This window comes from Hyperoodon ampullatus (assembly GCF_949752795.1).
Source record: "Hyperoodon ampullatus genome assembly, chromosome: 19".
Lineage (NCBI taxonomy): Eukaryota > Metazoa > Chordata > Mammalia > Artiodactyla > Ziphiidae > Hyperoodon > Hyperoodon ampullatus.
Genome location: NC_136932.1, coordinates 31,818,601 through 31,890,689, shown reverse-complemented (window position 1 = coordinate 31,890,689; position 72,089 = coordinate 31,818,601). Strand labels below are relative to the sequence as shown.

The window sequence follows — 72,089 nt, the reverse complement described above, 5'->3', positions numbered from 1 at the left end:
ACAGGCTCAGTAGTTGTGGCTCGCGGGCCTAGTTGCTCCGCGGCATGTGGGATCTTCCCAGACCAGGGCTCGAACCCGTGTCCCCTGCATTGGCAGGCAGATTCTCAACCACTGCGCCACCAGGGAAGCCCTATATTTTTTGATAATGGCCATTCTGACTGGCGTGAGGTGATAACTCATTGTAGTTTTGATTTGCACTTCTCTATTAGTGATGTTGAGCATCTTTTCATGTGCCTCTTGGCCATCTGTATGTCTTCCTGTAGGTCTTCCACCCATTTTTTAACTGGATTGTTTGTTTTTTTTGGTATTGAGCTCCATGAGCTGTTTGTATATTTTATTTATTTTTTTCATCACAGATGGAAATTGTTTCAGTCAAATCATATTTTTACATTTGAAATAAGTAATGGTAAACAAATGATACATACCTAACATACTATTTCCTTAACATGGAGAAAATATTTAACAAATTAAGCAACTGTATTTTGCCATATTTACAGTATATGAATATGTCTAACATAGATAACTTTCTGCATTTATAAATTTGTAAATAGGTAGAAAGGTAAAGCTGGATATTAATCTATACCCTAGTGTGATATGGGTTTAATTAATTTGGTAAATTATTAAATTTGGGGGGGGCATTATTATTATTATTATTATTTTTTTACATCTTTATTGGAGTATAATTGCTTTACAATGGTGTGTTACTTTCTGCTTTATAACAAAGTGAATCAGTTATACATATACATATTTTCCCATATCTCTTCCCTCTTGCATCTCCCTCCTTCCCACCCTCCCTATCCCACCCCTCTAGGTGGTCCCAAAGCACCGAGCTGATCTCCCTGTGCTATGCGGCTGCTTCCCACTAGCTATCTATTTTACATTTCGTAGTGTATATATGTCCATGCCACTCTCTCGCTTTGTCACAGCTTACCCTTCCCCCTCCCCATATCCTCAAGTCCATTCTCTAGTAGGTCTGTGTCTTTATTCCTGTCTTACCCCTAGGTTCTTCATCACATTTTTTTTCTTAAATTCCTTATATATGTGTTAGCATACAGTATTTGTCTTTCTCTTTCTGAGTTACTTCACTCTGTATGACAGACTCTAGGTCCATCCACCTCATTACAAATAGCTCAATTTCGTTTCTTTTTATGGCTGAGTAATATTCCATTGTATATATGTGCCACATCTTCTTTATCCATTCATCCGATGATGGACACTTAGGTTGTTTCCATCTCCGGGCTATTGTAAATGGAGCTGCAATGAACATTTTGGTACATGACTCTTTTTTTTTTTTTTTTTTGCAGTACGCGGGCCTCTCACTGTTATGGCCTCTCCCGTTGCGGAGCACAGGCTCCGGACGCGCAGGCTCAGCGGCCATGGCTCACGGGCCCAGCCGCTCCGCGGCATGTGGGATCTTCCCGGACCAGGGCACGAACCCATGTCCCCTGCATCGGCAGGCGGACTCTCAACCACTGCGCCACCAGGGAAGCCCTAATTAATTAATTTTTAAAAACTAAGTTGGTATTAATTCAAACTAGATTGTTATAAATTTAATGTGTTAATTGTAAGCCCCAGTGTAGCCACTAAGAAAAAACTAAAAAATCTACAGAAAAAGAAAATGAAGAGGGAATCAAACAGTATATGAAGAAAAAATTAGTTCAACACAAAAGAAGGCAGTAATGGATGAACTGAGGGACAAGAAAGACACACGGCATATGGGAAACAAATAGTAAAATAACAGAAGTCCTTTATTATCAGTAATTAGTTTACATGTAAATGGATTAAACTTTCCAATTAAAAGGCAGCGATTGGCAGAATGGATAAAGAAACATGATCCAACTATATGCAGCCTATAGGAGACTCTAGGTACAAAGACAAATAGGTTGAAAGTGAAAGGATGGAAAAAGATATTCCGTGCAAATTGCAACAAAAAGAGAACTGGAGTGGCTACACTAGCATCAGACAAAATAGACTTTAGGTCACACTGGTACAGGAGTCAATGAGGACACTATATGTTGATAAAGGTCAATCCGTCAGGGGGTAAAACAACTGTAAACATATACTCACCCAGCAACAGAGCCTGATCAAAATTAGCATCACTGGAGAAAGAAATAAACAGTTCTACAATAATACTTGGAGACTGCAATACCCCACTTTCTATAATGGATGGGACAGGTAAACAGAAGGTCAGTAAGGAAATAGAGGATTTGAACAACACTCTAAAGCTGACAGACGCATCAGTCCTTCACCCAATAATGGCAGAGTATACACTCTTCTCAAGTTCACATAGAATATTCTCCTGGATAGACCATAAGTTAGGCCTTAAAACAATTCTTTTTTTATTTTTATTTTATTTATTTATCTTTGGCTGCGTTGGGTCTTCATTGCTGTGCGTGGGCTTTCTCTAGTTGTGGTGAGTGGAGGCTACTCCTCATTGCGGTGCGCAGGCTTCTCATCGCGGTGGCTTCTCTTGTTGCGGAGTACGGGCTGTAGGTGCTCAGGCTTCAGTAGTTGTGGCGCACAGGCTTAGTTGCTCTGCGGCCTGTGGGATCTTCCTGGATCAGGGCTCGAACCCGTGTCAGGCAGATTCTTAACCACTGTGTCACCAGGGAAGCCCCAAACAATTCTTTTTTTTTTTTTTTTTTTTTTTTTTTTTGTGGTACGCGGGCCTCTCACTGTTGTGGCCTCTCCCGTTGCGGAGCACAGGCTCCGGACGCGCAGGCTCAGCAGCCATGGCTCACGGGCCCAGCCGCTCCGCGGCACATGGGATCCTCCCAGACCGGGGCACGAACCCGTATCCCCTGCATCGGCAGGCGGACTCTCAACCACTGCGCCACCAGGGAGGCCCGCAAACAATTCTTAAATAGATTGAAATCATACAAAGTATCTTCCCTGACAACAATGAAATGAACCTAGAAATCAATAACAGAAGGAAAACTTGAAAATTCAAAAATATGTGGAAATTAAACAACACAGCCTTAAACAACCAATGGTCCAAAGAAGTAGACACAAGAGAAATTAGAAAATAGTTTGAGACAAATTAAACAACACACCAGGACTTATGGCATGAAAGCCATGAAAGCAGTTCTCAGAGAGATCTTTATAGCTGTAAATATCTTTATTAAAAAGACGAAATATCTTAAATCAACAGCTTAACTTTACACCTCAAGGAACTAGAAAAAGAAAAGCAAACTAAATTCAAAGCCAACAGAAGGAAGGAAATAGTAAAGGCTAGAGCCAGGATAGACAAATAGAGAACAGAAAAACTAGAATCAACAAAACCAAAAGTTGTTTCTTTGAAAAGATAAGAAAATTGGCAAACCTTTAGCTAGACTGAATATGAAAAAAAAGAGACAATACACAAATTAATAAAATCAGATATGAAAGTAGGGACATTGCTATTGACCTTATAGAAATAAAAAGGATTGTAAAAGAATACTATGAATAATTATACACCAACAAATTAGATAGCCTAGATAAAATGGAAAAATTCCTAGAACAGATCAACTACCAAAACTAACTCAAGAAGAAATAGAAAATCTGAAAGGACTTATAACAATTAAAGAGGTTGAATCAGTAATAAAACAAACGTCCATTAAAAAAAAGAAAAAAAAAGGACTAGATTGTTTCACTGGTGAATTCTGCCGAACATTTAAAGAAGAATTAACAGCAATCGTTCTCAAAGTCTTTGAAAGAATGGAAGAGGATGGCATCCTTCCTAATTAATTCTATGAAGTCAGCATATTACCGTGATATCAAAACCAGACAAAGACATCACAAGAAAACTAGAGACCAATATTCCTTACGAATATTGATGCAAAAGTCCTCAACAGAATACTAGCCAACTAAATCCAGTAGCATGTTGAGAGCATATACACCATTTACCAAGTGAGATTTATCTCAGAAATGCAACATACAAAAATTAATTGATATAATATATCACATTAGGGACTACCCCGGTGGTCCAGAGGTTAAGACTCCACGCTTCCATTGCAGGGGGCGTGGGTTCGATCTCTGGTTGGGGAACTAAGATCCCACATGCTATACAGCGTGGCCAAAAAAAATTAAAAAAAATTTTTTTAATCAAAAAAGAGGGGGCTTACCTGGTGGCGCAGTGGTTGAGAGTCTGCCTGCCGATGCAGGGCACACGGGTTCGTGCCCCAGTCCGGGAAGATCCCACATGCTGCGGAGCGGCTGGGCCCGTGAGCCATGGCCGCTGAGCCTGCGCATCCGGAGCCTGTGCTCTGCAACGGGAGAGGCCACAACAGTGAGAGGCCTGCGTAACGCAAAAAAAAAAAAAAAAAAAACTTGGAAGGCTCAGGAAGTGCCTGGAAACCCAACCTTGAAATGACCTTTCCAAGGTTGTTGGCTTGTAGATTAAGAACCACCAAGTAAAGGGAGAGGCTCTCAGGGTCTCTGGGATAAAGAAAAAAATACACACACACACACACCTGCATTAATAGAATGAAGAGGAAAAAACCCATACAATCATCTTCACTGATGCAGAAAACGCACTTGACAAAATTCAACACCTTTTTATGATAAAACACTCAACAAAATAGGAGTAGAAGGGAACTTGTGATATGTCTCACACCCTCGGGGAATCTCCTCTTTGCTCTTGTATAAAACTAGTGTTCACAGACACCCACGTAGGCTCTGGGGGGTGTGGATGTGCATTTTGCCTGTTCTGCCCCAGGGACACCAGACCTCAAACATTTGTCCATTTTAAAAATACGTTTTTAGTAACGAATGACCAAAATAATAATTGCTAACATTTATTTTTGCTTTGTAGTAAGCATTTTGCTAAACAGCTTCCCAGGATCATCTCATGTATAGTCCCTATAATTCTATGAGGTAGGGAATATATTGTCCACATTTTACAGTCGAGCAAATGGAGAAAAGTAAGGAACTCGTTTAAAGACAGAGTTAAGATGGGGTCAGTATTTTGAATGTTATTCTGAGTGCAAGTACCAAATTCTGGATAAATCTTACTGTTTACTTACTGACTGTACTATCTGAGATAAAAAAAAGAAAATTGGGTGAAAAGAAGCTAACATTTCAGGTAATTCTACATAGGCTATGAAGTTTAGAATATTGACATTTATAATTCTAGAACACTTGATAAGACTCATCGAGGCAGCAAAATTTTCAGTAATTTTTCGAAATCTATTTCTGGCTCTACCAATCAGCAGCCACCTGTTTCCTGAGAGCACACTTCTGCCCGAGCAGTAGAATTCAGTGTTTTCCTTGAAATATATTTCCTAGAAATGTACTGTGTGTCAGGGTTCAGCCAGGGAGCAGAAGCAGCAGCAGATGTGTGCGGGCCGCTTCAGATCCATTTACCCCAGGGGCCGCTGGAGCCTCACGTCTACAGGGCAGCTGTCAGGGAGGAGGTGGAAGGCGGGCTGGGAGGGATGGGAGCGTCTGTTGGTTCCTGCTGTCTTTGACCTTGGGGACAGGGAACTGAGCACACAGGCCTGGCTCCAGAGTCAGGGGGCCCTGGGGAGGAACCGAGGAAAGGTAGGGCAGCTGCTGCTCCTGCTGAGGGGAGACCAGCATCAATACGCGTGTCTTCCCGGGCGTTTTGCCTGCTTTTCGCCAGGCCTTATTAATAGGTATTTAGATTTTCTGTAGGTGTGTTTTTGCTATTTTGAATGTGATCTTTAACCAAGCTCTAATTGGTAATTGAGGACATATAGGAAAGCTATTGGTTTGAAAGCTGACCTTGTCTCTTACAGGTTTTCTGAAACCTGATTTGCTCCAGTAATTTCTCAGCTTCTCTATTTTCTGGGTAGGTGATCTTGTCGAGCGTAAATCATGGGGTTCTTGTCTGTTTCCTTCGGTGTGTGCACCTCACATGTTCTCCCTGTGTGACTGCACCGGGCAGGCTGCAGAGCCCGAGTGCTGGCAGCTTCTGCGTATTTCCAGTCCCCTGAGCTCTGCTCTGCCCCATTCCCAGTGCTGGCACTTAGCCTGCCAGCTCCTCGGGTGGAGTGTGTGCTCTGTTGAGAAAGTCGTGGCAGCTGCCAGCACCTCCATATCCTGAGGAAGGAGAGGGCCCTGGTCGTCCCAGCTCCTCCGGATGGAACTTACATCCCTTATCCTGATGGTGGTCCGGAGACCTCTGCTGTTGTTTGCATTTCACTTGGCTTGGTGATCCTCTGGCGTTTGGTTGGAAACTCCTGTTATAGTAACCTTCTACTTAAAATTTGGGCTCTGGTTTCTCCTACTTAAGTTTTCTGTCAATCTGACTCCATCAGCTTTTCGTCAGCTAGGAATTCCTCAAAATGTCCAGTTCACTAATGGTATTTGAAGCAAGAGGAAGAGTGATATAGGTGTTTAGTCTGCACTTTGATCTAATTTTTAAACCTACCTTTAAATTGTTAACGTTCCTTCTTCATTTTAGTTGTGTTTGTTTGTTTTAAATATTTATTTATTTAGCCTGCGCTGGCTCTTAGTTGTGTCGTGCAGGATCTTTAGTTGCGGCAATGCATGTGGGATCTAGTTCCCTGATCAGGGATCGAACCCAGGCCCCCTGCATTAGGAGCACAGAGTCTTAGCCATTGGACCGCCAGGGGAGCCCCTAGCTGTTTTTTGAAAACAGCATATAATTACTGCTTCTTGAACCATATCTGAGACATAAGAGGAAGCAGAATCTCCCGCCCTTTTCCACTTCTATCTCTTCACCCAAAGGAACAGTCATTCATCTGAAGCGGGTTGGATTCCAGGACCCTGGTGAAGCCATATTTATTAGTGGATAAGCCCCTGTATACTGACATTTCCCTCACATTAAGTGCTTCTAAAAATCAAGAAGAAAATGACCAACAGCCTAATAGAAAAAAATGGGCAAAGGATATGGAAAATATGTAGAATGTTTATGAATGAGTCCTATGACCCATTCCTTCCTTTCCTTTCCTGGACCAGCCCACCTCACACTTTCTTTTTTCTTCTTGGTTTTGTCACCTATAAATGTTTCCATAAACAACCTATTTTGTATTTTGGTTTTTCATGTTCATTTCTCTTTTCTGAACTGAGCCATTCTTACATATGCCTTCGTTCCTTGTTTCTTTAACTTAGGTTTACGTTTGTGAAATTCACCCACGTCAGTGCATGGATCTGTAATTCATTCATGTTTCCTTTTGTGTAGGATCCTATTGAATGCAGACACCATACTTATCTGTTCTACCTTAGACAAGCTTTTGGGTGGTTTCTATTTGGGGCTATTACAAACAGTGCTGCAGTGAATATTCCTGTACAGGTACCATCACACACATGTGAACAGTTTTCTCTAGAGTACACCTAGTAGTGGAATTAATCATAGGCTTTATCTATCTTCAATTTTACTAGATAATACAAACTGTCTTCCAAAGTGATTGTACATGGGACTTCCCTGGTGGTCCAGTGGTTAAGACTCCACGCTTCCAATGCAGGGGGCACAGGTTCAGTCCCTGATGGGAGAACTAGGATGCCACATGCCATGTGGCATGGCCAAAAAAAATTTTTTTTTAATTTCTTCAATTGATTTTATTTATTTTTGGCTGTGTTGGGTCTTTGTTGCTGCGTGCCGTCTTTCTCTAGTTGTGGCGAGCAGGGGCTACTCTTCGTTGTGGTGCGCGGGCTTCTCATTTTGGTGGCTTCTCTTGTGGAGCACGGGCTCTAGGTGTGCGGGTTCAGTAGTTGTGGCACACGAGCTTAGTTGCTCCGAGGCACGTGGGATCTTCCCGGACCAGGGCTCAAACCTGTGTCCCCTGCGTTGGCAGGCGGATTCTTAACCACTGCACCACCAGGGAAGCCCTAAAAAAATTTTTTTTTAATTTTTTTTTTTTTTTTTTTGCGGTACGCAGGCCTCTCACTGTTGTGGCCTCTCTCATTGCGGAGCACAGGCTCCGGACGCGCAGGCTCAGCGGCCATGGCTCACGGGCCCAGCCGCTCCGCGGCATGTGGGATCTTCCCGGACCAGGGCACAAACCCGTGTCCCCTGCATCGGCAGGCGGACTCTCAACCACTGCGCCACCAGGGAAGCCCTTTTTTAAATTTTTTAAAAACCAGAGTGGTTCTACAAGTTAACAGTCTCACTACTAGTGTATACGAGTTCCTGTTATTTCACATCCTTGATGACACTTGACATAGCCTTTTTTTTTGAGTACAGTTGATTTTACAATGTCATGTTTCAGATGTACAGCAAAGTGTTTCAGTTTTATATATATATATATATGTACATTATAACTGATAATTTTCATTATAGGTCATTACAACATATTGAGTATAGTTTCCTGTGCTATACAGTAGGTCCTTGTTGATTTATCTACTTTATATATAGTAGTGTGTATCTGTTCATCCCAAATTTGTAATTTATCCCTGCCCCCTTTTCCCCTTTGGTAACCGTTTGTTTTCTATGTCTGTGAGTCTATTTGTTTTGTAAATAAGTTCATTTGTATCATTTTTTTTAGATTACACATGAGTGATATCACATGATATTTGTTTTTCTCTTTCTAACTTCACTTAGTATGATAATCTCTAGGTCCATCCATGTTGCTGCAAATGGCATTATTTCATTGTTTTTTATGGCTAATACTCCATTGTATATATGTACCACATCCTCTTTATCATCTGTCGATGGACATATAGGTTGCTTCCACGTCTTGGCTATTGTGAATAGTGCCATTATGAACATTGGGGTGCATGTGTCTTTTCAAATTAGAGTTTTCGTCTTTTCCGGATATATGCCCAGGAGTGGGATTGCTGGATCATACGGAACTCTTGATATTGCTTTTATTTTTAATGTTTGGGAATCTGGTGGCTGCCTGATTGTTTGCTTGTCCTGATTGCAATGCATAATTTTTTTTCCAGTAAATACAGAGAAGTATAGAAAAGTAAAAACTATCTGTAATACCATCACTCAGAAGTATCCTCTGCTAATGTGCTGTATACTTTCAGACTTTTTTCTTATATGTATTCACGGTTTGGTTCCCAAACTCTGGGCCAAGGTGCTATGGGGATAGCAGTGAATCCACAGGCACATTTCAGAGTATTTTAAAATTTCAAGGGAAACAGAATGAGGCTTAATGCCTGTTATATACTACACAAGCTATCAGCTGAAGGCATTTCACAGCTCTAACATTAGAACGCATCATGTATTTTTTTAATGATGTCATCGTATCTTTGCAAAACTTATCTCAGCAGTTGCTGTGATAAAAAGTTGTGTGAAAGTCAGTGTGAAAAAGGCAATGAGGGTAGCAGCGTCCAACCTGACCTCAGGGCCTGAGAAGTTGTTCAGTGCCCAGCAGGTGCAGGCGTCCACTTAAGAATGAGACAAAGGGCTTCCCTGGTGGCGCAGTGGTTGAGAGTCCGCCTGTCGATGCAGGGGACATGGGTTCGTGCCCTGGCCCGGGAAGATCCCACATGCCGCGGAGTGGCTGGGCCCATGAGCCATGGCCGCTGGGCCTGTGCGTCCGGAGCCTGTGCTCCGCAACGGGAGAGGCCACAACAGTGAGAGGCCCACATACCGCAAAAAAAAAAAAAAAAAAAAAGAATGAGACAAAAAAGGCTATTATTTTTTTCCATTTATGTGTATTATTTTTAAAATAGCTACTAAATTGTTAGGCTATGAGTAATTAGCAACTTAACTAATTAATGAATAGGTATGTCTTTTGGCCACAGGGCGCCATGAAAAACATATTGCTAAGGCACTAACGGTGCCATTAACCAGGAAAGTTTGGGAACCTCTCTGTCATACACCCTTTTAAAAAAAGGAATCTGAGATCACACTGTGACAGTCTATCTTTCAGAGTGTCCAGGGACCTTCTCCAGGCTGTGGGCCCCTGCTGGGGGTCAGCGGAGGTAGAGGTGTCTGGCGGGGTCCTTGTCTCTGCTGCCCTGAAAAGTTCTTGAATATCTCATGGCCTTAGTGCGTGAAGGGGCCAGTTCTTTGTAAAGAAATAACTTCCTGTTGTTTTGTAAAAATGACATTAGTCATTAGTTTTAAAAATTTAAGTAATACGGAATTATACAAAGCAAAGAGGAATAAAATAATTCCAGATTCCTCCTCTCAGAGATAACACTACTTGTGACATTTGGTGGATGTCATTCCAGATCTCTCTCATACATACATACACGTGAGGATAGAAAGTAAATAAGCTGATAACAATGGGATTATCTGTAGTACTTTTTTTTTTTTACAACTTTATTGGAGTATAATTGCTTCACAATGGTGTGTTAGTTTCTGCTTTATAACAAAGTGAATCAGTTATACATATACATCAGTTCCCATATCCCTTCCCTCTTGCGTCTCCCTTCCTCCCACTGTAGTACTATTTTTTATTGCAATTAAATTTACTCTTAAATTCAATGAAAGACTAAAGTGAAACTGAATTGCTGAATTTCAAGTGAGGTTTCATAATGAGACAGTATTTAATTAAAATATCTTAGTGTAAAAAATTTATTTAAAAAAAGAAGTTGAAGCTTGTTTAGACTCCAGCTTTCAACCTTCCATAGGATTTACTGATATGAAAACATAAAAATTAGAGAATTTATGCTTTATCCCACCTCTGCATTCCCTGTCTCCTGATGTTTTAAAAAACATTATTTTTACATTTACATTCTGTTCTATGATCACAACTCACATTGTTCTTAAGCCTTACTTCCTTATTTCCATATTGCCCATCCTTCTACCAAAGAGTCCAATTCCTGAATTATTTTGATTGCAAACAGTTGTTTTGTTTTGTTTTTTAATAGCCAGGGGTGCTATATCTGCCACTCGAGTTGTTACATGCTTGAGGATATTTATGTGTTTGTTGGCTTTATTGAGCATCTGAGGGACAGATGGTCCTGGGTCACATTTTTCTTGCTTCAGAACTTTATAGACATTGCTGTAGTGTCTGCTAGAAATTAATGCAGCTGTGTAGAAGAAATTGCGAAACCACCTGATTTTTTTTTCTGCTTTGTAGGTGATTTGCTCTTTCTTCCTAAAGATCTAGACATTACTTGTCATCCGAGAACAGAATTGTCATCAAGCTCTATCTTAGTATTGATTTTTGTTTGTTTTTTAGGTACAGAGTACCCATTAAAGTGCGAGACTTCATGCTATTACTTGTTTGAATACTTCTTCTGTTCCTTTTTCCAAGAACAGCAGTGCACATTGATATATTAGCATTAATTTTTCTGCCTTTCATCCTTCCTATTGTACTATAATATATATAGCATAAAAGTTGTCATTTTCATAATTTTTAAGTGTAGATTTCATTGGCATTAAGTACATTCAAAATGTTGTTCAGTTGTCACCACTGTCCATTTCCAGATCTTTTTCATCATCCCAAACAGAAACCCTGTACCCATTAAATAATAACTCCCCATTTCCCCCTCCCCCAATCCCTGGGAACTTATTCTTTCTGTCTCTATGAATTTCCCTACTCCAGGTACCTCATGTAAGTGGAATCCTACAATTTTTGTCCTCTTGTATCTGGCTTATTTCACTTAGCATAATGTTCTCAGGATTCATCCATGTTGTAGCATGTGTCAGAATTTCATTCTTTTTATAGCTGAATAATATTCCTTTGTATACATATAAATCCATTTGTGATGGACACTTGGGTTGTTTCCATCACCTATCATGAGTAATGCTGTGTCCAACACTGGTGTACAAGTATCTGTTTGAGTCCCTGCTTTTAATTCCTTTGGGTATAACCTAGTAGTGGAATTGCTGGATAGTATGGTATTTCTATGTTTAAGTTTTTGAGGAACCGCCAAACTGTTTTTCGCAGTAGCTCGCATCACTTTACATTCTTACCAGCAATGCACAAGAGTTCCAGATTTCTCCACACCCTTACCAACAAACACTTATTTAAAATTGTTTTACTTTGTGATTACAGGCATCATCATAGGTGTGAGTTGCTATCTCATTGTGGTTTTAATGTGCATTATTTCCTAAATGGCTAATGATGTGGAGCATCTTGTGCTTATTGGCTATTTGTGGCTGGCCTGGGGACCCCACTTGCGGCTGACATCTGAAGGGCAGTCTTTTTGGAGGTGTGGTTCTTCAACTTGTGGGACCTGATGTCAACCCCAGTTAGTTAGTGTCAGACTTGAGCTGAGTTGTAAACACCCAGTTGGTGTCAGATCAGTCCTTTCTTCAAATTCCCCGGCTTTCTTCTGCCTGCCCCAATCTGCCGCAGAACCCCTGCCGTGACATTTTCATTTCAGGTTTTGTATTATTCAGCTCCAGGCTTTCTGTTTGGTTCCTGTACTTTCTTTCTTTGTTGGCATTCTCTTTGTTGAGAGATCATGCTCCTGGTTCCCTTACTTCTTTGTCCCTTGTCTGGGCATATTCATTCGGGGATAGTGTCTATTAATCTTTTCTTCCTGGTAAATGGCCATACATTCTTGATTCTCTGCATGCACAGTAATTTTGTATTGAAAACTACCCATTTTGAATATTATAATTTCATTAAACAGTTTTGGGCTGTCTTGAATAATGCTGCTAGGAACATTCATGTAGAAGTTTCTGTGTGGACATGTTTTCAGTTCTTTGGGTATATACCCAGGAGTACAGTTGCTGAGTCGCATGGTAACTCTATGTTTCACTTTTTCCAGAACTGTGAAATTGTTTTCCACAGTGGTCAGTAACTTCCTACCAGTAATGTATAAGGGTTCCAGTTTCTCCCCAATGCTTGTATCTGTGTTTATTACAGCCACTTAGTGCATGTGTAGTGGTATCTCCTTGGGGTTTTCTTTTGCATTTGTCTAATGGCTAAGATGTTAAGCATCTTTTCATTTGTTTACTGGCAATTTGTACATCATCTTTGGAGAAATGTCAATGCAGATCCTGTGCCCATTTTAAAAACAGACTATTTTGTACAGAAGTTTCAGGTTTAGGGTTTAATGCTAATAACGTGACTCACGGGGGGCCCCTACGTAGCTTCAGGAGGGCAGTTGGTCATCAGAAAGACCACCTGAGCACCATCACCTCTGTACTTTACCCTGTGCCTCTCTTTCTGAGTTGTATCCTTTATAACAAATGAGTAATCCTGTGAAGTGTTTTCCTGAGTCCCTGTAAGCTGTTCTAGCAAACTGCTGAACAAGGAGAGGGTCACAAGAACCCCAATTTATAGACAGTCAGTCAAAAGCATGGGTGGCAGTCTCATGGGACTGAGCCCTTAACCCATGGGGTCTGACACATGGTTAGTGTCACAGTTGAATGGAATCACTGGACATCCTGCTGTTGTTGGAAGATTTGGAGAACTGGTTGTTGGCGTGAAAACCCCCCACGTTTGGTGGCAGAATAGAAGTGAATCATGCTGCTCTTTTTTTTAGGACAGAGTGATGAACTTACAAGTCACACTGGAAACACAGTCTCTTCTTGATTTCTTTTCTGACAATGTGGCAGTGGATTTTTAGATATGACAACAAAAATGAAAGCAACAGAAAAAATAAATTGGGCTTCATCAAAATTAAAAACTTTTTGTTCACAGAGCAGACACTATTGAGAAAGTGAAAAGATGGGCTACAGAATTGGGGGTGGAGAATACTGCAAACCACCCAACTGATAAGGACCCAGAGTGTATTAAAAACTCTTGCAACAAACAACTCAATGTAAACATGGGCACATTTCTCCAAAAGATACACAGATGGCCAGTAAACCTATGCAATGATGATGGATGTCATTAGTAATGTGCATTAGAACTACAAACTAAAATGACAGACACTTCACACCAAGATGGTATAATAATTAAAAAAAAACAAAAATCACTAAATGTACTAAATGCTACTGAATTATACACTTTAAAAGGTTAATTTTATATTATATGAATTTCACCTCAAAACTTTCCTGGGTGTTTTATCCCACAGCATCCTATTCTGTAGCATGGTGACAGTATTTACCTTGCAGCCGCTGTCTCCTCTGACTGGTCTGTACCAGCTCTGCCCGCTTGCCTCCCCAGGGCGGGGGGGGGGCGGAGATGGCCCAGGGGAACACTGCTCTCCAGGTCATCGGGTGGGCTTTGTGTTGGGGAAGCTCCAATGTCAGTCATTTTAGGATTTCCTATTTGGGTTGGTCCAATTCCCTATAAAAGGCTCTAAAACTCTCCATCGAGAGGTGCAGCCACACCTGCTGGCATCTGGGGGCTGAGCTGCAGGAGAGAACACAGATTCCTTTTTTAATTAATACAGAAGTTTAACGAAAATTTAAAAGGCAATAAGTTACAAGTTATCATATAGGTAGAAATAGTCTGAGCACACATTTTGAAGTGTTTATTTTATAAAAGCTTACACGGCACTACCTGGGACTGGACTAGACGGCACTTCGTACAAACTCACCGACAAGACGGAACACGTAACAGAGAAACACAAAGACAACGTGACCAGCGGTTAATGTTAGAGGACCTGCTTTCCTGGAAAGCGAAAGATATTAAATATACGACGGCATAAAGAACACTTCGAGCCGGGAAAACCAAATTTGCAGATTTAAAAACCATGATAGAGTTCACGTTTGGGAGAAGAGTTCACTTAAAATTATAACTCTTTTCTTGATCTTCAGTAAGCATTAAGATCGTGCAAACTCTCAGAATAGCTAAGCACACATCACTGGTATCCTCTCCACACTTAGTTGAGAGCGAAACCACTGTCCCGGTGACCAGGGTCAATTCCCATGCTTCCTGTGTGGTGTGGCATGTCGTTGTCACTGCTAGTTTGTGGGCTGGCTGGGGTGATTCTGTTTCAGCCACGGTCAGTGAAAACTCTTATTAAAAGTCCTGCTACCAGGACAGCAAAAGCTAAAACTACAGCCGCCCCACGATACAAAATCAGCTGGGTCCCCGTCAAGACCTCCCTGATGGTGGCCACCCCACACGAGCTGTTCTCCTCCACCAGCTGCATGGTCTGGCTCTCAGGTCGGATGACGTCAGGTAGAATCACCCCATCGGCTACCTCTTTGTCTAGGATGGACAGATCTGTTTGCAGAGAAATTTCCCTGAGTAAAGGGCATTCCTGAAGGTGACACGAGCCTACGTTGTAAATGGTTTGTTACATGTGGGGTTATTAATTAAGCACGTCCCAGAGGGGAACACAGAGTTGGCCTCCCAGTTAGAAGGGCAGAGACAAGCTACACTGTGCAGGGAAGCAGAAGCTCATGCACCGAGTTCCGGGCGTGAGAACCAGAGGAATCAAGGACCCTGGAGAACAGCCCCCGTAAACTTAACCTATTGCGGTGGGCACGGCCTCTTTCGTCCCTCTCAGCCCAGCTCAAACCTGTGCCTAAACAAAGCGTCACAGAGGTAAAGCAAGTGCGGTCAAGCGAGGCCAGTTCACTGCTGTTAAACTGTGGTTAAGCTCCCTCGGAAACTACACTACAGGTGACAGCATCGTGCGCGGTCTTGCTTGGTCCTGAAAATGCCAGTGACAGAACACCACACTAGAAACCACTATTCTTCGCCCCAATATCAGCTCACAAACATGGCATAAAAAGCCACTTGTTGCCATAGTTGCAAACATATTTTTTGCACTGTGGCCTTTACTGCGCCTAAATCCCGATAAAAGGAACAAAGTCTAAAGATAAATGGTGCAATCGCCTAAGGGGTAGTTTATGGTCCAACTTAACGTCCTGTACACTTCATTCACTCCAGCAATCACACTGAAGGGAGGGAGGACATGATACGTCACCGTAAGGAAAGGCAGAAGAGCTGCGAAACTCGAGGGTGGTCAAGACGCAGACAGTGGCGGTTTGCACACCTCAGCTCCTCCTCACGGCTCTTTGTCCAGGACACCTCCGCTCGGCCGACCTCCCACCCATCTCCTCTCAAACCCTGACACAGTCAGCAGGGCTCACACTTCAACACAGAGATGCCCAGAGGGTCAGGATCCCGGTCCTCAGGCCGCAGGACAGGTTCTGCCCCCAAGAACTTCCCTGATCACAGGCACTTAGCATTTTGCATTTCTTAGGAAACCATGGACCAAAACATGCTTTTTAAGACGCCTAAAACTAGACAACAGATCAGGAAAAACAGGAAACACTACTGCTTTTCTAAGACTACCACACCAAAACAGCAGAATAGTTTCTAAGCTAATTCTCTTTTTTTCTGGCTGAGCCCTGCTTAGTAGATATTAAATTAACTCCACATTAAGAGGAAAATGTGCTGACACAGGATTTCCTTTTGCCCCCAACTCTCACGTTGGATGCATTTCACTAAACAAAGTGCGTCATGCTGCCAATGGATTTCTTACCATTTTCACCCTGGAAGACTCCTTACCTGCCCTGGGATCAACAGGCTCCATCTCTAAGAGGACCCGCCCTCTCTGACCTGCTCTGCCACTCTGTTCCAGATTATCCTCCAGATAGATGGACACCAAGTAGAAGAGGGTTTGAAAGAAGACACAGAGAGTCAGTCCGGACCAGAGACCTGTGGGTGGGAAACAAGTATCCATTCAGATTTTCTGCAGTCCCCCTCCTGGCATCACTAACATTCCCCCGTAACTACTGTATCCACAGCGTAGACTGCAGCTTACCCTAAAATTTTAGATAATTATGGACCAGGATCAGACTCAAGCTTACCACTGACCAGGTTTGATTCCAACTCTAGTGGGAACCCACTGGAAGGCTTTAGATGGGCGTGTGCATGTACCTGTGAGGCCTGATGTTTCTAGAAGCCCACTTTGAGAACCATCTCTCCAATTGCTGTGTCCAAGAGATGACTAAGAAACATTGTAAACATTGCCTGTCTCCTCATGAGAAGAAACTATTTAAACCACTTAAATATCATTGTGTAACAAAGTGGATATAAAATACCCATTCACATATGAATAACTGCACTACAAAGCCAGCTGTCGAGGCTTGAGTTGGAACCCAGTATAAACTGGGAATTAGTCTGCTAACCTGTTCACATGTCTGGGGCCCCACATTGGCAAGGGGTCACTGAGGCTGGGCCTCCCATGGACTCCTGGCCATTTCACGAGTTGAAAAGCAGATGGATGGACAGTTTATACCCTTTGATGGACTGATTCCATTCCTAGGAATCCAACCTCAGGAGAGACTCAGGAATGTCGTTAATATTCATAGACCTGGGATGCTCGTCACAATGTTATTTAAAAAAGGAGCAACTTAACAACATCGCTTATTATTAGAGAAACGCAAATCAAAACTACAATGAGGTGCCACCTCACACTGGTCAGAATGGCCATCATTAAAACGTCTACAAATAAATGCTGGAGAGGGTGTGGAGAAAAGAGAACCCTCCTACGCTGTTTGTGGGAATGTAAGTTGGTGCAGCTACTATGGAAAAAAGGAGATTCCTCAAAAAACTAAAAATCGAGTTGCTACATGATCCAGCAATCCCACTCCTGGGCATATACCCAGACAAAAGTGTAATTCAAAAAGGTACATGCACCCCAATGTTCACAACAGCACTCTTCACAACAGCCAAGACATGGAAACAACCTAAATGTCCATCAGCAGAGGAACGGATAAAGATGTGGTACATATACACAATGGAATACTACTCAGCCATAAGAAAGAATGAAATAATGCCATTTGCAGCAACATGGGTGGACCTAGAGATTATCATACTAAGTGAAGTCAGTCAGAAAGAGAAAGACAAATACTATATCACTTATATGTGGAATCTAAAATATGACACAGGGCTTCCCTGGTGGCACAGTGGTTGAGAGTCTGCCTGCTGATGCAGGGGACATGGGTTCGTGCCCCAGTCCAGGAAGATCCCACATGCCGCGGAGCGGCTAGGCCGGTGAGCCATGGCCGCTGAGCCTGCGCGTCCGGAGCCTGTGCTCCGCAATGGGAGAGGCCACAACAGTGAGAGGCCCGCGTACCGCAAAAAAAAAAAAAAAAAAAAAAAAGAGTCATGGGGCTTCCCTGGTGGTGCAGTGGTTGAAAGTCCACCTGCCGATGCAGGGGACACGGGTTCGTGCCCCGGCCCGGGAGGATCCCACATGCCGCGGAGCGGCTGGGCCCGTGAGCCATGGCCGCTGGGCCCGCGCGTCCAGAGCCTGTGCTCCGCAACGGGAGAGGCCACAGCAGTGAGGCCCGCGTACCGCAAAAAAAAAAAAAAGTCATGTACCAAAATGTTCATTGCAGCTCTAGTTACAATAGCCAGGACATGGAAGCAACCTAAGTGTCCATCAACAGATGAATGGATAAAGAAGATGTTGCACATATATACAATGGAATATTAGCCATAAAAAGGAAAGAAACTGAGTTATTTGTAGCGAGGTGGATGGACCTAGAGACTGTCATACAGAGTGAAGTAAGAGAAAAACAAATACCATATGCTAACACATATATATGGAATCTAAAAAAAAAAAAAAAAAAAAGAACCTAGGGTCAAGATGGGAATAAAGATGCAGACCTACTAGAGAATGGAATTGAGGATACGGGAAGGGGGAAGGGTAAGCTGGGACAAAGTGAGAGAATGGCATGGACATATATACACTACCAAATGTAAAATAGCTAGCTAGTGGGAAGCAGCTGCATAGCACAGGGAGATCAGCTCTGTGCTTTGTGACCACCTAGAGGGGTGGGATAGGGAGGGTGGGAGGGAGGGAGATGCAAGAGGGAAGACGTATGGGGACATATGTCTATGTATAACTGATTCACTTTGTTATAAAGCAGAAACTGACACACCATTGTAAAGCAATTATACTCCAATAAAGATGTTAAAAAATAAAAAGTACTAGAGGAAAATATAGAAAAAACGTTAAAATCCTATTGTAGCAGTTCTTGCCAGAACAACAAGAAAAAGGCAAAAACACTAGAAAGGAAGGAGTAGAACTATTTCTACTTACATGACATGCAATTACATTTGGCAAAACTCTCAACCATTTTTGTTGGGAACTTTCAGTAAAGCAGACTCCATGGATACTACCTGAACATGATTTAAGAAGACATGCACACATGTTTGTTAATGTATGTGTGTTTACATTGTGTGTATATATGTATGTCAGCCCCCAATCCAGCATGCTATTTAGTAGAGAAACATCAGAAGCACAATCTCTGAAGTCCTGAACAAGACAAGCATTTCCACTATTACCACAACAATTTATTATTCTACTGGAGGCTTTAGGCAGGAAAAAAACCAGTGGTGTAACATCTGATAAGGAGAATATAAAGCTATTTGTACACAATATGATTGTATACCTGGAAAAGCCGTGAGAATCAACTGTATACTACTCAAATAAGAGGAATTCAGAATTTTAACAAGCTACAAAATTCACAGACAGTAATTAACAGCCCTCAAATATACCAACAACAACCACTTAGATTACAGGATGGAAGGGAAGGCCTTGTCTACAATGGCCACAAGAGGATAAAATGGGGATAACCTTAACAAGAAATGAGCAAAAGCTTTACAAGGAAAATGATAAAAACTATACTGAGCAGAGGCTAACATTTCCAAAATGTTCGTCCAGTATTTGAACATAAAAGCTGAGGGTGGGACTTCCCTGGTGGTCCAGGGGTTAAGACTCCACACTCCCAATGTAGGTGGCCCGGGTTCAATCCCTGGTCGGGGAACTAGATCCCACATGCCACAACTAAAGAGCCCACATGCCGCCAAGAAGACACGGTGCAACCAAATAAATTAATAAATATATATTTTTTAAAAAGCTGAGGATGTCAGAGGAGCACCCATTTTATAAGAACACAGATGGCCTCCAGGCCGTAGACCACCAGGCAGGTGGATTTCAGAGTTGGCTCCCGAGTCTTTTGGCAACAGTGCATTTATTCTCTGCAGAGAGAGGTCTACTGGTCCTATCTTTTTTTTTTTTTTTTTTTCCCTTTTTTTTTTTTTATTAGTTTCTGCTTTATAACAAAGTGAATCAGTCATACATATACATCTGTTCCCACATCCCCTCCCTCATGCATCTCCCTCCCTCCCACCCTCCCCATCCCACCCCTCCAGGCGGTCACAAAGCACCGAGCTGATCTCCCTGTGCTCTGCGGCTGCTTCCCACTATCTATCTACCTTACGTTTGGTAGTGTATATATGTCCATGCCTCTCTTTCCCTTTGTCACAGCTTACCCTTCCCCTTCCCCATATCCTCAAGTCCATTCTCAAGTAGGTCTGTGTCTTTATTCCCGTTTTACCCCTAGGTTCTTCATGACTTTTTTTTTTTTTTAAATTCCATATATATGTGTTAGCATACGGTATTTGTCTTTCTCTTTCTGACTTACTTCACTCTGTATGACAGACTCTAGGTCTATCCACCTCATTACAAATAGCTCAGTTTCGTTTCTTTTTATGGCTGAGTAATATTCCATTGTATATATGTGCCACATCTTCTTTATCCATTCATCCGATGATGGACACTTAGGTTGTTTCCAGCTCCGGGCTATTGTGAATAGAGCTGCAATGAACATTTTGGTACATGTCTCTTTTTGAATTATGGTTTTCTCAGGGTATATGCCTAGTAGTGGGATTGCTGGGTCATATGGTAGTTCTATTTTTAGTTTTTTAAGGAACCTCCATACTGTTCTCCATAGTGGCTGTACCAATTCACATTCCCACCAGCAGTGCAAGAGTGTTCCCTTTTCTCCACACCCTCTCCAGCATTTATTGTTTCTAGATTTCTTGATGATGGCCATTCTGACTGGTGTGAGATGATATCTCATTGTAGTTTTGATTTGCATTTCTCTAATGATTAATGATGTTGAGCATTCTTTCATGTGTTTGTTGGCAGTCTGTATATCTTCTTTGGAGAAATGCCTATTTAAGTCTTCTGCCCATTTTTGGATTGGGTTGTTTTTTTGCTATTGAGCTGCATGAGCTGTTTATAAATTTTGGAGATTAATCCTTTGTCAGTTGCTTCATTTGCAAATATTTTCTCCCATTCTGAGGGTTGTCTTTTGGTCTTGTTTATGGTTTCCTTTGCTGTGCAAAAGCTTTGAAGTTTCATTAGGTCCCATTTGTTTATCTTTGTTTTTATTTCCATTTCTCTAGGAGGTGGGTCCAAAAGGATCTTGCTGTGATTTATGTCATAGAGTGTTCTACCTATGTTTTCCTCTAAGAGTTTGATAGTTTCTGGCCTTACATTTAGGTCTTTAATCCATTTTGAGCTTATTTTTGTGTATGGTGTTAGGGAATGATCTAATCTCATACTTTTACATGTCCCTGTCCAGTTTTCCCAGCACCACTTATTGAAGAGGCTGTCCTTTCTCCACTGTACATTCCTGCCTCCTTTATCAAAGATAAGTTGGCCATATGTGCGTGGGTTTATCTCTGGGCTTTCTATCCTGATCCACTGATCTATCTTTCTGTTTTTATGCCAGTACCACACTGTCTTAATTACTGTAGCTTTGTAGTATAGTCTGAAGTCAGGCAGCCTGATTCCTCCAGCTCCGTTTTTCGTTCTCAAGATTGCTTTGGCTATTCGGGGTCTTTTGTTTTTCCAAACAAATTTTGAAATTTTTTGTTCTACTTCTGTGAAAAATGCCAGTGGTAGTTTGATAGGGATTGCATTGAATCTGTAGATTGCTTTGGGTAGTAGAGTCATTTTCACAATATTGATTCTTCCAATCCAGGAGCATGGTATATCTCTCCATCTATTTATATCATCTTTAATTTCTTTCATCAGTGTCTTATAATTTTCTGCATACAGGTCTTTTGTCTCCTTAGGTAGGTTTATTCCTAGATATTTTATTCTTTTTGTTGCAATGGTAAATGGGAGTGTTTTCTTGATTTCATTTTCAGATTTTTCATCATTAGTGTACAGGAATGCCAGAGATTTCTGTGCATTAATTTTGTATCCTGCTACTTTACCAAATTCATTGATTAGCTCTAGTAGTTTTTCGGTAGCATCTTTAGGATTCTCTATGTATAGTATCATGTCATCTGCAAACAGTGACAGCTTTACTTCTTCTTTTCCAATTTGGATTCCTTTTATTTCCTTTTCTTCTCTGATTGCTGTGGCTAAAACTTCCAAAACTATGTTGAATAAGAGTGGTGAGAGTGGGCAGCCTTGTCTTGTTCCTGATCTTAGTGGAAATGGTTTCAGTTTTTCACCATTGAGGACAATGTTGGCTGTGGGTTTGTCATATATGGCCTTTATTATGTTGAGGAAAGTTCCCTCTATGCCTACTTTCTGCAGGGTTTTTATCATAAATGGGTGTTGAATTTTGTCGAAAGCTTTCTCTGCATCTATTGAGATGATCATATGGTTTTTCTCCTTCAACTTGTTAATATGGTGTATCACATTGATTGATTTGCGTATATTGAAGAATCCTTGCATTCCTGGAATAAACCCCACTTGATCATGGTGTATGATCCTTTTAATGTGCTGTTGGATTCTGTTTGCTAGTATTTTGTTGAGGATTTTTGCATCTATGTTCATCAGTGATATTGGCCTGTAGTTTTCTTTCTTTGTGACATCCTTGCCTGGTTTTGGTATCAAGGTGATGGTGGCCTCGTAGAATGAGTTTGGGAGTGTTCCTTCCTCTGATATTGTTTGGAAGAGTTTGAGAAGGATGGGTGTTAGCTCTTCTCTAAATGTTTGATAGAATTCGCCTGTGAAGCCATCTGGTCCTGGGCTTTTGTTTGATGGAAGATTTTTAATCACAGTTTCAATTTCAGTGCTTGTGATTGGTCTATTCATATTTTCTATTTCTTCCTGAGTCAGTCTTGGTAGGTTGTGCATTTCTAAGAATTTGTCCATTTCTTCCAGGTTGTCCATTTTATTGGCATAGAGTTGCTTATAGTAATCTCTCATGATCTTTTGTATTTCTGCAGTGTCAGTTGTTACTTCTTTTTCATTTCTAATTCTACTGATTTGAGTCTTCTCCCTTCTTTTCTTGATGAGTCTGGCTAATGGTTTGTCAATTTTGTTTATCTTCTCAAAGAACCAGCTTTTAGTTTGGTTGATCTTTGCTATCGTTTCCTTCATTTCTTTTTCATTTATTTCTGATCTGATCTTTATGATTTCTTTCCTTCTGCTAACTTTGGGGGTTTTTTGTTCTTCTTTCTCTAATTGCTTTAGGTGCAGGGTCAGGTTGTTTACTCGAAATGTTTCCTGTTTCTTAAGGTGGGATTGTATTGCTATAAACTTCCCCCTTAGAACTGCTTTTGCTGCGTCCCATAGGTTTTGGGTCGTCGTGTCTCCATTGTCATTTGTTTCTAAGTATTTCTTAATTTCCTCTTTGATTTCTTCAGTGATCACTTCATTATTGAGTAGTGTATTGTTTAGCCTCCATGTGTTTGTATTTTTTACAGATCTTTTCCTGTAATTGATGTCTAGTCTCATAGCATTGTGGTCGGAAAAGATACTTGATACAATTTCAATTTTCTTAAATTTACCAAGGCTTGATTTGTGACCCAAGATATGATCTATCCTGGAGAATGTTCCATGAGCACTTGAGAAAAATGTGTATTCTGTTGTTTTTGGGTGGAATGTCCTATAAATATCAATTAAGTCCATCTTGTTTAATGTATCATTTAAAGCTTGTGTTTCCTTATTTTCATTTTGGATGATCTGTCCATTGGTGAAAGTGGGGTGTTAAAGTCCCCTACTATGATTGTGTTACTGTCGATTTCCCCTTTTATGGCTGTTAGTATTTGCCTTATGTATTGAGGTGCTCCTATGTTGGGTGCATAAATATTTACAATTGTTATATCTTCTTCTTGGATCGATCCCTTTATCGTTATGTAGTGTCCTTCTTTGTCTCTTCTAATAGTCTTTATTTTAAAGTCTATTTTGTCTGATATAAGAATTGCTACTCCAGCTTTCTTTTGATTTCCATTTGCACGGAATATCTTTTTCCATCCCCTTACTTTCAATCTGTATGTGTCTCTAGGTCTGAAGTGGGTCTCTTGTAGACAGCATATATATGGGTCTTGTTTTTGTATCCATTCAGCCACTCTGTGTCTTTTGGTGGGAGCATTTAGTCCATTTACATTTAAGGTAATTATTGATATGTATGTTCCTATTCCCATTTCCTTAATGGCTTTGGGTTCGTTATTGTAGGTATAGTCCTTCTGTTGTGTTTCTTGCCTAGAGAAGTTCCTTTAGCATTTGTTGTAAAGCTGGTTTGGTGGTGCTGAACTCTCTCAGCTTTTGCTTGTCTGTAAAGGTTTTAATTTCTCCATCAAATCTGAATGAGATCCTTGCTGGGTAGAGTAATCTTGGTTGCAGGTTTCTCTCCTTCATCACTTTAATTATGTCCTGCCACTCCCTTCTGGCTTGTAGAGTTTCTGCTGAGAGATCAGCTGTTAACCTGATGGGGATTCCCTTGTGTGTTATTTGTTGTTTTTCCCTTGCTGCTTTTAATATGATTTCTTTGTGTTTAATTTTTGACAGTTTGATTAATATGTGTCTTGGCGTATTTCTTCTTGGATTTATTCTGTATGGGACTCTCTGTGCCTCCTGGACTTGATTAACTATTTCCTTTCCCATATTAGGGAAGTTTTCAACTATAATCTCTTCAAATATTTTCTCAGTCCCTTTCTTTTTCTCTTCTTCTTCTGGAACCCCTATAATTCGAATGTTGGTGCGTTTAATGTTGTCCCAGAGGTCTCTGAGACTGTCCTCTGTTCTTTTCATTCTTTTTTCTTTATTTTTCTCTGCATCAGTTATTTCCACTATTTTATCTTCCACCTCACTTATCCGTTCTTCTGCCTCAGTTATTCTGCTATTGATCCCATCTAGAGTATTTTTCATTTCATTTATTGTGTTTTTAATCGATGCTTGATTCATCTTTAGTTCTTCTAGGTCCTTGTTAACTGTTTCTTGCATATTGTCTATTCTATTTCCAAGATTTTGGATCTGGGAAATAGAATCTTGGATCAGCTTTACTATCATTATTCTGAATTCTTTTTCAGGTAGACTGCCTATTACCTCTTCATTTGTTAGGTCTGGTAGATTTTTATCTTGCTCCTTCACCTGCTGTGTGTTTTTCTGCTTTCTCATTTTGCTTATGTTACTGTGTTTGGGGTCTCCTTTTTGCAGGCTGCAGATTCGTAGTTCCCGTTGTTTTTGGTGTCTGTCCCCCGTGGCTAAGGTTGTTTCAGTAGGTTGTGTAGGCTTCCTGGTGGGGGGGACTAATGCCTGTGTTCTGGTGGTTGAAGCTCGATCTTGTCTTTCTGGTGGACAGGTCCACGTCTGGTGGTGTGTTTTGGGGTGCCTGTGGCCTTATTATGTTTTTAGGTATCCTCTCTGCTAATGGGTGGGGTTGTGTTCCTGCCTTGCTAGTTGCTTGGCATAGGGTGACCAGCACTGTAGCTTGCTGGTCGTTAACTGAAGCTGGGTGCTGGTGTTGAGATGGAGATCCCTGGGAGATTTTCGCTGCTTGATATTATGTGGAGCTGGGAGGTCTCTTGTGGACCCGTGTCCTGAAGTTGGCTCTCCCACTTCAGAGGCACAGCATTAACTCCTGGCTGCAGCACCAAGAGCCTTTCATCCACCCGGCTCAGAATAACAGTGAGAAAAAGTAGAAAGAAATAATTAGTAGAAGAAAGAAAGAGAGATTGAAAGAAAGGAAGAAGGGAAGTAAGGAAGGAAGAAAGAAAGGAGGGAGGGAGGAAGGATGGAAAGAAAGGAAAGAAAGGAGGGAGGGAGGGAGGAATGAAAGCAAAAGGAAGAGTGAATGGAAGAAGAGAGGGAGGGAGGGAGGAATGAAAGAAAGAAAGACAGGAGGGAGGGAGGGAGGGAGGGAGGAAAGAAAAAGAAAGTGGAAAGAAGAAGGGTGGGAGGGAGGGAGGGATGGAGGAAAGAAAAAGAAAGAAGGAAAGGAGGAGCGGAGGGAGGGAGGAAGGGAAGGGAGGAAAAAAAGAAAAAGCAGGTAAAGTAAAATAGAATAAAGTATGAAATATAGTAGCGTTATTAAAATTAAAAAGTAATTATTGAAAAAAAACACGGACCGAAAGAACCCTGGGACATATGGTGGAAGCAAAGCTATACAGAGAGAATCTTACACAGAAGATTACACATACACATTCACAAAAAGAGAGCAGGGGGAAAAATCAAAAATCTTGCTCTCCAAGTCCACCTCCTCGATTTGGGATAATTCGTTGTAAAAAGAGGAAAAGGGCGAAAAGTCTGAAATCTTGCTAAGTCCACCTCCTTAATTTGAGATTATTCGTTGTAAAAAGAGGAAAAAAAAGGGGGGGAAGTCTTAAATCTTGTCCTCAAGGTCCACTTCCTCAATTTGGGATGATTCGCTGTCCATTCATGCACTCCACAGACGCAGGGCACATCAAATGGACCGTGGAGCTTTAATCCGCTGCCTCGGAGGCTGCAGAGATTTCCCTGTCTCTGCTCTCACAGCTCCCGGGTCTCAGCCTTGGACCTGGCCCCGCCTCTGCGCGTAGGTCGCCGGAGGGCGTCCGTTCTTCGCTCAGACAGGACGGGTTTAAAGGAGCCGCTGATTCGGGGGCTCTGGCTCACTCAGGCAGAGGGGAGGGAGGGGAATGCCCTCTCCTCGTGCACCAGGCAACAAAAGGGAAAAAAGTCTCTTGCCTCTCCGGTAGCTCCAGACCCTTTCCCCGGACTCCCTCCGGGCTAGCACTAACCCCTTCAGGGTCTCTTCCTGCCGCCAGCCCCAGACCTCTCCCTGCGCTCCGACTGAAAGCCGATACCCGAGCCTCAGCTCCCAGCCCCGCCCGCCCTGGCGGCCGAGCAGACAAGTCTCTCGGGCTGGTGTGTGCCTGAGGGCACCGATCCTCTGTGCCAAAATCTCTCTGCTTTGCCCTCCACACCCCTGTTGCTGTGCTCTCCTCCGCTACTCCGAAGCTTTCCCCCTCCGCCACCTGCAGTCTCCGCCCTCGAAGGGGCTTGTAGTGTGTAGAAACCTTCCCTCCTTCACGGCTCCCTCCCACTGGTGCAGGTCCCGTCCATATCCTATTGTCTCTGTTTATTCTTTTTTTCTTTTGACCTACCCAGGTATGTGGGGAGTTTCTTGCCTTTTGGGGGGTCTGAGGTCTTCTGTCAGCGTTCAGTAGGTGTTCTGTTGGAGTTGTTCCACGTGTAGATGAATTTCTGATGTATCTGTGGGGAGGAAGGTGATCTCCGCGTCTTACTCTTCCGCCATCTTCCTCCGGCTCCTACTGGTCCTATCTTGAGATGAAACCCAGGAGGGAAGAATTTCCCTGAGGAAAAAACAAGGTGTCTGGAAAACAGAATCTGCCTCAAATACGTCCCCTCACTGACCCCCAACAACAGGAAACCGGATGCTGAGCGAGACCCCCTTAATGAGTGTAACAAAGAGCACCTGAGTGGGTGCAGAGTTTGCTGGAGATGATGAACGCTCAGATAAACGCCACAGCCATCACACACTCTCAACTCCTCTCCCCTGAAAGTGCGATAAACCCCACTTTCTACAAGACGAGAGAGATTACAGAGTCGGAGCTGGTAAGACTTGGTAGCGTGACTGGGGCCGGGCTCTTGACCAGGGGACTGAACCAGGAAGGGGCCAGGAACCAGAGGTGATGGTGTGACCAACAAGGAACACCTGGGCAGCCAAGGGCTCAGGCTCCAAGTCAGGCCCCGAGATGAGAGCTGAGAGCCCTGGGCCTTCCAGGGAGGAGAGTGGGGACAGGTCAGCAAGAGGACCCTCGGGCAAGGCCTGCATCCCAAGAGTGTAAGATGGAAAGGGTGCCAAAGGACAGAGAGGAATAAAACCCAAGAGCCTGGGGTGAGCTCACAACAAACGGGGATCTGGCCTGTTTATCTTCACATTCCCCAGATTCCAGCACCACCCAGGGCCAATGCACACAGGTGCGCAGTGAATCTTCAGGATGAATGAGGGAATCATAAACCTAAGAGACATGCATTGCAGTAAAAGAGAGGCTCTGGGGGCATCTGGGTTCAAATCCTGTCTTGTCACGTACTGTCTGCGGGACACATTACTTCACCTGTTCAGGCTTTAGCTTCTCCAAGTGTAAAACGGAGCTAACAGGAGATCGCATCTGATGTCATCATAAATTTGAGTGACTTAATTTACATAAACGGTTAGCGTATTTCTGCAAAAGCCCTTCATGAAAATTATCTCACATCCTGTAAACTATAGCTTTACATTATTTTTTAACTAAAAATAAAACTGCTCTGTAATGACATATGGGAGTAGTGGATATATGTATATGTATAACTGATTCACTTTGCTGTACACCTGAAACCAACACAACATTGTAAATCAAATATACTCCAATAAAGACTAAAAAAATAAAAATAAAAGTACTGCAGGAGAATACAGAAAAATGTTAAAACCCTATTGTAGAACAATAAGGCAAGAAAAAGACCTAAAAGCCATTACAATTGGAAAAGGAGTAAGACTTTCTATTTATGTATGACGTGACCCTGTATATAGAAAATTCTAAAGAATTCATACACACAAAAATACTAGTGCTAATCAATGAATTCAGCAAACTTATAAGATCAACACACAAAAATCAGCTGTGTTTCAATACACCAGCAAAGAACAATCTGAAAAGGAAATTAAGAAAATAATTCCATTTACAGTAGCATCCAAGAGAATCAGATATCTAGGAATAAATTTAACCAAGGAGGTCAAAGACTTGTACAATGAAAACTACAAAACACTGATGCAAGAAATTAAAGACCCAAATAAATGGAAAGACGTTCTGTATTCATGGATTGGAAGACTTGATATTTTTAAGATGGCAGTATTCTCTCCAAAGCAGTCTAACAGGTTCAGTGCAGTCCCGCTAAAAAATTCCAACGGCCTTTTTTACAAAAATGGAAAATCTAACCCTCATAGTCATATGGAACTGGAAAGGGCCCTAAATGGGCAAAACAAAAAAACTGGAAAAGAACAAACTTGGAATACTTCGCTTTCTAATTTCAAAACTTACTGCACAGGAATCTAAAATACACAAAGGAACAAAATGAACATATCAAGGAACAGAAACAGACTCGTGGTTCCCAGGGTGCGGGGCAGGGATGGACTGGGGGTCCGGGATTAGCAGATGCAAACTATTATATATAGGATGGATAAAAAAGGCCCTACTGTAGAGCACAGGGAACTGCATTCAGTATCCTGTGATAAACCATAATGGAAAAGAATATGGACGATTGCCTGGCCAGGGACCCGGTCCGAACAGTCATCATCAGAACGTCGGGCAAAGACCGAATTGAAATCTTTCCCTCGAGAATGGCACAGACCATCATGAGGGCTCGGTTAAAAGGAGCACAGACAGGTCGAAACCTCCTAAAGAAAAAATCTGACGCCTTAACTCTTCGATTTCGACAGATCCTTAAGAAGATAATAGAGACTAAAATGTTGATGGGTGAAGTGATGAGAGAAGCTGCCTTTTCACTTGCTGAGGCCAAGTTCACAGCAGGGGACTTCAGCACCACAGTAATCCAAAATGTAAATAAAGCCCAAGTGAAGATTAGAGCAAAGAAAGATAACGTAGCAGGTGTGTTACTTTGCCAGTATTTGAACAGTACCATGAAGGAACTGACAGTTATGAACTGACTGGTTTAGCCAGAGGTGGCGAACAGTTGGCTAAACTGAAGAGGAATTACGCCAAAGCAGTGGAACTACTGGTGGAACTAGCTTCGGTGCAGACTTCCTTTGTTACTTTGGATGAAGCTATTAAGATAACCAACAGGCATGTAAATGCCATTGAACATGTCATCATTCCCCAGATTGAACGTACCCTTGCTTATATCATCACAGAGCTGGATGAGAGAGAGAGAGTTCTATAGGTTAAAGAAAATACAGGAGAAAAAAAAGATTCTCAAGGAAAAGTCTGAGGACTTGGAACAACGGAGAGCAGCTGGAGAGGTGATGGAACCTGCTAATCTTCTGGCTGAAGAGAAGGATGAGGATCTTCTCTTTGAATAATCTTTCCTGCTCTGATTCTTTCAGAAGGCCTAACATGGCATCATTTTAATTCACGGTGTGTAGGTTTGGTGTGTGTGGCTATTTAATTTTTGGCCTAAGAATTTCACCAGTTGTAAAATTCCCTGATGTCTGTTTATGGGATTACCTTTGCAGAATCATAATTCAGCAACCATTTATCACCAATGAGATTTGTAGAACCTGCCCAGAAACTTAGAGAATTTATTCTGCGAAGTGTCACCCTACTCCACTTACATGTCTGTTGCAAGTGACCTGCTTACCAACATATTAAGAAATTCCCCTTAGGAAACAGCAGTGGTCTCAGGCCTACACATGTAGGCCAGCTACTGCTGGAACACCCTTTGTTCCTACTTGCACACCATTGTCTGAGACTGCTGCAACCATCCTTGTGTTAGTTACTGTGGGACTTCTCAAACATTATGAAAACCTTCACTTATTCTTCCTTGAATAACAGGTCTGTCTTGTCTTTCAATGGAAACAGTTCTGCCAATTCAAATGTGACGATGGTAATATGCAGTAAAATGATTTAAAAATGAAAAAAAAAGAATATGAAAAAGAATGTCTATATGTGTATAACTGCGTCACTGCTGTACAGCAGAAATTAACATTGTAAATCAACTATACTTCAATAAAAATTTTTTAAAACTTGTATAAAATAGATAAGAAGAACCTGCTGTATAAAAAAATATAATTTAATTTAAAAAACAAAAACTTACCGCACAGCTACAGTAATCCCAACAGTGCAGTACTGGCGTGAGCTGGACATAGAGACCAATGAAGCAGAACAGAGTCCGGAAATAAACCCACACGTCTCTGGTCCACTGATTTTCGACAAGGGTGCCAAGACCATTCAACAGAGAAAGAAGTTTTTCAACAAACTGCGGTCACCTTGTCTAGGTGATTCTAGTCACGGCTCAGGACTAAGCTAATGCATTACGACCTCAAGGAGCTGTTCCAAGCCATCATAGGGGATCACAGCTTTCACAGTACTTACCCCAAATGGAATAATTGTGTAATTACTTAATCTTGGTCTCATCCTGAGGGCAGGGTCATGTTTATTTTCTTCAAGTTGACATTTCCAGTGTTTTTGTATACTGAATACACAAATTGTTTTCATATACCAAAGGGAGAAAATCATTTTTCCTATTCCACACGGGTCACTTTCCAGACAACTGCTTTGTATCTCAAGCAGTTTATCCTAACAGGACAAGTGAGATGTAAGGTAAGTCACCAAGGAATCAGATACATATCTATTATCCCATGATTAGCAGCAAACATCAGAGATGCTCCAAGGGGAAAACTAAAAACATAATAACCAATGGCATTCAGGAAAGCACACATCTTTTGTTTTCCTGCACCTCTCAGGACCAAAACCAGTCTTGCAGTCATTCAGGTGTCATCATCACATCAGGTCAGAACACAACCTGGTATTTCACAGCTCTGAATACAGTCACATACCCTATCTCAAGACAGGGACCACACCTTACGTAAGAGATAAAGGAGAACATTTGCATTCTAAAGTTATGTTAAGGGACTTCCCTGATGGCACAGTGGATACAACTCTGCGCTCCCAATGCAGGGGGCCTGGGTTCGATCCCCGGTCATGGAACTAGATCCCACATGCATGCCACAACTAAGAGTTCTTATGCCGCAACTAAGGAGCCCATGGGCCACAACTAAGGAGCCTGTGAGCTGCAACTAAGACCCCACAAAACCAAATAAATAATTTTTTTAAAAAGTTACGTTAACAACAACTACAGCAGTTTTCATCCAGAAACCCAACAAGTAACAACATTTAAATCTCTATTTAAAAATAGTTCATAAAAGCATAGTTTTAAATAATGTAGAGGTTTCATTGATGGAAGTCTCAGCAGAAACTAGTCTGATATCATGGCTGAAAAATATTAATCCAGTGAGGCTTCAAAAATGCGCAGACGGCTTCCCTGGTGGCGCAGTGGTTGAGAGTCCGCCTGCTGATGCAGGGGACACAGGTTCGTGCCCCAGTCCGGGAAGATCCCACATGCTGCGGAGCGGCTGGGCCTGTGAGACATGGCCGCTGAGCCTGCACGTCCGGAGCCTGTGCTCCACAATGGGAGAGGCCCGCGTACCGCAAAGAAAAAAAAAAATGCCCAGAGCCAGAGGGGTGATGACTGTCTTGCTCTCTGTCACATTCTTGCCACGGCCAGTGTCCAGTCATGGGCACCACATCTTCAGAGTGAGTGTGACACAGTAGAAGGAATCCCTTGGGAAGAAAAGCAAGATGGCAAATGGACCCAAAAATCATGTCATGAGGACTAATTGCTGAAACCAGGAAGAAGCCTCAAGGGATGATTCCAGGGTTTAGCACAAGAGTCTTCAAATACCTGTAAACCTAGAGAAGGTTAGCCAGGAGATGGACCTTCTAGAGGTCAGAGTGGACTCCGAGGTAGCACGGCCCACCTTGGAGGTGTCACCACGTAGCCAGGAGTCACACAGAGCATCCAGCCCCAGATGAAGTAGGGGAGGGTGGCTAACTCAGGCCTCCCCCACTTGAGATGCTACACTCTTAATTAACCAGTCTGTCCCTCAAGTGGCTGTGACTGCTCGAAGCAAGAGCTCCCTCTTTTCAGAAATGTAACCATGGGCATTCAATTCAAAACTAGACACACAGGGCTTCCCTGGTGGTGCAGTGGTTGAGAGTCCGCCTGCCGATGCAGGGGACACAGGTTCGTGCCCCGGTCTGGGAAGATCCCACATGCCACGGAGCGGCTGGGCCGGTGAGCCGTGGCTGCTGAGCCTGTGCGTCCAGAGCCTGTGCTCCGCAATCGGAGAGGCCACAACAGTGAGAGGCCCACGTACCGCAAAAAACAAAACAGAACAAAAACTAGACACACAAAACAAGATCGTGCTGCATATAGTACACAGAGGTAAAATCACTGCAAATACTCACCACAAGTGCATCAAACAGATGAAAGGGAGCAAAAATGGGCATCACTTGGCTCACAAGGGACACAATATCTCTGTTGGAGAAAAAGAGTCAGTGACCCAAAACTTACAGTTAAGTGTAGCACTAATCACCTGCTGGCTGGACGAAACTGCCAGAGTGACCGACCAGTCAACTCAGTCCACATACTACTTTCCTATTTGATAAAATGAGGACACGATAAAACCTCACTAACTTCAATGTCACCAGTTAGAATTTAGGTCGAAAGGGACGTGGGCTAGGCTGCCACGACAGAGCCTAATTCTTAAAAGTTCTGTTGATGAGTATAAAAATGTGAGGGTTGGTTACAGATGAATTGGTTTGCAGGGCAGAAATAGACACAGATGTAGAGAACAAACGTATGGACACCAAAGGGGGAAAGTGGTGGTGGGCAGGGGGGTGCTGTGATGAATGGGAGACTGGGATTGACATATATACACTAATATGTATAAAATAGGTAATAACCTGCTGTATAAATAATAAATAAAATAAAATTCAAAAAAAAAAGTGAGGGTTGGGAAGAAAAAGCAGCAGGTTTCAGCCTGTGAAGGGTAATCTTCCCCTGTGGCTAGGAGTCTTCCTCAAAAATGCAGCTGGAGGCCAGTGTTCAAGGTAGAGAAAACATCTGCCTCCTCAGGGATGCCCTGAGCTCTGGCGGCTGTGCTGGAAGGTCTGTCTGGCGAGGGCCTCGCGTGGGGCTTGGGGGCCTTGCGTGGGGCTCAGGGGCCCTGGAGAACGACTCAGCAGAGTGGCGGTGACCGCAGGCCTACACCATGGAGCCAGTGTGGATGCAAAACACACAACAGACAGCAGTGCTCCCCCCAGAGCTCTGGCCTCTCTCCCCTCGGCCTGAGGGGAAAACCGTTAGCCAGCAGGTGCCACCAACTCAGGCAGAGCCCGCAGGTAACCCTCTCACCAGAGCAGTGACCTCCGCGGAGCAGACCCAGGACGGCAGCGTCAGCTAACCCTGCACTGTCTCTACTAGTCAAAGTGAAAACGTGGTCCTTCCTTCACAAGTATAAACATTAAACCAACATGCACCAAACACTGAAGAAAATCAACAACACAAACAAAACACCAAAATGAGCAGGCAGAAGAGCTGATGCAAAAGGAAACAGAAAGAATACAAAGAGAGAAACTTTTAAAAATTATAATTCCTATTCTTAGAAATATTCATAAACAGTAGGCATTTAAGGAAAAAGAGCAGTTGGGAAAATTAACTGGAAATGAAAAATATGAACACTAAAATACAGCATTCCACTTAAAGACTGGGTAATGAAATGGACATGGCTAGAGACTAAATTTTAATGGTAAATCTGAGGAAATATCCCAAAACACAGGTAACCACAGAAAAGACAAATGTCAAATTAATCCATAAATTCTATCATATATCTAAATTTCCTAGAGCTAAAGAAAAATCCACTGCTTGAGACTGAAAGTCTACAAAGTGCCAGGCAGAATCAAAGATTCACCTGCACCTAAGCATGGCCAAGGACAAAAAGAATATCTGAAAGGGACTTCCCTGGTGGCACAGTGGTTGAGAGTCCACCTGCCAGTGCAGGGGACAGGGGTTCGAGCCCTGGTCCAGGAAGACTGCACATACTGCAGAGCAACTGGGCCCGTGCGCCACAACAACTGAAGCCCGCGTGCCTAGAGCCCATGCTGCACAACAAGAGAAGCCACCGCAATGCGAAGCCCACGCACCGCAACGAAGAGTAGCCCCCACTTGCCACAGCTAGAAGAAGCCCGCGCGCAGCAACGAAGACCCAACGCAGCCAAAAATAAATAAATTTATAGAAGAAAAAAGAATATCTGAAAGATTTCCAGAAAAATAAAATTTCTGGGACTGACAGAGAGAGGCAGGCCCATTGTCTTAACCCCTCTGGGCCGAAGTGCCTTCCCAGGCAGTGCCTGCTGAGTAATTTAATTTAAGGAGACATAAACTTTTAAGAAACTCTTCTTTGGGAATTCCCTGGGGGTCCAGTTGTTAGGACTTGGTGCTTTCACTGCTGTGGCCCAGGTTCAGTCGCTGGTTGGGGAACTAAGATCTGCAAGCTGTGTGGCCAAAAAAAAAAAAGAAGGAAAAAAAAAAAACTCTGTCGGGCATTGGCTGACTGCGGAGATAGCAGACACCACACATGACAAGGAACACAGTCTCTGTAAAAACTGGTTTAGAAAAGTCACCAAACGAATGGGAGAACTGCAGACGAGCAATGACAAAAAGCAAGAACGGCACTGCCTGGGGAGGGAGGAGAGCCTGGTTTCCAGAGTTATCACAGTACAATATTAAAAACGTCCAGTTCTTAAAAATTTACAAAGCATACAGAGAAACAGGAAAGTAGGGAAAAGGAGATTGTCACAACTGGCAAATATTGTCAGAGTTGACTTTCTCAGAACTATGGAAATTAACCAAAGGCTTGCAGTTACTTGGGGAGCCCATATTCAAGAAAAGTGGCTGAATCTTGGTAATGACAGCTCTGTGGTGTCATCCCCTGCTCCCAGCTCAGCAGTAAGCTTAAAGTAACAGCCCACACATACTTCCAAGGCTGGAGGTGGAAGAGTGGGTCAAACTCTTTTTAAGGCTCATTCCCAAATTATAGTTACTAATTCACAAAAGGCCACCTGTCTGGTGGCTCCTTAGAAGACCCCCCAAAAGGCTGTCTTTATTTCATCAGGCTCCAACTGCCCAGTGCAGAAGTTGACCTTTAGAAGGTTGTTTGTCAAAAATATTTACAGGCAGGACTTCCCTGGTGGCACAGCAGTTAAGAATCCACCTGCCAATGCAGGGGACACGGGTTCGAGCCCTGGTCTGGGAAGATCCCACATGCTGCGGAGCAACCAAGCCCATGCGCCACAACTACTGAGCCTGTGCTCTAGAGCCCATGAGCCACAACTACAAAGCCTGCATGCCTAGAGCCCGTGCTCCGCAACAAGAGAAGCCACCACAATGAGAAGCCCACACACCACAAAAAAGACCCAATGCAGCCAAAAATAAATAAATAAATAAATAAATTTATTTAAAGAAAAAAAATTTACAGGCAAATGTTCTAGTTGCTGCTTCCTGAGGCAGTGGAAACAGGACAAACAACAGACTAACCAACCAGCTTGGTAGGAAAGACTGGGGATGTGGGGTGTATCAGGGCTCGCTCTGGAAGCTCTGACATGTTACTGGGGATCTAGAAGGCCATGCACACGCCTAGGGCTGCACAGAGGCTCAAGAAAGGTCAGGGAAGAAAAAAAAAAAAAGGAAGACCAGGAAGGGCCTAAGCTCTCACCTGGGGCTGAACTTGAGACTCTGCACGAACAGGAAGTGAAAGTTAAGACCAAGCTGTAAACTGCCTGGCTGGGTGTTGAAGGTGAACCTGACGCATGTAGAGAGCCCGTCAGCAAAGACTGGGGGATGTTTGGGATGCAGACTGTCCAATCATTAGCTGACCTCTAAGCTAATGCAGCAGAGACTTCAGTGGCCACACTCAAAGAATACAGACCTTTACCGAAATAGTTCATAGAAGTCACTAAGCAAACAAGAGCATCGACAACAAGAACCTAGGGGAGGGGGTGAATATGATTTCCAGAATTGCCACATTATAATATTTTTAAATGTCTAGGTTTCACATAGAGAACAGACATGCGGTGGCCGTGGGGGAGGGGTGGAGTGGGAGTGTGGGGTTTGCAGAGGCAAACTATATAGGATGGATAAAAAACAAGGTCCTGCTGTAGAGCACAGGGACCTATAGTCAAATTTTGTAACAACCTATAAGGGAAAAGAATCTGAAAAAGAATATATTTATATATGTATAACTGAATCATTTTGCTGTACAGCAGAAATTAACACAACATTGTAAATCAACTAGACTTCCATTAAAAAAAAACCCAAGTCTAGTTTTCAACAAAAAATTATATGAGTCATGTACAGGGTGAAAAAAGGAATAAATAAAAATTGTCTCTGAGGAAGCACAGACTTTGGACTCGCTAAAACAGACTTTTAAATCATCTATTTCAAATATATTCAAAGAGTTAAGGAAAACCATGTCTAAAGAACTAAAGGAAGGTATGAGAATGATGCCTCACCAAATAGATAATATCAATAAAGAGACAGAAATTATAAAAAATAAAAACCGTGGAGTTGAAAAATCCAAAAAATAATTATGAGATATTCACTAGAGGGCCTCAACAGTAGATTTGAGCTGGCAGAAGGAAGAATCAGTGAACCTTAAGGTAAGCAAATTGAGATTTAGACTAAGGAACAGAAAGAAAAAGGAATGAAGAAAAATGAAGACCTGTTGGAACACCATCAAATATACCAACCCACACATAATGGGAGTGCCAGAGGTGAGAGAGAAAGACAGAAGAAATATTTGAAGAATGGCTGAAAACTTCCCAAATCTGATAAAAGACATGAATCCAAGAGACTCAACAAACTCCAAACAGGATAAACTCAAGGGGGAGGCAAGTCATTTGCTGAGAGTGATGGCTGAGGGTGGTACAGTGGGGTCAGTGGTTTGAGGAGAGTGGAGAAGGTCTAATATGGACTGCAATGATGGACAGTGAGATGGCCAAAGAAAAGCAAGATGGACAATGCTGAGGGTCTAACTGTGGCCATAAGTTTCTAGTGGAACCAACATGCCCTCTTCCGTGACTTTTCCAAAAGTGATGCCTACTGACACAGACAGTGTGCACATGGGGTCCTCCAGGCTGGGGTTCTGCCACACAGGAGGGATTCAGGAATTCCTCAAACAATAAGCCATGGCACCTACGCTACATAAGGGAAGGCGTAAAGGCAGGAATGTCATGATGGACTGAGAAAGAGTGCAGGACCAGAGGAGTCAACAGACTAGAGAGCCCAAGCAGCTGAAGAATCCTCAGTAGACATGGCTGTTGGAAGCATTGCAGTTATGGCCAACTGAGGACTGGAGCTGGAACAGTTACGTAATGACAAAGCCCCAGGCATGACCACGGGAGAGTGTGCCTGCGGAGAGCAGAGATTACTGGGGCACTACACGGCTCATCCACGTGGATACTGAGTTCAGCCGGGATGCTGCTAGGGTCTGGGGGGTGAGAACACTATAATGAAGATGCCAGAGTTTTAGGCAAAGGAGGAGGAAATTGAGATATACAAGCATGTATCACATGTACAGATGCCAGAAGCTGAAAAGGATAGGAAATACTGTCACTGACAGAATTAGGAACCCAAAATGTCAAGATGAGTCAAAAAATAAGAAAATAAAGATTAATGGGTACAAAAGTAGGATCTGCATTTGGGTTCAAGAAGATAACCACAGGAGGGCAGAATGTGGATGCTAGGGCTGGTCAGACATAGTGTGGTGCAGCCACCAAAAACCTAATACTTCACCAGAAGTCCATCATGTAGAATGAGGTACAATGGACACAGTTCTGCTCTAAATGGAGCTAAGAGCACTGCCTTCAGGTTTGTATGAATTTGACAGTGGAGACTCAAAATCACATTCCATGGGAAATGTCTGAAGGAATTTCAGACGGTTACCATGGAGAAGAGAGCATGAGAGATGCCTTCAAATATCTTCAGGCTGTAACTCAGAAATGGATTTAGATTCCTACAAGCACAAGAACCAGAATAAGTGGGTGAAAATTATGGGTACATTTCAGCTCAAAATAAGGAAGGTGTCCTGGGACTTACCTGGTGGCCCAGTGGTTAAGAAACCACCTGCCAATGCAGGGGACACGGGCTCAAGCCCTGGTCCAGGAAGATCCCACATGCCGCGGAGCAACTAAGCCCATGTGCCACAACCACTGAGCCCACACTCTAGAGCCCATGAGCTGCAGCTACTGAGCCTGCGAGCCACAACTACTGAAGCCTGCGCACCTAGAGCCCGTGCTCCACAACAAGAGAAGCCGCTGCAATGAGAAGCCCATGCACTGCAACAAAGAGTAGTCCCCACTCACCGCAACTAGAAAACGCCCGCGCACAGTAACAAAGACCCAACACAGCCATAAATAAATAAATAAATAAATAAATAAATAAATTTTAAAAAAAGAAAGGAAGGTATCCTGAGAATCAAAGCTGCCTTCAGAGGTAGCAAGAGCCTCACCCACTGAGGTTATGAAAGTGTAAGTTGGACAACCTGGCAAGGATGTTTTGGAGGAATCCTGATGTAAGATGAGTGATTACATCAAATAGCCTTTTAGATCTCTTTAATTCTAAGATCTTACCAAATTTAGAAAGATTTGCCATTATTTCTTCAAATTTTTTTCCTGTCCCCTCTCCTCTCTGTTTTGAGAACTCTAGTTACAGCCTTTTTAGGCCAATCACAGCTCACTGATGTTCATATTTTTCCAGTCTTTTTTCTCACTGCATTTCATTTAGGATGTGTACTATTGCTCTATCTTCAAGTTCACTAATCTTTTCTTCTACACTATTCTAATCTGCTGTTACTCTCATCCAATATATTTTCATTTCAGACATTTCCTTTCAGCTCTATAAGTTCAATTTGTTGTTTTTTAAAAAATCTTTGATGTCTTACTTTAGCATGCTCATGTTTTCCTCTATCTTCTTGAAAATACAAAACATAGTTATTAAAATTTTTAATATCCCTGTGTACTAATTCTATCATATGTTTCATTTCTGGGTTGGTTTCAACTGATTGATGTTTCTGTGGATTTTAATTTCTTGCTCCTTTGTATGCCTGGTAATTTCTAATTAGATGCAGACATTGTGAATTTTAGTTTGTCGAATACTGCATGTTCTTGTAATAATTTAAGTACTCTTGAGCTGTAATACAGTTAAATTTCTTAGATACAATTTGATCCTTTCAAAGTCTGCTTTTAAGCTTTGTTAGGTGGGACCAGAGCAGGCTTCATTCTAGGGCTAATTTTCCTTCTACTGAGGCAAGGTCCTTCTGAGAACTCCACCACCCATCCCATGCATGACGAGGTTTTGTTCATTCCACATAGTGGGAACACAAACTCTTCCCGACCCTTTATGAGCTTCAGGGATTGTTCTGCCTGCTCCTTTTGGGTGTTCCTTTCCGTCCCTCACCCCACTCCCCTGGGACCCTTACACGCACAATCGGCTCAGCGGTCGGCTGAAGACTTGAGGGAGAGCTTCCATACAACTCCAAAGTGCTCTCTGGGCGCCCTCCAGGTGCTCTCCCTGCTCTGGGACTCTGCCTGGGAACTTGCCACAGAGCTTCCCCACTCCCAACTCCATTTCCCCAACCCAAGGAGATGGGGGGTCTTTCCCAGGGCCCCCGTCTGCACTTTGTCCTGGAAACTCCCTCACAGTAAGCTGGGGCAATCATGGGGTTCTCCTCAGGGATTTATCTGGGCTGCCTGTGGTCCAATGTCTGAAAGCCATTTTTTGAAATACAGATTTTGTCCAGTTTTTTAGTTGTTTAAGGCAGGAGGGTAAATCTAGTTTCTGTGCCTCCATCTGACCACCTCCCTAGCCCTAAGATTTTACAAGAATATATTTAAGCACTGGTCTAAGACTAGTGGGGTTGGGTGAAACTAGAAGAGTACACTTAAAAGTAATAAAACCGAATTTCTCCATAAGCATAATCTGAGGCAACTGGTGCAAATTACTGAAGCTTTTTCCTAAGGATTTGGTTTACTCAAGACACTTTATTGCATCTAAATAATTACGCAAACACATCATTACAGAAAATGCAGTAAAATTCAACCTAACATTGGGTCAGTGGTTTATGCAAACACTGCCCAGATGATTCAGGGGTGCTTGCTGCCAGCGTGCCCTGGACGGGGGGAGGTGCCTTTCTGGGGATGAGGTTTTTTTCCACGTGCTTTTTCTGTGCATCTCTGAGCAAAAACACACTGAGCATAAGAGAAAGCCCACTTGTGTTTGATAAATGAACTGGGTATTGGAGGGGTGGAGGGGGTTTCCATGGGCTTCCTTCATTCAAATGTGTTCAAATTTACTCCCAGCTGCACTACAGATTTTCCTATGGAGTAAAATGCTACTCACCTCTCAGAGTCAGAAAAGTATAGTGAAGAAAGAAAGCATAAAACTAAAAATGTTCTCCTAGAATATGGTACATATTTGTCACTGGTAAATGCATAGGCAACCACATCCTTTAAAGCAGCAAGTAAGATACCCGTTACAAGTGCGCAAACACCTGGAAAATACAGAAGAAACAACAGGAAATGAAAATGCTCCCGAGTGTGATAAATCCTCGTACTGACTTCTCATGAGCTATTTGTGTCAATGATTTAAGAAATGTAATAAAGTGTTTCTTCTTACTGTCTAGGAAAAGAGCACCTAAGGTCAGATGATTCTAACTTCTTTTTCTAAGGGAGACTCATAGAAAAGATGTTCAATAAGATGACAACATAATCAGAATCTTCTCTAACTGCTCAGATTCCAGAACATTCAAACTGCCTAAGGGTCAGTGATCCAGGAACCTGGACAGCTGGGCACACAGATTCTGGTCAGAAATAAGCCTGCACATGATAACAACTGCCTTTGAAATGATTCCTGTTAGTACCAAGTGGAACAGTATTTAATTGGTACCTAATAACAGAAAATCATATTTAGGAGCTTTATTTAACTGAGTAAACAGGAGTCAGCATAAAGAAGAAAGATTTCAGTTGAGTTTACACATGTAAGTCAATTCCCAGAGAAATTATGATATATATTTCTAAACTTAGATACAGCTGCGGCCAGTGAGCAGCAGTGCCACACTCACCTGCACACAGGAGGATGGTGGCACAGGAGTGTCGTGCCTGCTGGGCACCCCCTGCCCCCAGGGCACTGCCCACCTGGACGTTGGCTGCCACACCAAGGCCTAGAGGCACCTAGAAATGAATGATCACAAAATCACGAGGAGGAGTCAGAGGGTCTGAAAATCAGAGTATCACTGCACTAGAGTCTACCTGCGCGGAAACCCAGGACAGAGTCAGAGCTCCGGGTTCTAGACCCGGTTCCAGTACGTCCTTGCTGTGTGACTGGAAACAAGTGGCTTGGCCTCGCCCACTGTTACAGATGTGTAACAGTTGCCCTGACTGCTGCCCCCATCAGAGGCATCAGAGTAGAACCTCTTAAAGATGCTGGATTTGAGGGCAAAGCACCTCCCTTATTAGCTAAACATATACTATCAGAGTCAATTCAACTTTGCTACATTCTACAAGATTTAATGAACTATAAATATATAAATCATTCGTAAAAATGAAATGAATCGTGAAAAAAGCACTTAGAACAAAGCCTGGCACACTGTAGGAATTCTGCAAAAGCTGATGCAATCTGACTCCACCATACGTTATATGTCCAACATTCCTATGTCTAATTACCCATTAAATCGAACTATGGCCCTTCACAGTAGATGTCCAAACTTTATTTTAATTACTGATTATGGAAATCTGAAGCTATACGCTTGCTTGCTTCTTAAATAGACCATTATTCAACTTGCAGGGTCATGTCGGTTGTTCTCCTGTGACGGCAGTGATGCCTTCAGGGGCTGTTTGTGAAACACGGGTTGTGTAGTAACCTGATTTTAGTTCTCAGGTCTGCTTTTAATAATTTATATGTCAGCTTTAACTTCTTATTCCTACTAGAAGCAGCATCCTCCTGAGAGCCGTCTAATTTGTTGCTGTTTGAGAACCAGCCTAAGTGAAGTTGATAAAAAATATGTATTAAAAATTGTTAAGTTTAAGAACTTGAAAAACAATGGACCTGACAATATAAAAGTTTACAAGACTTGTGGGCTCAAAGTATACATATTGGCTTCAGCTCAAGATGAATGGCCAGCTCACATGCTTAACCCCCTTCCTTCCCCAAATGCCACTAAAATGTCAGTAAAGATGCTTAACAGAGAAGAAACTCATTAACAACTCTGAGACTAAGCGAGCTGATGAGCTTCTGGAAGAGGGAAAGGACAACAGGAAGCCAAAGTCCAGATGAGAAAGAGGAAGAGGCTACATCCCACTCGTTCTTCCCACAGGGGTCCCAGGAGGCAATGATGAGCAGTCCTGTGGACTCATGACAGGGTCACAGACAGCACGGCCAGACCCCACTGCCGACCGGCCCTCCCTCTCAGACTCACTGCACAGCAACTGGTGGTGTGAGTGCCTCAGAGCCAGGCCCTTCTCGTCTTGGGGGATGGGAGGTGGGGTGGGGCAGTGGGGGAGGTCAGGACTGCTGCTCCCTCCTCGCCAGGCATAAACCCTTAAGTGAAGATGTCATGTGACAGATCCCACCTCTGTACTGATCCTTCCCACGCAGGGGAGAGGTCTGCTGGAGAAAAATCCACAAACAATAGGACAGGAAAGCCATGTCAGCCATTTAGTTTATAAATCAATGCATTTTCCTTTTCTTGCCTAATTGCACAGGCTCGAATCTCCAATAAAATGTTCATTATAATTGTTGAATATTAAGGTTTGTGTCTTACTTCAGATATCTAATGGTCTCTGTCTCTCATCAAACGTCTCTGAATACGGCATCCCCGCCAGTCTCTATCCTCTCCCTGTGGAATTCCTACAAGATATAAGATATATAATGGGTCTCCATCTTTCACATGTTCCAGTTCTACTTTTTCTCACTTGTATTTACTGTGGCAAAATACACGCAATATGAAATTTACCGTGTTAGCCATTTCTTCCCTTCTTATTCCAGTGATTACTATGTGGTGTATTTTTTTTAACCGTTATAACATTTTAAAGTACACACTCCAATGGTATTAAATACGTTCATAATGCTGTGCAACCATCACCACCATCATCTCCAGAACTCCTTTCATCTCCTAAAGCTGAAACCCTGTGCCCATTAAACAATAAATCCTCACTCCCCCCTCCCCCAGACCCTGGCAACCACCCTTCTACTCTGTCTCTATTATTTTGACTAGTCTAAATACCACATATGAGTGGACTTGTACAGTATTTGTCTTTTTATGTCTGGCTTATTTCATTTAGCATAATGTCCTCAAGGTTCATCCACACTGTTCCATGTGTCAGAATCTCCTTCCTTTTTTTAAAATAATGATAACCCCATTGTATGTATGTATCACATTTTGTTTAACCATTCATCTGTGGAAGGACATTGAGGTTGCTTCCACCTTTTGGCTCTTGTGAATAAGTCTGCTGTGAACATGACTGGAAATATCTCTTTGAGATACTCCTTTCAACTCTTTTGGGTATACATCCAAAAGTGGAATTGCTGGGTCATATGGTGATTCTATTTTTAATTTTTTAGGAACTACCATTTTTCTATTTTCCCATGGCAGCTGCATCATTTTACATTCCAACCAACAATGCAACACTCCAATATTTCTACACCCTCGCCAACACTTATTTTCTGTTTCTTTTCTTTTTTCTTTTTTTTTTTCTCAAGAGTAGCCATTCTAATGGGTGTGAAGAGGTGTCTCAATGTAGTTTTGATTTGCATTTCCTAATGATCAGTGATACTGAGCATCTTTTCACATGCTTATTGGCCATTTGTATATCTTCCTTGGAGATAATATCTATTCAAGTCCTTTGCTCATTTTAACATCAGGATGTTTTGGTTTTTGTTACTGAGTTTTAAGAGTTGTCTATATATTCTGATTAGTAATCTTTATCACATAGGTGATTTGCAAATATTCTCTCCCATTCTGTGGGTTGCCTTTTTACTCTGTTGATACCGTCTTTTGATGCACAAAATTATAAAATTTTTATAAAGTCCAATTGTCTATTTTTTCTTTTGTTGCCTGTGCCTTTGCTGTCATATCCAAGAAGTCATTGCCAAATCCAATGTTGTGAAGCTTTTGCCTTATGTATATACTTCTAAGAGTTTTATTGTTTTAAGTCTTAGATCCACTTTGAGTTGATCTTTGCACATGGTGTTAGGTAAGGTCCAACTTCATTCTTTTGCATGTGGATATCCAGTTTTCCCAGGAACATTTGTTTTTGTCAAAAATCACTTGACAATACATGTGAGGGTTTACTTCTGGGCTCTCTATTCTATTTCATTGGTCTGCATATCTAACGCCATCTATTTATATGCCTTTGTTTTATTATGGGAATTTCCACAGATCTATCTTCAAGTTCATTATTTGATTTTTCAGTTTTAAGTAATCTATGAAGTATTACATTTCTGTGGCTATATTTTCAATTTTTTAAAATCCTACTTGGTTCTTTTCCAAATATTGTTCTTTGGGTTTCAATTTCTTCTTTTATGTTGAATGATTTTGAACATACGACTTTTCTATTCTCTGATTATTATACCATCATCTCAAACTCCAAACTCTAACTTTCCTGTTTACTGTATCTGTTAACTCTTGCTCTTGGTGGATTATTTCTCTGTATTTTATCATTTTTATTTTAAGTTCCCCACTAAGGAGACTTGTTTTTTTTCCATAAAAATAATGAACACTTATTGCTTCACAGTCTCTAACAAAGGGAAGCCTGGGACAAGAAACAGAAACGATAATGGTGGTTGCCAGAGGCTGAGGGCAGGAGGAACAGGAATTATTCAATGGGCAGAGTTTCAGTTTTGCAGGAGGAAGTTCTGGAGATTGGTTGTACAACAATCAAAATATGCTTAACACTACTGAATTGGGCAGTTAAAATGGTAGTTAAGATGGTAGACTTTACGTTATGTGTATTTTACCACAATTAAAACCAAAAATTAATTAAAAAAATGAAGCCTGTGATAGAACAGGTAGAAAAACAGAAGATCTGACAATAAGGTAGAATTGGCAGATAGCTTCAGTTTACTGCACACCTATAAACAAGCTCCACGGGACTTCCTTGGTGGTCCAGTGGTTAGGAATCCACCTTCCAATGCAGGGGACTTAGGTTTGATCCCTGGTTGGGAACTAAGATCCCAAATGGTGCAGGGCAACTAAGCCTGCTTGCCGCAACTACAGAGCCCACATGCTCTGGAGCCCGCATGCCACAACTAGAGAGCCCGTGTGCTGCAACTACTGAGCCCATACGCTCTAGAGCCTGCACACCACAACTAGAGAGAAGCCCGCATGCCGCAATGAAGAGCCCACATGCTGCAATTAAGACCCAACACAGCCAAATAAATAAATAAATAAAAATATTAAAAACAAACAAACAGGGCTTCCCTGGTGGCGCAGTGGTTGAGAGTCCACCTGCCGATGCAGGGGACACGGGTTCGTGCCCCGGTCCGGGAAGATCCCACATGCCGCAGAGCGGCTAGGCCCGTGAGCCATGGCCGCTGAGCCCGTGCGTCCGGAGCCTGTGGTCCGCAATGGGAGAGGCCACAACAGTGAGAGGCCCGCGTATCGCAAACAAACAAACAAACAAACAAAAACCAAACAAACTCCAGGGCCACCATTTAAAAACAGAAGCAAGGACTTCCATGGTGGCACAGTGGTTAAGAATCTGCCTGCCAATGCAGGGACATGGGTTCGAGCCCTGGTCCGGGCAGATCCCACATACCACGGAGCAACTAAGCCCGTGCACCACAACTACTGAAGCCGGCGCACCTAGAGCCCATGCTCCACAACAAGACAAGCCACTGCAACGAGAAGCCCACACACCAAAACGAAGACCCAATGCAGCCAAAGATAAATAAATTAATTAATTTAAAAAAACAAAAACAGAAGCAAAACCAAATTGTGCCTTGATGGAATCTTTCCCCCCTCAACAGCCAATCCTCTAGACAGAACTGACTCCCAGCAGCCTCTGCTTCCTCACCCCAAGAAGGTCAGTGCCCACAGCTGGCTCCTGCTCTTCCTCACTCCAAAATGTCTCCGATGACCCTAAATCCAAGGGACCCTTCCCACCCTCTACCCGGCTTCTTCCACGACCTGTTCTCGGGGTCGCCCCCCTTCCACACCTGCCTGGGCCTGGCTCTTGGTGGAGGTCTCCTTCTGCTGCTGACTTCTGTGTCTTGGGGTTTGCCCTTAGACACCCTCCCGGCTCACTCCTACACGACCACATCAATCCCCACTAAGTCCTTCTTTCATTTTTAAGACTAAAGAAACATATGTAAACAGAAACAAAAATGGCCCCTCATCCTACTGCCCAGATGGCATCTGTTTTTCAAAAACAACGAACAAAGGGCCTATATGTGCAGAACTGGAATATTCAGAAAGCCTCAGAAGGTAAAAGGCACGACGCCACACAGTCGTTCCAGCCCCAAACCCTGGAGGCATTTGTGATTCTTCCCGTGCGTTGCCGAGCCTCCCACATCCAAACCCTAGTTCTGTCACTTCCGCTCTGCCCGACGGCATCACTAACTCAGCCTCTCTGCCCCTCCTCCACCACCAGCCGCCTTCCACTTGCTCCCCTCGACGATTCCAACAGCCTCCTTCCCACCTCCCATCCCACACCTGTCCTCCAAGCCAGCTTCTACACAGCTGCAAGAAGCTTCTCTCCTCGCTAAGCCCTCAACCGGGCTCGTACCAGGTCCCTGAACATGCAAGGGCTCTCCTGCATCCCTGCATCTCAGGGCCTGTGTGGTCAGCCCTGACTGTGGGCTTCCCGGGCTGGCACTTTCTCACCCTTCACGTCTCCGCTTACACAGCAACTCAGGAGGACCGTTCCTCAACACCTATCTAAAAAGGTGTCTGTCTCTGTTTTCATACATCTTAGACTTGTTTTTGTTGTTTGCTTCTTTTATGGTGCTTTTTTTATTTTTATTTTTGCGGTATGCAGGCCTCTCACTGTTGTAGCCTCTCCCATTGCAGAGCACAGGCTCCGGACGCGCAGGCTCAGCGGCCATGGCTTACGGGCCCAGCCGCTCCGCAGCATGTGGGATCTTCCCGGACTGGGGCACGAACCCGTGTCCCCTGCATCGGCAGGCGGACTCTCAACCACTGCGCCACCAGGGAAGCCCTATGGTGCATATTATATGTCTATATCGTGCTCTTATTCATCTGTTTGCTCGCTTATCTCCATGCCAGCCCACCAGCCACGAGAGATAGGGACTGTCTGCACCTTATGCCCCACCATATCCCAGCACCAAGTTATTTGCAGTAAACTCCGTTATTTCCAATAGACATGCCAGGCATTGTGCTAAGTATTTTGTATAAGCTTTGTCTTAATTTGCACCTGCCAAGTAGGTATTATTTTTTCCCACTGTGTATATGAGGAAAGTAAAGCTCAGAAAGGTTACATAACGAGCCCAGCATCACACAGCTGGGAAGCAGCACGGCCAGGACCCACACCCAGCGGTGTGTCTGGCTCCAAAATCCACACTTGCTTCTCCAGCTGCACTCCCCCCTCGTACCATCTAACTCTCCGCGTGGACAGCACGGCATCGCCTTACCATGTAGGCTGCAGAAGCCAGTACATAAATGATGGCCTGGGCTCCAAGCTCTGTCACGCTCATCAATCCTGAAATGTTCAAAAAGTGGAGTAAAGTGAACATTTTCCTTATGAAACTAGAACCTAATGTAATTTAAGAGAAGCCAAGGGCTTCCCTGGTGGCGCAGTGGTTGAGAGTCCGCCTGCCGATGCAGGGGACACGGGTTTGTGCCCCGGTCCGGGAAGATCCCACATGCCACGGAGCGGCTGGGCCCGTGAGCCATGGCTGCTGAGCCTGCGTGTCCGGAGCCTGTGCTCCGCAACAGGAGAGGCCATAACAGTGAGAGGCCCACGTACCGCAAAAAAAAAAAAAAACAAGCCAAGATTGCCCCCAGAAGCATAATCCAATGGCAGAATTCACTATCTGTGCCAAGGAGAACCCCATTCAGGAAGCATCCAATAACTTCAGCAGCTAAGATGGGATACAGGCTCATTCCAGAAGCCCCCACTTTACCAGGCAACAAAACACAGGGCTTAAGTAGAAAACCATGTGGTGCCCGGGGGTGCAGGTCATCCTTCAGGGAGACGGGGGACCACAGTGTGGAGGGAAGGACAGAGGGCAGTGGAACTCCATGAGAAGTGATGGGACGATTAACGCATTCCAGTGTCCACAGAAACTTTCAGATCAAGTATTATTACCCTCTGTCTCTGCTGTTTTCTCTATTCCTTCACTAGCAGTGGATGGCTAAGGTGAACGCCCATGACCAAAATTGTTCTAGGTCGGAAAGAAACAGAGCAAGGCTAAAACAGAGCAAAATCAGTCACTCTGTAAATGCCCTAGGATCTTGGCACAATGCCTAGCAAAAGTCAGCTGAACCACAGGATGGCCAGAGTCCTGAGACCTGGACTCAGGCTTTGTTCTCCTGCTCCGTGACCTTGGCAGGTCGCTCCATGACCTTAGCAAACGTCCCTTTCAAAGCTACAAAATGAAAGGCAGTGGGGTAGCACAAAGCCTCACCCAACTTGAATAGCGTGCTTATGGTTCGATGAGCAGTGAAACCTGTACTGAAATCTTCCATGAGGGCCGGATGAAACCAAGAGGAAGGAGAAGCAAACTTGGGTCTCCTGAAAAGCTCTGTAGACATGATTAACCAGGCTGTTGACAGGTTTCTACTGAACTGCTGACCAACCTGCAAGGAAGGTTCCGACTTCAAAGGTCCACCACTCAATGCACACCATAAACATGCTGGGGATGGCCAGCTGGATGAAGGAGTCCCACTCCTGGAAACAGTCCCTGGTCCAACCTGAAGGACAGGGAAGAACACAGCATTTACTTTTCCACAGTCTGATACCAACAATTCTATCTCACACGCGTGCCTCCACCAAAAGCTCAGAGACTGGGAGGAACCAGTGTTCACCGGAAAAACAATATATTTTAAAGAGGTCAACAAGCCCAGAGTTTGAGATGGTGGGAAGAGACCTGACAAAATGTAGTGAAACTGAAGTCTGTATATGCCCTATGACCCACACGTTTCACTCCCGTTATACACAGCAGAGAAATTTGTGCAGAGTCCCATAAGAAACCACATAGGTATCCCTGTGGCCGGTGTGCTTGTGGGATGATGGGGGCATCAAGGATACAATCACTAGGGAGCTAGAAAAGTAAAATACGATGGACGGATACTACAGGGAAGAGCGGAACACTGGGCGTACACGTGGCAGTATGATTAGATCTGAACTCCACTGTGCTCACAAGCAACTAAAGTAAAACTGGATAAACTGAACTACATCGAAATTGAAAAATTCTGGGCGTTAAAGGACACAATCAACAGAGTGAAAGGGCAACACACAGAACAGGAGAAGATACTAGTAAATATTCTATCTGAAAAGGATATCTGGATATCATAATATCCAGAGTATAGAAAGAATTCCTACAGTTCAACAGCAACAACAATTAAAAAATGGGCAAAGGCTGGTGGCACAGTGGTTAAGAATCCACCTGCCAACGCAGGGGACACGGATTTGATCCCTGGTCCGGGAAGATCCCACATGCCGCGGAGCAACTAAGCCCATGAGCCACAACTACTGAGCCTGCGCTCTAGAGCCCATGAGCCACAGCTGCCGAGCCCGCGTGCTGCAACTACTGAAGCCTGCGTGCCTAGAGCCCACGGTCTGCAACAAGAGAAACCACCACGATGAGAAACCTGCGCACTGCAACGAAGAGTAGCCCCTGCTAGCTGCAACTAGAGAAAGCCCACGTGCAGCAACAAAAACCCAACGCAGCCAAAAATAAAATAAACAAATTTTTTTAAAAAACCACACACAAAAAAGAATCCTTTAAAAAAAAAAAAAGACTGGAAAGGAACAAGTAAAATTCTCTCTTCACACATGACATCATCCTATACCTACCCAAAGAATCCACAAGAAAGCTCCCAGAAAGAACAGATCACTTCAGCAAAGTGTCAGGTACAAGATCAACAGAAAGGGACAGAAAGTAGATTAGAGGTTACCCAGGGCTGGGCAGAGGGAAAATGGGAAGTTACTGCTTAATGGGTAGAGTTTCTATTTGGAGAGAGAAAAATGTTTTAGAAATGGACGGTGGTGATGGTTGCATAACACTGTGAATGTACTTAAGGGCACTAAATTGTACATTTAAAAACGGTTAAAAGGTCAAATTTTACATTACATATATTTTACCACAATTCAAAAAATAGAAAACAAAAACAGATCTATTGGGCTTCCCTGATGGTGCAGTGGTTGAGAGTCCGCCTGCCAATGCAGGGGACACGGGTTCGTGCCCCGGTCCGGGAGGATCCCACATGCCGTGGAGCGGCTGGGCCCGTGAGCCATGGCCACTGAGCCTGCGCGTCCGGAGCCTGTGCTCTGCAACGGGAGAGGCCACAACAGTGAGAGGCCTGCATAACACACACATACACACACACAAAATCTATTTTACTAAATTTACAAATGGATGTTAGGATACTTAAGGGACTTTAGCTAAGTTGAAAGTGGTGCTGATTGTTAAGAGTTCCATCTGTTCATGTGATTTGATAAGACATTAATCAAACTTCACTTTAACAGAGCAGAGTGATTTGCAAGAAACAGCTAGGATTCTGTATTTGCAATTTTAACTCACTTAATATTAATTCTTACAAGCCAGTAGGTTTCTATGAACAAAAGCTGCCTTCGTAGATATAAAAAAAAAAATTCTCACATTGAACCTGTAACTTTTATATTTTCAGTAACTTAAATATTTTATAGAATTTTTAAATTTCCCAAAAGATAAAAACAAAAAAAGTCTGAGGAAAAAAAAAATTTAGAGACCAGAATCACATCTTTCTGAACAATAGATAACATAAGAAATCAATGTCCTCAATACCTCCCCAGGTGTTGACGTGGATTTTTTTCCACCACACGTACAGGAAGAGAAGAGCAGACAAGAACTGGGAAGTGGTGTTCGCCCAGGCAGGTCCTCTGAAGGAGAAAAAGGTATCATCACCCGTGAGTACATTCCTCCCAAATAATAAGCTTTCGCTCTCACAGTTATTAGATGAGCCCATAGCTCCTGGACTACCTTCTTTTTAAACACCAGATCCACTTATAATAGACTTGTTTTCTTTTCATCAAGATTGAATTTTTGTGGAAGAACCCAATACTACTAGAAAAGCAAAAGCACATAAAGACTTATCACCCTTCCTTGTTCTGATAGCCTTAAATAAACCATCAAATAAATTCTTAAACATACTTAGTTCAAAGGCTATGGCAGGGACTTCCCTGGTGGTCCAGTGCGTAAGACTCTGCTCTCCCAATGCAGGGGGCCTGGGTTCGATCCCTGGTCGGGGAACTAGATCCCACATGCATGCTGCAACTAAGACCCAGTGCAGCAAAGACAGATGATAAATAAATAAATAAGGCTATGGCAAACAGCTACTGTGTTCAACAACTGGTCTAAGGTCATAGCAGTTTTATTTCCCAGCATTATAATAAATTTGTTTTGTCTTGGGAAATAACCTGAGAGCATCGTCAATGGATGACATTTTATCCCCACAAATAGAATGTGCCCTGTTCTGGCACAGAGAACCAGGAACTCTGAATTCTCTTCTATTTTTTCATTTCACTCTCCTGACCAGTTCTCACATTTTTTCACTTCTTAGTCCATCCCTGTGTTTTTCTCCTCTTACCCACCTATTCCCAAACTGCCCTCTGTATATCTGTTTTTTTTGTTTGTTTTTTTTTTGTTGTTTTTTTTTTGGCAGTACGCGGGCCTCTCACTGTTGTGGCCTCTCCCGTTGTGGAGCACAGGCTCCGGATGCGCAGGCTCAGCGGCCATGGCTCACGGGCCCAGCCGCTCCGCGGCATGTGGGATCTTCCCGGACCGGGGCACGAACCCGTGTCCCCTGCATCAGCAGGCGGACTCTCAACCACTGCGCCACCAGGGAAGCCCTGTATATCTGTTTAAAAAAACCTTCTAAAAGACAGTCTCTGAGGTTCATCTTCAGAGAAGCCTGCTGAGATGCTTATGTGGGTCAATGTCACCGCTTCTCAAACTTGGCCCCTGACTCTTCACTTCCCCAAGGCCAAAGCCTCTTTCGGTTTTCTGGAAGGTGTTACAAATGTTTTTTCATTGATTGGTCTGTGTTCCAACTCTGCACAATCCTTCAATTAAATGCTTTTGTATGTATTTTTTACTGCAACCACCAGTAAGAATTAAATTTCCGTCACTATCCAGTACCCACATGCCATAGAAGCAAACGTCTCATGAAAAACACCCCCAGGCCACATTCTATTTCCTATTCTATTTCATCTTATTTCATTCATAATATATTTAATTTTTCAAAGTGCTGGTCATGACCCACGAAACCAGTTTTCATTTATAAAGAAACACACTGCCCTAGGGAACTCCCTGGCGGTCCAGTGGTTAGGACTCTGCACTTTCACTGCAGTGGCCCAGGTTCAGTCCCCGGTGGGGGAACTAAGACCCCGCAAGCTGTGCAGCACAGCCGAAAAAAGGAAAGAACACACTGCCCTAAAGCACCTCAAAACTGCCGGGGCCCGGTCCACAAGTCCTGGTGAGATCACGCCAGCCACGCGCAGGAAGCAGGCTCTGAGGGCCTCAAGTGAGGGGGGGACCAGCACGTGGCACCCGCCCAGGGAGGTCTCACTCTGTGTGACCCCCGCCTGCTCGAGCTTCTTCGAGACAGAATCTGGCTCCATTCCTTACAATCCAGGGACAACAGGAAAATCCCTACAGGCCTCTGCCCACTTCCTGCCTTTGCTGGGGTCACCCCTCCCTGTCTGCCCAGGCTCGGGGTCACCCTCCTCCGGGCAGGTGTCAGCTCCCCGCTCTCCCCAGACTAAGCCCCAACGTTCCTCCCTCCCGGGTTCCAGGGCATCTGCTGCCCATGAGCACAGCTTGGCATTCCCCACTGGGCTGCCCCCTCCCCTGCATCCCAGCCGGCACTCTACATGGGGAATGGAGGGGTCACTACTCACACCACTCCGAAGTCCAGGGCGTACAGCAGGAGGGCATTCGTGCCCACGTTGAGGACGTTCGCTGCAATGCCGGTAACCACCTGAGGCATGATGATGCCCTAAGAGCCCCGAGCAAACAGGAAACATGAGCACTTTCAACAGCCCATCAGTCGGGTGGCGAGAGCGAGCAGGAAACATATACATGGGTCTCTGCCCCCCGGTTCCCAGCACAGAGCTCCTAAAACCCTTGCCATTCCCTCAGTGCTAAGAGCACCGGGGGCATCTCTTATTCTTATATCTGGTCTTTGACCCCACCTCCGACACAGATCTCCTGAAAGCCTTATGAATTCCTTAGTTATAAGAGTACCAGGAGTATCTTTTGTTCTAATGAGGCGACCCAGGATGGGCTCCGGGATGGGGGCCGGTCACCACGATTTTCAGGCTCCCCACCCCCACTCTCGAGAGGGGGGACGGGCTGGAAATGGAGCTAATGAACGAGCACGCCCTTGTGAGGACACCTCCATAAAGTCCCAACAGCGCGGGCTTCGGGGAGCTTCCAGGCGGGTGAACACGGGCACAAGCCCCTCCCCATGCCCTGCCCCACGCACCTCTTCCACCCGGATGCCCACCAGGATCCTTTATCATGTCGTTTTATGATAAACCGGTGAATAGTGACAGAACAGTGTTCCCGAGTTCTGTGAGGAGTTCTAGTAAATTAATCGAACCCAAGAGGAGGTCGTGGGAACCTCTGATTTATAGCCAACTGGTCAGCACAGGTGACGACCTGGACTTGCAGTGAGCATCTGGGGGGTCAGGGGAGCAGGCGCGTGGGACTGAGCCCTTAACCCATGGGATCGGACGCCATCTCCAGGTACACAGTGTCAGAGTGACTGTACGGCACCCAGCTGGTGCCCTGGATTGCTTGGTGTGGGGGAAAAAAAACCCACGTCTGATGTCACTTCTGAGCGTGGCAGTCATGTGAGAGTGAAGGGCAAATGCAGGAGGAAGACTGAAGTTTTCCGGAACAGGTGATGAAATGAACGTTCAGAGTTAAACAGGCGCCAATTTTAAATGACCGCGAAGTAACCCAAGACCAACAACAGCAGGGATCAGGACCACGGGGCGTCTCCCCCACTGGTGCCGCCTGAGCCAGACCAGCCCAGTGGGTAACTGCCTCTGCATGACGACAGCATCACAGGCCACAGCATCACAGAGAGAAAAGAGGGGACAACCACACCAAGAGCCAGCCGGGTCCCGGCGTGAGGTCTATAAGGAAAGACCACCTGCGGGGCACCAGGACCGAGGCTGGGGGCACACGAGGTCACCGCATCCAGGGTACCCAGCGATGCCCGCGGCGGAGCAGGGGTACCGCGAATGCTCATCCCTTTATTCTTACTTTACTCACTTCGTTTGTATCTGCTGCCCACACGACACCGGTACTTTCTTTAAGTAAGACTTCTGCATTTTCCCCCTGCATTTAAACGGCTGACCACTGTCAAAGTGCAATGGCTTCGTGGACAAACGGTGACACGCAGGCACTGGAGGCTCAGTTCGGTGGGCTGGAGCGCCTCTCAACTCTGCCCGCATCCACCCTGCCCCGTGCTGCACGAGGCCCTGGGGGGCCCTGCACACGGCTGCGGTGGTGGCCGTGGGACACTGGGTCCTCCTCCCCTGAAACAGGCGCCAGAGTCAGTCTGAGGCCGGTGCAAAGCCAGAAACCAGGTGGCCTAGAGGATGTGACGGGCCGGGCATCATCTCTCTAGGGCGGAGCACATCCATCCACAAGACTCCACCCAGACAGAGCTCGGGTAGAACCTCGGAAAAAACTGTCCATTACTTTTATGGAAAATTCCCTAAGATATTTACCAGGGGGTCGGGATGGGTGGGTGGCGGCCCGGCTGGCAGCGTGGCACTCTGGCCAGTCCCGTGGGGCCAGAACGTGGGCTGTGGACATGCAGGTGGTGACAGTGCTCAGGCTGGAGCCTGGACCCGAGCCGCTACCCTGGGGACCTCAGCGCCACAAGGCCTCTGCTGGAGCCTCAGTGTTCTCACTCGAGTGCACCTCTGTCTAAGCACAGTCAGGGTCGGGGCGCAGAGCAAGGAAGGGGAGCATTAAGGATGGGCGAGATGGACGCGTGACGGTGGGGCTGCAGGTGCGGCCCGGATGGAGAAGGTGCAACCCGGTGGGGGACAGGTCCCAGGTGGCCCCCACTTCGAGGAGCCACACGTTTGGTTTGGTCTGGCTCCCGAGTCTCACTGAGCCTGGGGGAAGGGGCGGTGTGAGCTGGGATGGCCCAGGGTCCAGAGCCTCAGACCCCCAGCCCATTCCACCTTGCAGCCTGCCTTCCACCGTAACCCTCAGGCCTAGCCCAGCACTGGGCTGTCGTGTTGGAAAGAGAAATACTCGAAGCAGATCCTTAAGGCAGGATAGCTTGTAGAAGAAAATCTAGTTCTGAATGCCAACTCAGACCCTACCCTCTTCAGCCCTAACTCTCCTCTTCTGTGAAGCTGGGTAAAATAATTACTTTCTTGCAAGATCGCGAGAAATTACTCTCAGCACGCTGTTGGGTATGTCTGCCTAAAACCCAAACTAGGGAAAGCTAGGGAAAAGCCCGCCTCAGAAATACAGACTTTTAAATATTGAAAACTTTAGATCAGACTTTGGAGCCAGGCTGAGTTCAAATCCCAGCCCCTTGGCTTACAATCTGTATGACCTTGGGCAAGTCACATCATCTACATATCTTGGTTTTCTTATCTAAAAATGGAAAAGATAGAGCCTACTCACATTGTTATTAGAATTAAGTTAATATATTTATAAGGCATTTAGAACAGTATCTGGCACAGAGTAAACAGACAAATTACTGTTAATAAATAAAACAAATACCACGTTGAGTTAGGGGAAAAATATTTACTACACATTTCCAGTATTATGGAGTAAAACTATTAAAAAATCTGTACCTGGGCTTCCCTGGTGGCGCAGTGGTTGAGACTCTGCCTGCCAATGCAGGGGACATGGGTGCGAGCCCTGGTCTGGGAAGATCCCACATGCCGCGGAGCAACTGGGCCCATGAGCCACAGCTACTGAGTCTGCACGTCTGGAGCCTGTGCTCTGCAAAGAGAGGCCGCGATAGTGAGAGGCCCACGCACCGCGATGAAGAGTGGCCCCCACTTGCCGCAACTAGAGAAAGCCCTCGCACAGAAACGAAGACCCAACACAGCCGAAAATAAATAAATTAAAAAAAAAAAATCCGTACCTGACTTTGTAAATATTTTGCCTGCAGCTGGAACAGGAATGTGGCCTGTAAGATAAAATAGAAAAACAGCTCTCGTTGATTAAAAAAAAGTCTCATTCCCACAGTTTACGTCGATTCTGGTTTTTAGTAAGATATTTAATCTTGTTTTGTGACCTCAAATTCAGAGACTTGGACCCGCACTAACCAAATGCTAGGATAATCAAATGCTAACTATTTGGATCTTCCCAGAGCGGACTCCGTGAGGACAAAAGCGAATTCTAACCAGCTCAGGAGAAACCACCACTCGCTGCCTTGACATCTGAATGGCTCCGAGGGTGACAGCTAGCGGTCCTTCCCCAAATGCAGGCGGAGCCCAGGAAGCATCCTGATTAATTTGGAATCAAAAGTAATCCTAACCTAGAGACCGTCATGCAGAGTGAAGTCAGTCAGAAAGAGAAAAACAAATACCATATATTAATGCATATATGTGGAATCTAGAAAAATGGTACAGATGATCTTATTTGCAAAACAGAAATAGAGACACAGACGTAGAGAACAAACGTATGGACACCAAGAGGGGAAAGTGGAGGACAGGGTGGGATGAACTGAGAAGTTGGGATTGTCATATATACACTGTTGATATAAAATAGTGTATGAAATAGATAATTAATGAGAACCTACTGTATAGCTCAGGGAACTCTACTCAACTCAGTGCTTTTTGGTGAGCTAAACGGGAAGGAAATCCAAACAAGAGGGGACATACGTATACATATGGCTGATTTGCTTCGCTATACAGTAGAAACTAATACAACATTGTAAAGCAACTATACTCCAATAAAAATTAATTTTAAAAAAAGTAACTCTAGAATAAGGAAGGAAATGTCTTCCCCTTATCAGTGTTTATATTTAATTTAAGCTCTTGGACATCAAAGTGGCACAAGCCCTGAGGATCAGTGGGGTGGGGATGACAGGTCCAAGAAATTTCCACCTGTCGCATGAATAGCACTTTGATAAAATAAACAAACAAAAGGGGGGAGGCCCGTGTTCATGAGCTGCTTCGTGTACCAAAATGCAAGGATGTTCTTGACACTTACCGGAAGAGAAGGGATTAAAATCATCACATAGATCTGGGCTATCCTAAAACAGACAACAGAAGAGCCTCCAGTTAATATTAAAACAATTGCTGGTCATGCTGTCTTCAAGCTGAATCCACAGAGTATTTTCTAAAAATTAAAACTAAAACTAAAGATAATTTATATGGGAGAAAGTTAATAACACTTGTAAGTGACTGTTTCTTTGCAACGTAAGTCGACATCACATCAGGCCTGCTAAATGTCTGCTTACTCAGGGGCGCTGGACTTGACATTTTTCAGGTCATCCTAGGCAGAAAAGCTGGAAGGAACACAGCCAAATGAACTGAGAGTTGGGCAAAATTCGGAAGCCTCTTGGAAGAGCCAGGACTGCAGCTATACCTCACAAGGAAGCACGACCAACAGTCTCCAGAAAGGACAGCCTGCATCTCCAGAAAGGACAGTCTCTCTCCCTGCATCCGGCATCCCCAACATCACTGGGGGGCCTCCTAGAACTGAGGGTTAAAAATCCCGACTCTAAAAACAAACGTGAGGCGGCCACGTTGCCCTCTTCTACGCGCTGGGGAAAGACACTCTGTGCGTGTGCAAAACGCCAAACGGAGAAACTCCGTGAAGGGCAGGCGGGGCCGTGTCTCCCGGAGGGCAGGGTCCCCGTGCATCCGCATCAGGGGGTCCCCACCAGCCCAGGGTCCCACAGGCCAGAGTCACAGCTTCCACCTTCCACAGGGTTCAAGTCCAGGTGACTGACCGAAAATGTCAACACAGGCAAGATAACCAGCCAGCCACTGACTGTGACCCTGGGCTTGTGATGCTAGAGATCCAGCTGACCTGGAGACCTCGGGGTCTTGCTTCAGGAACAGGAGGAGGCTCTCGATGTTGAGGAAGAGGGCCCAGCACGGGAAGCAGCACAGCATCAGGATGAGGATGCTTCTCTGAAGGACGATCCCCACACGTTTTAGGTTCTTGGCTCCAAGGACTTGGGAACACAAATACAGTGCTGGAGAATGCAGTGCCTGGGCCGCCTGCCCCGCCAACAGAGCCCCACCGCAAGTGCCCTGCCCGCCACCAGCAGCCCTGCTGGGTGCTTCCTGCTATCTGCTCCCACCCCAGCTGCTGAGCTGGTTGCCCAGGATGACTGGTCCCCTGCTCCAGGGAACCGGGCAGGAAAGAGCTGAGCTTAAAAGGTGTGAGAAGAACTGGGCGCATGTTGGAGCCTTCTGGATTCATTCAGCAGATACTTCTAGAACACCTACTATGTGCCAGACAGCCGTGAGGCCTGGGAACTAACTCAGCAGGGAGCAAATTCCCTGCTCTCATAGGAAAAAAATCAATCCGGGAAGGGGAAGATGATGGAGTGTTAGGGCGGTGGTGAGCACAGCTCTTGACCTGGTGATGGGGGTGCCTCACCCAGGGGCTGATGGCAAGAGAATGAGCGGGAGCAGCCTGAGGGCGCTGCAGGGCTGGAACAGAGTGGGGAGGGGAGGGGTCACTGGACAGCTCCAAGCAGAGGAACCCCACGAGCTGCAGAGGGGCAGGTGGGAGGCCAGGGCACAGAGAGCGGGGAGGTGGACAGGCCGCTCCCCAGTGCCCCGGCCCAGGCCTCCTCTCTCTGCAAGTAACGGAATGACTGTCTCTTTCTTCAACCAAAAGCGACTGACCTCAACACACATTAAAAGAGACAATGGGACTAAATTAAACACTCAGTAACGAAAGAATGGAAATACCAGTGACATATTACAGAATATTATGCAAATATTAAATGGGAAAGTATACACCGACTTCATTGAAACAGAACATTCTCCAAACACTGTTGAAGGGGAGGGAAAAAAAAAACCATATGTAAATGCTAGAACTGTGTGGGTGCATAAATGTACACAGATTGAAATATTTGCAGGATATTCACCAAAAAGTTAATAGAGGTAACTGGGGGGTGGGCGGGGGTAAATTTTAGTGATTTTTTCCACTTTTTAAAATACTTTTCTGGATAACCTAAAATTTCTATGTGTTTGGCCTTTATAATCTTTTTAAAAAGCTATTTAAAATTTGGGAAACAATGTGCCACTATGGAAGTACATTTAACAATACAGAAAGATGTCCATTATATATTGATAAGTGGGGAAACAAATTAAGATACAGCCTTTTTGTTAAAAAGTATATATATATATGAATAAAAATGACTGAAATGTTGAAATGGTGCAAAAAAAAAAAAAAGGGACCCAAAAAACTCTTTTGAAACAAAATTTCATATCCTATATCACGCCAATCCAGAGTTAGCTTTGGCCTAAATTACATTAAGTCCTTCAGAGCTGTGTTCAGCTTAGCCTGGAAAAACGATCTCAGGAAACCCTCATGCATTACCTGATGGGAGCCGAGGGCAACAGCTCAGGAGATACTACATTCACTCAGCACTGCTCCTTCCTTGGCATGTAACCCTGTCCTCACTCTCCCAGGCTTTGGGTTTAAAGGTAGGACTCATCCATCATATACCACCCCACCCCAGCCATTCATTCATCCATCTGACCACCCACCCACCCATTCATCCACTCATGCATCATATACCCACCCACCCATTCATCCATCCATCCATCCATCCATCATACACCCAACCCAATCATTCATCTACACACTCATTCATCATACAGCCACTCATTCATTCATCCATCCATCCATCCATCCATCCACCCATCTCTGCCTCCTTCTCACCCATTCAACAAATTTCCAAGGTACCTGCTATAATAGCAAGCACAATGCTGAACCATAGGGCTTCAGAGACTGAAAGGGACACAGCCTTTCTCCCTAAGGAGCTCAGAGTCTAGAAGGAGAACCACTATGGTTATAGATCAGGTGGGTGAGATAAGAGACAGAGCCAGGAGTAAAAGGCCTTGACTGGCATCTGTCTCTGCGCTGGTGATGCCTGTACACCAGCCCAGCGCTCCCAATCCCAGGACAGGCAGTAAGGATGAAGAGAAACAAGCAGAGTCAAGAAACACCACGAGTCAAAGTCAAGAGCAATCAACAGTTCTGCTAACGTGTGGAGATGGGGGAGGAAGCAGACGGCTTCTGGCTTGAGTAGCGAGCGGGTGGTGTACTCCTGAGAGAGGGAACTCTACAGGGGAACACAGGCGAGCTTAATCCTGGATGAGCTGGGTCTGAGGACAGAATGGAGCCTGGCCCTCTGGGAAGAGATGTCAGGCAGGAGATGGCGACGTGAGTCTTCACCACCGCTGGCGGCGGGGGAGACAGCAGCCGGGGGAGGATGTACCACAGCGGGAGGTAGGTGAGGGCAGGGGGCTCCAAGGGGCAGGAAGAAGAAGAACAGACACCACAGACTGAGAAGGAGCCACCGGAGAGGTGGCTGGACCATTGCAGGATCTGCAACCGTGGCAACCAGGGAGTGGTGGAGAGCGGCGGTGGCTGCGCTGGTTGAGGACCAGGACGGGGGTGGGGGGTAGGGGGGGATGCACAGGAACGGAATCAGTGATGGGTGCCGAGTCCAGGGCGGTGTCCAGACAGGGACCACAAGGGACAGCTTCAAGCAGCTTGGTTTGAAGGAGAGGAGAGACAGAGGGGCAGTGGATGAAGGAGGATGGTTTTAGGGTGGGAGGGATCAGACAGGATGGAAAAAGGAGAACAGCCCTGAGTAGATGGACCAGAGGACAGGGTTAGTAAAGCCAGCTCCACTCCATTTACAGCCATCAGCAGCGGGGTATCCGACAAACATAAGGCCGCAAAACCACAGCCTGTCCTCAGTCCCCTAGATTGGTTCTACAACGAAAGATCATTGACAAAGCAAGGTCTGTGGGGCAGGGTGGTCCTCACCTGAGACATGAGCGTGTCACAAGCGGAGGCCAAGCCAGTTCCAACGGAAACCCCGGCAACATTCACAACCTGCAAGGAACAGCAGAGCAGGTGTGGCACGCATCCGGGACCAGGCGGGAGCAGCTGGTGGTCTGTGTCTCAGATCCCATGGTGTCCACACCTGTCCTTGTCCACTGTCGCACAGAACGTACAGTCTGACTACAGGATCACAGTCACCTGCATCAACCAGGGGAGCCAACAACCTAGTTTTTCGTAAACCCACAGTGCGTTAACAACTTCTGTATTTAATAAAAGTAATGTTGCAGTTAACACCTGAAGGTGATACCCCTGATCTACGGTGTACATTTAATGATAACAGCAGCAAACCCAGACTGAGCACGTGCTACGTGCAGGGTCGTCCCAAACCCTTCACACACACAATGCTACGATCACTACTCCCATCTTATGGGTCATCTGAATCACAGCAAGTTTACATCACTCAGATGGCGACCTGAAGCTGGGCAGCCTGGCCCCAGGCTCTGGTCCTCCAGTGAGGAACGGCACCACTTTTGTGTCAGCCTCTCGCCCAGACCCCACCCAGTGCCCCCGACAACCAAAGGCCCAAGCAGTGACCTGCAGGTAAGGGTCAGAGCCCAGCGGAGCTGGGTGGGGGGAGCTGAAGACCCTCGTTTCCATCCTGGGCTCACATCTAGCAGTGATGGCAGCCTCAGGATGACCTTCTCGGCTGAGCCCCCAGGAGTCAGTGACAGGCCACCCTCAGAGCAGGAAGGGGCATCCACCCCAAGATGCTCTCTGCTGAGTCCACCCAGGACAGCGTCAGGGCAAAAGCCCCAGAACACCTCGGCTTTCCAGGAAGAGAGAAAGATGAAGCATGCCAATTTCTCAAGAGTTTTGTACTGAAAAACAATGTCACATGTGAGCCTTTCTTGGGTAAATGAATGCACTTTGGTATCATTCTTCCTCTACAACTTCAAGTCCATCTGGGTCAAGTTACTATTCAGAGACGGCTTTGGTTAAAGTCAACAAGCTTTTGCCAACCCAGCCCTGATGTCACACTTTCCCCTCCCAGCAGCCAGTGTGATAAAAGATGCACAGGAACTGCTACTGTATCTCAGAGCATGTTATCCAGGACACGGGCTTCCACATCAGGGTGTCCACTTTATGAAACTCTACAAGAGAAACTCCCTATGACTCAGCATCAAGAAAAGCTGCTCTTCCCTGAGAGATGGCTCAGGAACACTTGGGGGAACCACATGGGTGGGGAGTTCGGAGCAGATCTGCAGCCCCTCAGATGCCGTCACCACCACCTCACCTTGCGTCTTCTTCCATCCATGTGTCTTGGACCCGACTCTATCTGCCTTGAAAGTATTTTTATAAACCAACTCAAATGCTCTGTGGAACAAGGTGGGTGTATAGAAATGTTCTTTTCTTTTAAAACCAAACACTTTTGTAAACCCTCTCATACTATATACTGAGTTTTTTCACAAGGTAAAAATATTTCTAACTGGGCCTGGCTTTCATAAATAGAGTCTTCTTGAAATGAGCCTATTGTCTCCCTAGCAATTTGTTACAATTTAACAGCTGATTAAAAGCAAAAGTCTGGCCACCCACTGCCCGAGAAGACAGGCACAGACCCCCTTATCTAAGACCTTATCCACACAAATGCCTGACTTTGGAACATAGCCACCTTCCCACATGCCCTTTTCAAGCCTGTCTGTATAATTTTAGGTTTGTATTTACTGTATTATTATTTTTTTTCATTTTTTTTCCAAATCTTTGTTTTTATTGAAATATAGTTGATTTACAATGTTGTGTTGGTTTCAGGTGTACAGCAAAGTGATTCCGTTTTATATATGTGTATATGTATCTATTCTTTTTTAGATTCTTTTCCATTATGGTTTATCACAGGATATTGAGTATAGTCCCCTGTGCTGTACAGTAGGTCCTTGCTGGGTGTATTCCTATTTTATTTTTACTTCAAAAACTAGGAACTCTTCCGTTACCCTCTTATCATTGAGTGCTTTAGGGGAAAAACAGAAAGAGGGAAAGAATCACCAAAAAACACATATAAAATCTGAATTCCCCTCCCAAGATAGGTTTCAAAATAGTTTTGGTGAAATAAATGAAAAAACAGGCACCGTGGGATTCTACAGGCATACACAATCATCATGCTTTAAACCCTCACCATGTTACAGGTGGGAAAACATAAAGGTGCAGAGCTGAGAAGAAAAACATACATTCAGGGGACGCCTGGGTGAGAGCCGGCTGGCTGCTCGGTCTCCGAAGTTACGCATTTCTGAGACGTCTGCTGGGGCCGCATCTCTGCTGGTACCAGGCTCAGCAAAAGTTAATAGGAGCTGGCCAATCACAAGAAAGCAGGCAGAGACAGACCAGCACAGCCTGGAGGTGGGGGCTCTGGCTGCCTGGGAGTCCTCAGGGACAGTTTTGTGCAGGTCACCCAGCCCTGTCTAGGCAGACACACCCGGACCCCGCATGCAGCTAACAGAAAGCAGTGGGCACCACAAGCAGGGGGCTGAGATGCCCGGAGATCAGAAGCCGGGAGGGGCGCGACTCTAGCTGCAGGATGGGGGAGGGCAGGACGCAGTCAGGGCGGGAGGAGGGGAGGCCTTGCGGCTGGCAGGAGGGATGAAGGCCAAGCTGCAAGAGTGTAGTAGCAGGAAACAGAAAAAAAGTGATTTTAAGAAATGTGGGCAATTAAGGCAGCAGGGCTCGCTGACTGATGCAGACGGGGCCGTGTGTAGGGTGCTCCCAGGACAGGATGGTCCCCAACAAACAAAGGAGTAGGGGAAGAGAAGAAGCAGCACAACTACCAGAAGAGGAACCAGGGAGGACTGGCAGGTGCGGAGAGTTCCCAGGAGGGAGGTGGGGAAAGGCGGCCAGGTGAGGGCAAGTTCTCTGGAGATTGGGGGCGGGGGGTGGGTCACTGGCAGCTTTCGGAAGAGTAGGTTAAATGGAACAGTGGGGAAATAGAGGCCAGTTTGCAATGGGGAGAAAAGGAAAATGAAGACGCAGTGTAGACTTTCTGGCAAAGAGCATAAGTGGATAGAGGCCAGAGAGGGGGCTGCACAAGGAGAGACTTGGACACTTTATCTAAATTCAGTAGCACTAGTGAAAGGGAAGGGGCTGGAGGAGAAAGGATGGTTCTGAGTCCAGGTAGAAGGCTGGTCTCAAAGAAAAGAGTGATGAGAGACTTCCCTGGTGGCGCAGTGGTTAAGAATCCGCCTGCCAATGCAGGGGACACGGATTCGAGCCCTGGTCCGGGAAGATCCCACATGCCGCGGAGCAACTAAGCCCATGAGCCACAACTACTGAGCCCGCGCGCCTAGAGCCCGTGCTCCGCAACAAGCCACCGCAATGAGAAGCCCGCGCACCTCAACGGAAGAGTAGCCCCCGCCCCGACCCGCCGCAACTAGAGAAAAGCCCACGCGCAGCAACAAAGACCCAATCAATGCAGCCAAAAATAAATAAATAAATAAATAAATATTTTAAAAAGAAAGAGAAGAGTGATGGGGATCCAGGTGGCAGGGCTGAAGGAAGGGGGGTGAGGATCAGGCACTGACTGGCCCTGGATTCTGGGAGGGGACCAAGCAGGGGCTGCAGAGCGAGTGAGGATGGAGGGATCCCAGCATGGGAAACACCCTTGAGGGCAAAGGACAGGCAGCAAGGGTGTGGGGACTCGACAGGGCTCCAGGGATAAAGGGTGGTGAGCGGAAGTGTAAAGTTTAAAGCTTCTGCTGTGGGTGCACGCGGAGGGCTGGAAATGTGCAGGGTGTGGGGCCCGATGTGCATTTGGGGGTCCTGGAAGCCAGCGAGATGGAAGGAGGGGGACCCACACACCCAAGGAGACAAGCACTCAGGTCCTGAGGTTGTCTGTGAACACAGAAGAGGCCACGTACAGATCTTCAACAAGGAAAAGTACAGATGGTGTACCAGATAGGTTGTCCAAAACTGGGTGCTGGGAAAGGAGAGTCTGCATGCAAAAGAATGAAACTGGACCCGTATCTCACACCATACACAAAATCAACTCAAAATGGGTGAAAGACTTGAACATAAGACCTGAAACCATAAAACTCCTGGAAGAAGACTTAGGCGGTAAGCTCCTTTAACAAGTCTTGGGCATGATTTTTTGGACCTGACACCAAAATCAGAGGCAAGAAAAGCAAAAATAAATGGGACTACATGAAACTAAAAAGCTTCTGCACAGCAAAGGAAACCATCAACAAAATGAAAAGGCAACCTACCAAACGGGTTCACCCAATAATAGACCTGTAAATAAAATGTATGATTCCATATACCAAGGTGGTCTCAACCATAAGGAAAATTTCTGTGGCCCCGCCATGATCTTAGGGCTCTACCCACCTGGGTGGGAACAGGAGGGGCATTTTCTGAGACTGGGAAACACCACCTGCCATTACCAGCTGGAGAAGCTTTTCACCTTCTTTGAAAGCATGGACGAAACGCAGGAGAGAGGCAGCTTTCCACTACATCACCAGCAAAAATGCAGGGACTTCAAAGGGGGTGTAATTTCAATCCATGGTGGAAGGGAGACACTTTATTACAAGGCTGAAATAGCACCACCTTAATGAACTGTGTAATTCAAACTAACAGCAGTCAACCTAGTTCTAGATATGTTATCTGGTTTAACTTCATAATAGGAAAAAAAAATGCAGTTCTTTTAGTTCTACCAGCAGAGTTTGCCTCATTGCTACGAATTCTTTGCAATACCTGGTCCCCAGACCAATTAGAGGTCGGTCACCATGGGATGGTTTGAGAGTTCGGAGAATACCTTTTCTAAGTAGTTGACACAGTCTCCTTCCAAATCTAACGATAGGGTAATGGAACCCCCAGGTCAAGCTCCGACCCTGTGAAGGTGCAGATGTCAGACATCACACAACTCAAATTCCAGGCTTTTCCAAGTCTTCAGCCCCCCCCAAAAAAAGAAGAAAAGAATGTAAAAACCTACCGAGACAGCAAGCGTAACCGCATCCAGCTCGACCTTGCCCAGGTGGCCGCAGAATACGGAGCTGACGAGGCTGATGAGAAAGATGAGCAGCTGCGCGAGGAACTGGGGTGAGGAAAGCGAAGGACAGCGCATTACACCGACCCTCCCGCCCGAGACAGCGCGGGACGGCACTGGTCCACCGGCCGGACCGCGGGGGACGGGGGGGGGCCGCGGGGAGAGGGACCACGGGGTGAGGGACCGCGGGGGACGGGGGGGAACGCAGGGAGAGGGACCGCGGGGAGGGCGGCAAGGGGCCGCGCACTCACCACTGGGCCCGCGAGCGCCTCCAGCTCCGCCATCTCGCGCCCCACGTCGGGCGGCAGCGCGCCCCGCAGAGGCCGCAGGCATTTGCGCCAGCCGGGGGTCCCGGGCCTCTGGGCGCCGTCGCGGGCGGACGAGGGGCTCTCGGCAGCGGGCGGCACAGGGGCGGCGGGGGTCTCCATGCCGTCGCGGGAGGCGCTCGGCGGCGGGCGCGCCCACTTCGGGAGTGCGCGGGAGGCGGCGGGGGCGGTGGGCCGGGTAAGGTAGGGGCTGGGTGGGCGGGGCGGCGGGCGGTGGCGGGATTGGCGGTGGGGAGGCCCCGCCCCGCCCCCTACCGCCGCCGACCCGGCCCCCGCCTTCCGTGGCCCACGGGACTCAGGGGAGGGGCGGCCTTGGTAGGGGGGCGCGGAAGGAGCAGGTGGGAACAGTGCAGGGGGGCCTAGTTAGCCTTCGCTGGTTTCCGGGTGATGTCTCCCCCCAGACTGGGTCAAAGAATTTACTCCCCGGGGTGTTGCGCTCCCAGCCGCCCGCAATTTGCAGCGGGTAGGACGAGCCCCCGTGCCCGGTGGGGAGGGAACGAAAAGCCGGGACGGGGGCTTTGCTGGGGCTCCACCGCGAGGGCCACCTTGGGTGCAGCCTTCGTCTTGGTCCCTGGAAGGTGACCCTCCACTTAACTGACCCAAGAGGAATGAAGCGCTGAGGGTGGAGATGCCTTAGCGAGTACCTCCACCTCCCCGCGCCGAAATCTGCCCTGGGGTGTTTTTCACTCAAAGGAGCTACCTTTTCTCATTTTTTCCATTATCTGTTCGCCATGCCTAGCAGTTTGTATCCACCCCAGAACGCAGCGTGCTTAGTAGGTAGGAAGGCTTGCTAAACTAACAGCTGGAGCTAGCCCGGCAAGGCGGCAGGCAAGAATGACCCCTTAATCCAAGGCCGCTGTTGACTCGCCCTCCCACCCGCTAAGAGGAGTTAGTAGTGATTGGATTTTCACAGCTTCAAAGACTTTCCCAATAATTGCCAAGGCCAAGGAGAAGAGCGCATTCATTAAAACCTCATCTTTTTGAGATGGGGCCGCACAAAACCTTCTGGATATACCGCGTCTCTGCCACTAAAAGCCTGCAGCTTTTTTAAGACGAGGACAGGCCCAAACAAGATGAACAGGGCCTGCCCAGGACCCCATCCTCCCCTCTCCTAGAACACTCTTTTCATTTTTGTTGCCTTCCAACTTTATCAACCCTTCCTTCTATCAAAATAGGAAAGGGTCTGATTTTTCCCTCCAGTTTGCCTGGATTAGCTCTTCAAAGCCTGTATTTCTCTCTATGGGATGCCCACCACTCAGAAACAAAGTGCTGGTGCTTCATGCCTCCCTGCGCCTGCCAACATGTCAATCCAAACCCGTGTTAAGACAGGCCCGCCTGGAGGGGTGGGATGGGGAGGGTGGGAGGGAGGGAGATGCATGAGGGAGGGGATGTGGGAACAGATGTATATGTATGACTGATTCACTTTGTTATAAAGCAGAAACTAATTAAAAAAAAAAAAAAAAAAGAAAAAAAAAAAAGACAGGCCCTTGACAGGAAGCATGCTAATTGATGCCACCTGACTCCTTTCTTCTTGGTAATCTGCCTTCTCCCCTTTTAAGTTTGTTAAGCATGCCTATTACGCTTGGTACCAAATGAATATTAACAAATGTCGTTTCATGCTGAATAATAATCTAAGGGAAGATACATTGTAAAATGTATTTTAAATAATTCACATAGTAAGAATCCTTAAGTCCTTGGTGTATGGGTTTGTATCTAAAAAAAAAACAGTAAGCAGAAGAAATATACAAAGCCATACATCGATGCATCTGGTACACAGTGGTCTTCCGTTGACATGGTGGTGGATGTAATCTTCCAGACGTTGTTTTGGACTAGCACGTACTTTTTCCCTTCCTTCCTTTTCTTCATCAGAAAATAATATCTTGGAACTCTCAGTTCTTGACCTCCATGGGCACAGCTGAATAACGTTAACTGAAAACGAACTGCCACCTTTAGGCCAATGAATTTTTGTTGGTAAGGTCAGAAGCATCCCTTGGCCTACTCTCTCTCTCCCTCCCTCTCTCCCTCTCTCCCTCTCTCCCTCTCTCCCTCTCTCCCTCTCTCCCTCTCTCCCTCTCTCCCTCTCTCCCTCTCTCCCATCTCTCTCTCCCTCTATCTCTCTCTCTCTGTCTCGCCACATCACTGGATTCTGATATAGACTCTCACTAAAATCCCCACCAGCAAGATGACAATGACCCCAAAAAGCAGAAGCCCTCGCCACAGCACCAGCTGTCTCCCAGACAATTTCCACGCGGCCCTTGGATGAACCTCAAGACCCTTTTCCTGGCGTGTCTGCTGATCCGACTGAATCTCCTCTTTTTCCTTTTTCTTTCTTTTTTTTTTTTTTTTTTGCGGTACGCAGGTCTTTCACTGTTGTGGCCTCTCTTGCTGCGGAGCACAGGCTCCGGACGCACAGGCCCAGCGGCCATGGCTCACAGGCCCAGCCGCTCCGCGGCATGTGGGATCTTCCCGGACCGCGGCACGAACCCGTGTCCCCTGCATCGGCAGGCGGACTCCCAACCACTGCACCACCAGGGAAGCCCCTCCTCTTTTTTTTCAACATCTCTTATCCACATTGCTCCATGGTTTCCAGGGCCTGCTGGAGATGAAAAGGAACTCAGTGCCTTAAAAGGGTGTTTTTCTTCTGTATAAAAGGAGATGCGTGTATGCACTACTAGCTGGGAGAATGGTAATTCAAGAAGCAATTGCTACCATGGAGATAAAAGGAAATCCTATGTCAGGTGCTGTCCACTCACCCACAGACACGGACTGGATCCCGCTGCGGTCAGCTGGGGTCCTCAGGGGCTCTGCCCCACCAAGTAATGCAACAAATAAGGTAGCTCTTTAGGTTAAGAGTCTTCGGGGAAATGTTCAAGGGGCCAGCACTCATCGAATTAGCATCTCAGAAAGAGAATAAGGCCAGTGGAGGAGAAAGATGACCTGAGAGATGATTCAAGGCCGTTCACAGCACTGGGGAGAGATGCGAGTCTTCCCACCAGAGGGCCTGCTAAGTACCAGGCAGAATAGTGACCCAGACCTAGATTTAGTCTCAGGATGCCTCAGAAGAGTAACAATAAGGAAAATACCCGAAATGCTTGCATCAGTACTGAATTGATCACCAGCAGCTTTTAATGATCTGTAGCAGTGTGTCCGTGTCTGCAATTAAAGCAAACAAACCTCCGGGGCTTCCCTGGTGGCGCAGTGGTTGGAAATCCACCTGCCAATGTAAGGGACACAGGTTTGAGCCCTGGCCCAGGAAGATCCCACATGGCGGCGGAGCAACTAAGCCCATGCGCCACAACTAATGAGCCTGCGCTCTAGAGCTCGCATGCCACAACTACAGAGCCCACGTGCCACACTACTGAAGCCCATGAGCCTAGAGCCCATGCTCCACAACAAGAGAAGCCACCACAATGAGAAACCCACGCACTGCAACGAAGAGTAGCCCCCACTCGCCGTAACTAGAGAAAGCCCACGCACAGCAACAAAGACCCAACGCAGCCAAAAATAAAAACTAAAAAAAAAGCAAACAGACTTCAACTGTTTACCTGAAATCAGGTGTTCCTTATCATTTGTTTCTGAGACATTATTGCCCTATTTAAGTGGGAGCTCAGTGCAGCAAATCTAGTTGTGAACACCTAGACAGGCCTGTCCCCAGAGCAGGGGCAGCTGTGTCATACCTGGGCCAAGTGGGTCCTGGGAGAGAGCAGCAGTCCTGTCCTGGACCACATTTCGTTTCAAATTGGCATGTACCTGAGCCTAGAAAATGAGACAAGTCAATCCACAGGCTTCACCACAGTGCTCATCAAACACTTGCTTAATTCCCCAGTGGAGCCATTTTCTTTAACTGATGTGTAACATGGGAGCCTCTCTAGTTAACAAGTACAGGATCATCTTTTGTAACGATTGATGTGGGGTCAGTGGGTGGGGAAGGTTGGATGGAAAAAAGATGATGGCACGTTGGGGACCGGGATCCTGTAGAATTCTCCCTTCCTCGTCCTTTGCCTCTTTTCTCCATCACCTATCTGACACCCTACACTGACCCTAGGAAGTTTACAGACAAAGATGCCCACAGGTATCTTAATGAAACACTGGGAGATCATAAAAACAGGATAAATATCAGGATAAATGTGATGGCATTCCACCTTTCTCTCCAGGTCTAAAGCTTGTCCTGAAATTGGCTTTTCAGGAACAGAGGCGGAAGTTTAGCATAGGACCCAGGCAAGAAAAGAGCCCCTTGTTTTTCTATCTGATGAATAAACAAAGGGGAATAAAGCCAGGGTCACCAGCCCTTCACATCTGAATTAAGTCCAGTTAAAACAATGACATATACTCAATATTTTGTATAAGGGAAAAGAATCTGAAAAAGAATACACACACACACACACACACACACACACCATATATATATATATATATATATATATATATATACACACATATATGGGGTGTGTGTGTGTGTATATATATGTGTATAACTAAATCACTGTACTGTACACCTGAAACTAACACAACATTGTAAATCAACTATAATAAAATAAAACAACAATGACAAAAAAGTAGCATTTATAATAAAAGAGAAAAGAACCTTCCAAAATAAGGGAGAGAGAGGTAAAACTGGATCTGTGTGTTTTTCAGGAGAGGACAGCAACGAGCGTAGTTACCTGCTGACAGGCTTTTTTCCAATTTAGCCGGGCAATAAAGCCTAGAAAACACACAGCCTGAGAGACAGCACAGATGATGATCCCTAACCACAGACCTGGAAGTGGAAATATTTAATAGAGGTTAATTCAGTGGAAAAACAGCCGCCCTGGGGTGTGTTTCTCCTAAGTACTTCTGAGAATCTGTTTTCATGGCTGAGGTGGAGCCCATGGTGAGCCAGAAACCTCCACCCTGCTCTCCCTGTTAGTTTCCAGAAGGTTCCAGGAAGCCCAGAAACCCCTGAGGCCACCTTCCAGGTTTCTGGATCTCAGAACAAACATTCAGAGGCTATTTTTGGCCATAACATTTGGCTTTAAGAAAACTACCAGGGCTTCCCTGGTGGCGCAGTGGTTGAGAATCTGCCTGCTAATGCAGGGGACACGGGTTCGAGCCCTGGTATGGGAAGATCCCACATGCCACGGAGCAACTAGGCCCGTGAGCCACAACTACTGAGCCTG

General features: G+C 45.2%; 1 protein-coding gene and 1 pseudogene across 2 annotated transcripts; one reads left to right on the top strand and one right to left on the bottom strand.

The window, feature by feature from the left end:
* Positions 1 to 14,709: 14,709 nt before the first annotated feature.
* Positions 14,710 to 67,005, bottom strand: SLC47A1 (solute carrier family 47 member 1; the record flags this gene model as incomplete). Its single annotated transcript, XM_079725549.1, is given in 18 exon segments — positions 14,710 to 14,962; positions 15,599 to 15,671; positions 16,239 to 16,388; positions 31,060 to 31,187; positions 32,735 to 32,741; positions 32,744 to 32,808; positions 40,804 to 40,879; positions 41,450 to 41,558; positions 47,977 to 48,044; positions 49,145 to 49,258; positions 51,334 to 51,428; positions 53,448 to 53,545; positions 56,681 to 56,725; positions 57,754 to 57,796; positions 58,579 to 58,727; positions 61,570 to 61,638; positions 66,554 to 66,655; positions 66,859 to 67,005. Coding segments are annotated over 18 exon segments (1,791 nt in total), but the record flags the coding sequence as incomplete, so codon positions are not given.
* On the top strand, positions 28,994 to 29,791 carry LOC307067450 (V-type proton ATPase subunit D-like; annotated as a pseudogene). The gene has a single exon. The product of its transcript is annotated as a V-type proton ATPase subunit D-like (transcript).
* Positions 67,006 to 72,089: the final 5,084 nt, after the last annotated feature.